Raw genomic sequence first — 72,089 nt, 5'->3', positions numbered from 1 at the left:
AGGTTCCATTAGGTGTGTTATGGGGCTGCGCTCTGCAGAGCCTCCATAAGCAACACCACACTTTACCTGTTCTATTTATTGATGCTCACGAACATTGCTGCACTTTAAAAGAGTATTGCAACTTTTTAGTTTGCAAATAATAACGCCATTGGTTTACAGGGGCTGGCTGTGTTGTAATTCCAATGTTCTGTAGAGCCATCTCGGTCACTTTCATCCACCCTCCTAGATCCTGAAGGGAGAGTGGCTGTTGGATTCTAGTCCAGTAAAACAATCAAGGTCATTCCAATCACTCGAAATGGTTAAAGTCGTCTAAAGACCGATGCAAAAGGTTGACATACATTGTTGAACCTTCTTTGCCATGCATTATAAAACGCAATTGAGCTTATATGACGCTTCATCTCAGAGATCACCCTCTAAGCCTGGGACGGGATTCAAACCCGTGACGCTCCGCGTTGTCGCGCTCCAGAAACAAACGCGTTGCTCTGAGTTATACTGCCGCCCCAGGCATAGGGTTTTGCAGCTTGTAGCAGGCGAAGCTGGGAACTATTAGAAATGGCTTAAAACAAATGATCCATTAAGAACAGCCTCTGATTTCGATGCTGGTGTTAATTCATAGAACTCCTAAGAACCCTAACTGCTAAAAGCTGGGTGATTCTATAGATATCCATTTTAAATGCCTCGAAACCGTCCATGGTTCCAGGTGTTTGCACCTGTTTGTTTAACGAAGTCAAACGTTGAAAAAATGCACGGAAAACAGTGTACATTTTTTTTGGGTGCATTTCTGGTGGATTTTCACAGCCACTGCTCACAGGCCTTTCTCTTCGAGCCAGCTAGAGCGCATGTACAACTTTTGCCAGCTGACAAACTGTGGTGTATGCAAAGTGTGCAAAACACATTGCCATCGCACAGACAATTGGCTATCAGCCAAATGGCAAACATGGCAATCACTGAACTACCCGCGAACATCCAGTCCAATCCCCGGCCACACCACACTTTCACTTCATGCCTGCCACTGTGCCATTCCCCTCATGAGGCTCATAATGAGTTGGCCGGTATATTGTAAAAGTGCTGGTTAATGTGCTGGTAATACCATTTACTGGTACTTTTAATGGACTGGCCAAGTACGAGTGTGCCAGTACAGAGTTGACTGAATTACTGGTACCAGTATTAACTCATTCGGAATTACCGGTATATAATGAGATTGGATTTTCCGGTAATACCTGCTGATATTTTTTGGTATTACTGGAAAAAGGGACGGCGAAGATACCTCCACCTGGAAAGATGCAGTAAATGCATACAGGTGTAGGAAATGAGGCCTCAGGTGCACCTAATTCACCGAGGTCACCCAATTCACCCGACAAGAGTACGAAAGGGCCACACCTACCCCAAACACACTTCCCTGCACCACCTTGCTGCCACTGATCGCAGTCAGCATTGACATGCAGCTGCTACAGGCCAACATGGAGGTGCAGGGTCTGGAGGACCACCGACGGGAACAAGAGGCAATGGAGAGGAGGAGAAGAACAATTTTGAAGCGGAGACGCCACACAAGGCGTGCCCTAATTCCCTTGTAAGTGCCACACCATAGGCCCTCACTGACACCCAAATCCACACCCTGTACAGCTTTGACAGGGAGAGCTTAGCAGATCTCTTCAAACTGATCCAGGAAGAAATAGGGAGCAGGATCAGCATCAGGACAGCCATACCACTGTCCTGATGCTGTTGGTCCTGCACTCCCTTGCCATGGGCACATTCCAGTACACAGTGAGCCAACTACATTGCATTTCACAGCCTGTGTTCTCCAAAGTGCTGGATCAGGTGCTGGATGCACTCATGCAGCATGTGGTACAGCATATTTCACTCCCCACCACCCTGGCACATATGAATGTCATTAGGGTAAGATTCCATGCCATAGCATGCAAGCCCAATGTGGTGGCAGCCCTGGATAGCACACATGTAGAGCTGGTGGCACCTCAGGCCTCGGAGGAAGTCTACAGGAAACAGAAGCAGTTCCATTCACTTAAGATCAACCCATGAGGTCATGGTCCTGCGGAACAGCACATTGCCAGCATACATTGAGGGGCATAGAGGCCAACAGACCTGGATATTGGGTGAGTACATGTACTATCACACCAAACTTGAAGTACAGGTGACAGGCAAAGGGAGGCACACATAGAGATTGTATGCCCTAACGATGCCCCATGCATGCAGGACCCATATGCACAACCAATAAATGACAGGCAGCAACCCACAGGAGTAGAGCATGAGACACACTTCAACAGTGAATGTCCAAGACATGCTTCCCAACAGGCCAGCCCCACACAATAGACTGCAGATACCAGAATGCATCATCACACATCCCACTACATGCATGGCCAGTCAATTGAGATGCTGCTGTTGCAGGCAATGCTTTCACAGATCACCATGATATACTTCTATGTCTCTACCCCTCGGAGGAGACTCTGAATACCCACAGCTTCTGTGGCTCTTGACTCCACTGAGGAGTCCCCTGATGGCAAAGGAGGTGGCATACAACCTGGCCCATATCTGCACCATGGTGTCAATTGAGAAAACTTTTGGCCTGTGGAAAGCCTGCTTTCGAAGTCTACACCCAACTGGGGGTGCGCTCATGTGCAAGCCGGACAAGGTGGGCCAGATAGGGCTGGCATGTGCTATTTTGCACAAAGTTTGAATCCATTGCAACATTCCCCTGCCCCCTATAGGGATATGCAACCCCCTGAGGAGGATGACACAGTAGCTGGGGGTGCCACATATGCAGGCACTGACTGTGTAGAGGCCAGGCACGCCATAATCTGATCGACAACTTCTTTGTATTAGGCCACCAGATTAAACTCCCCTTGCACCTTTGTAAAGTCAAACTGCACATTAAACACTTGCATTCAACAAGGAATGATCCATCATTGCTTCAAGTGAAGCTTTGTAGTCTTGCAATGTGCATCATGCAACTACCACCCCCACAGCATTATTGTCCCTTCCCAAACACCAACCCTCAGAGCTCCCTCCCCAAATGCCCACCCTCAGAAACCCTCCCCAAACATCCACCCTCAAAACACCATCCCCAAACTCCCACCCTTAGATCACCTTCCACAAACGCCCACTCTCGGAACACCCTCCCCAAACACCAACCCCCAAAAGCAAACCTGCAGTATCAAAATGTCATCTCCTGGGCCTCTTGCCCTTCAAGGCCTGCTTCTGCTCCTTGATGGTGAGGTGGCACCGTAAACAGCTGCTTGGGGTGCTTGGAAGGGAGTCTTCAGTGGGTGTAGCAGGAGTGTCGGCTGAATGGCCTGGTTCACCAACTCTGCTGAGACCGAGGAACAACATGTGTGCTTGGGTATTCTTTGTCCCAGTGCCACCATGGCTGCGGTGACATGGCCGTGTGAGCATGCAAAACTATGGGTGCACCCCTGCGGGCAGTCCTGCATGCCTGCATTTCTTGCAGCTGCTGGCCCGCAAGTGTGTTGATGTCCACCTGCTGCCTCTAATTGGCATCCAGCCTTGCACGTATTGAGTGTAATTTGGACTCAGGCAGTGGTGGTGGGCTATGAAGACTTTTTGACAGGGCCGGGCAAAAGCATGGTTTTGTATCACCCTCAAACTCCTCCTACTCCTCCTCGTTCCCCTCTTTCTTTTCAGTGGTAGGAACATGAGCCCTGCCGCAAAGTCCCAGGGGCTGGACTCAACATGATGGGGATGATGGTGTGCTGGCTTCCTGTGGTCTGTGTATCACTGCTGTGACAGTCACAGTGTGTGCCACTACAGGTGGTGGATATGGCCACTGGGAACTGTAGCGACAGTTATGCCACTTGCCTGGCTGGTGGGGGGGCACTGTCTGTTAGCATGGCATTGAGTACCCCTCAGGGATTGCTGGAGTCTTCATGGCGGTGGTAGGTGCAGGTGGAGTTGGTGCTGGCTCATCAGCCCTGCCCTGGCGCTTGCTCCTGGTGGCGAGTGGTTTGGCCTGTGCAGAGGTGGGGACAGTTGATGTGGCTGCAGTCGAGGGTCCGGCCTCTTCACTGTCCCTGAACTGTGTTCCCATTGGAAATGTAATGACATGTCATAAGTCATTTAGCAAACATGTCTGTGGGCTTGCATTACACTCACGTGTGTGTCCCAGAGTTTAACATTTCAGGTGGATTTCTTGGGTACTATTGCCCTGATGCGTGCTCCTGTCCTGCATGAAAAGGGTGGTAGTGGTGCTTGCTGAGTGTGTACACAGTGCATGCACGTGCACATTGAATGTTGTCCTGATAAGGTGGGTTTTTGTTGTGGGTGTGTCGGGGCATAACATTCTGACTTGGACAATCTTGGCACACATAGGTGCTTCTCATGTGTGCATAGGCATGCATGCACGTTTCAGATACATTGCATGTACATTGGTACGTTCACCCACATCCCCTGACATGTGTGTGTGCTTTCATGATCCATTTGCTGTGCCTGCCATGTTTGGAATAATTTGACATGCCCATTCACTGCAGCTATGCTGGTGGATGCATGCAATTGGGGACAACATGCCCATTTACATGCAGTTGTAATTACCGACATCACCATGGGTACCTGCTCCAGCCTCAGCGCTTCCTATCTCCTCAATGCCCTCCATGTGCAGGATGCTGCTGCATGTCTCCTCTCAAGGCATGAGGTGAAGTGGTTCACCGTGCCTCCTCCAGTGACAACACACTCCCTCCTGTGCTTGGCAATGAAGCTCCAAACCCTAGTCTTTCCCTTTATCTCACGTTTTTCTGCAATCCTTGGTACTGTGGGGGACAGTTCCCACGGCGGTCACACTTGCCATGACTTCGGCCCATATGGCGCTCTGTCTCTGCACACTGGTCTCCCTGTGCTTGCTCCGAAACAGTTCATCTGCATGCTGTAGCCCTGCATCCGACAATGCGGTGAGCTCCGCCTCTGAGAATTTGGGATTGCAGAGCCTAAGACCTTTTTCCCCGTGACATATTTGGGCAGCCCTATTGGGCCTGTATGGCAGCAGGAGTAGGGGTTTCAGGGTGGAATGCGTTTTCAAAATGGCTTCTGCCAGCCTTCTCATTACGGTGGTGACGCTATTTCTGATGCCGGCATTACGAGCAAAACCATCAATTTGCCAGTATTACGGGAAATTGCTGTTGTCTCCGGTAACACCGGAGTGCCAGTATTACTGTTTCTGGGGGGATGTGTGTGTGCCTACTGACTCGTAGTACGCTAGGAATTCCAGCGATCACCCCACCGGAAATGGTAATAACAGTATTTATTCCGTTTTTACTGGCATACTCATAATGATCCACTTTGTATAGTTTCCGTCTCCCTTTTCCATGGCAGTCACCTTGTTTTGTAATTTTAGTAATTGAAAAATGGCAACAGGTCGTTTCTCAACTTAAAATTATATATGTGTTTACATATTAGCACCCTGGAAAGCATGCTGGGGTGCTATAGAAATGCACCCCTCAATGGGCAGCGGCATCCCTGGGTCTGGCAATGCCCCAGGCACATGTTAAATCCCTTGCTTCACTCAGGCCTGTCAATGAAGCCTCAGTGTACTACCTGAACCTGTGACGCCCCCCATCTCCAGTTTTATTGCTTCCGTAGAGGAAGCAGAGGAGTGTTCACAACACATTGAATGTGAAATTGGTGCACACACAGCTGGAACTTAAATAACTAATAAACAAACTTGCAGCTAAAGGCTTTGATTGTTTTGCCTTACCTCCTTGCCACAGTGATGTAAGACATTCTCAACAGAATCCATAAAGCATTCTGGGTATCGGGAAGAGACAGGGTGGCTGCTTAAAGGTGTGAGAAGCGTTAACAAGTGTATTGATTAATAAAGTAATGGGAGGCCATTAATAAGATAACCTGATGATGTGATCACTGAGGTAAAGGATCTAGGGGATCCATTCGTTGTGATGCTGTTGCATTAGATAATACTAGCTGTAAATAGTTCATGAGATAAACTTGATGTTGTTAATAACTATGCATTCTTAATGGACAGGACAATCTTGAGTGAACGGGAAAAACCCTGCACTACTACCATAAATATTCAGGAACCTAAAAGGCAGACACAAGGATTGCAATGGAAGCTGAGAAAAACATTGGCAAGTGCGAAAAGGCGCATAATTCCACCGTCTGCAGCACTTAGAGTCACGTGTTCATGTAAATGTGGGAAGGGACATATATGACATTATGCGTTTGCCTATCCTCTAAATATACAGAACATAAAGAAACTTAAAACAATGTGACTAATGGTAAATATAAGTTGAAAGACCAGAGTGTAATTTGGAATTATTGTTTGCAAAATGAGACATTTTTTAGAGAAAATACTGCCTGTTATTCAGTATGAGATTCGTAGTAGACACTTATCAGGGTTAGGTCTATATATTAATCTTTGATTGATTATCTGATTGGAGAACAAGCAGGGCTTAACATCAGTATACATCTAAAAGGGAAAGGTGAAAGGTTCACTCACAACTAATTGAAGGAAGTTAAGGGCAGTGATAAGTCAATGAAGGTAACAAGTACTCTACATACAGATTTCATTCTCAGCATTCTCTAGATAACAATGGAACTACTTGTGGTTCATAGTGAAGATATAGAAACAGTGGAACAATTGGAAAATGAGGATTACTCCTCACCGATAATACACTTTGTATCAGATACAATGGTTGGATTCATACACTGGCAATTTGAAAGACTATGTAAAATGGGTTTTGATTGTGAAACAATAAATAGTGCAACGCAAATATGAGACTATCAGGCCATCTCAAGATCGTGGAACATGGAAAATGTATGCAATAACCCTCATCCTTGGGCTGGGTTACCAGGTGCAATACAGCCCCTTACATGAGTACAAGCCTATCAAAAGGAATCTAATGAGAGCCTTATCATTGCCACGCGTGATATGATATATGTTATGTTATGACGCGCAGTGGTTTCTAAGCATGAACCGGGGATCGAGCACGTGGTTCTCTTTGCCGTTTTGCTTCCAAGGAAAGCATGTTGCCCCTGAGCTATCCTCGCGAGTCCCTGGGATGGAACAGTGCTGCGGGATATATTCATGCTGTAGGAGTCATGAGCCACTCTGGACATATATTTCGAGGGCTGTAATACCATCCAGGAACAAACTAGGGAAGATGAAAAAGGCAGACCCACAGGTGGGTTCTTGATTAGTTTTTGAAATAAAAAAAAGACTTCTGTGAACGTCATAATTAAGAATAGAGTGTGAACATATTATTAAGTTAGATCACTAATATAGATACAAGATGGAGTGGAGGAAGCTGTTAATTATTAATAGGTACGATCACCCACCCCCTCAATGCAGCCAATATGAAAATCATACAGGTAGCAATGGAGCACATTTGAACGTCCACATGTCCACAGGAAGCAACAGGTGATACAGATTATGAAGTTTTGAATACATTGTGTGATGTACCTGATTCTTTCATGGGACAACAACATAGCGATACAAATGAATATATTTAGAACCAAACATGTGAGGTTATTAAATCAGAGATAACAAGGCAATGATCCTGGGACACACATCAATTCAAGGCATTATAACTCAACAACAGATTATGGGCCTCATTACGACTCAAGCGGTAAGGGGTTTACGGCGGCGTAAACAGCGCCGACCCTTACCGCCTGATTCCGAGGTCCCTTAGCGCCATGGAGGTTTTAACACCTGCTTTTTTGCAGGTGTTAAAATCCATGGCGCTAAGGGACCTTGATGTTAATTACGCCACCGTAATTTACGGTGGCGTAATTAACGCCTTCCCCACTCCCATTATGCCCTATGGGGCAAAAATGGGAATGGGGAAGGGTAAATGGGGATTGGGGACTTACCGCCCCGCCAACCTCAGAATGGGGCGGTAAGTCCGCCAACCACCATGGCGTAAACGTAGTTTACGCCATGGTGGTAAAGGTACGACCCAGGCGGTAACTTACCGCCTGGATCGTAATGGGGCCCTATGTATTCTTAAGGGGAATTAATGACTTTACTATAACAGTCTTAGAAGTTATATATTGTATAGAGAGTGGCCACTTTCCTATGATTTTTAGTAGGCACGTTTAGCATAAACATTAGTGGAACAGGCATGGTCAAATGGTCAAAAGATAACAAGGAGGAAAGCACAGGGGCAACGTGCTCACCTTAGAAGCAAGACGATACAGAGAAACACAGGTTCGACCCCCAGGTCCTTGCTTAGAAACCTCTAGTTATTAAGTGTGTTATACATAACATATCATATGGACAACAGTGTTGCAAGCAGTACTCATTGCTTACTTGACCTTCAAAAAAGTTAGTAAATGGCAGGGTATGCTTGATATAATGATTGCCACAAACTAATGTTGGCTAATTGTTAATGGCATGAAGGCATTGGAGGCCCTTGCACCCTGCACATAATATAAAGAGTGGGAAAATGGATAAAGAAGTTCATGGAATCAACACTTGCCTCCTGTCCCGACGGGAATATTCTGGTACGGTGAGATATTAAGTAAAATAAGTGCATGGATGTTGCTATTTTTTTTAGCAGATAATCAGACAGGTTTTAGAGCAGGCCATGCGATTGCTACAAACATACTAGCTTCATGAACCATTGTACAAAAGTCAAGGAACATCTATTAAGATGCAGAATATGCTGTATTTTCAGTTTTGACAGGGGCATTTGGATGTGTGGTTCATAGTAAGTTGCAGAGCAAGCTGAACACATGGGGTATGTTGACGGGTTTGCCTGAAATGCTGGTTTCCCTACATACAGATACCAGAGTGCAAGTTCCATTAGGCACACAGGGGAAGGAACCAGGAGTAAGAGAATTAACACGTACAATGTAGTACAACAACCGTGTGTTCTCACACTAAAAATATTTAATTTTTATTTAATAAAGCGAAGTCATGCATTTGTGAAATTGACATAATGTCCTCCTCAACTGAGTAGCAGAACTTTTTCGTGACTTGGATATGGTGATGATGGATGGCGGTAAAGATTTACCAGTACCGGTAAAATACCGGTACCGATAAATCCTTACCACCTTACTACGAGGTCCCTTTGCAGGCGTTAAAACCCAACCCGCAAAGGGACCCAGGGAGCTAATTACGGTATTGCAATTTGCGGTACCGTAATTAGCACCTTCCCCATTCCCATTGAGCCCTATGGGGCAAAAATGGGAATGGGAAGGGCAATGGTGGAAGGGGGAATTACTGCCCCGCCAACCTTGGAATGGGGCGGTAATTACCCTTTCCGCCAAGGCGGTGCCGGTATTTTACCGGCATGAACCATGGCGCTAATAGCACCATGGTTCTCCGCCATCCCTGTAAAGAGGTCCATTGTTTTATGGGACGACATCCCTGTAGGTCCCCAACGAATGATTCATCACTAATGGATATGAATATTGTGAGGACCAATGACTGAACATAAAATGTAATAAAACCAAAACAACGGTATTTGATTCAAAAATAGGAGGTAAGAAGGATAAAGCGCGCTTGAATGATCAATAATGTTAACAGTTGTTTTCTTTAGTATAGGATTATGTAGATTCATAACTTTTAATACTATTTAAAATATAAATAGATGGAAAACAAGATACGACAATACAGTTAAAAAAAATATATAATAGCACTGAAAAGAGTCATGCAATTGTAATGGGTTATTTATAACGCACATAATACCCAGAGGTTTCTAAGCGCAGACCTGGGGATCGAACGTGTATTGCCCTGCGTCCTCTTGCTTCCAAAGCAAGTGCATTGCCCCTGAGCTATCCGCCTGAGACAATTAAGGGATATTTATGGATCATTTAGTAAAACAGTATTCACATAATTCCAGATATTCACTTTGCACATCAAAGTGCAAAAGTGCAGGAAAAAAGGCAGACTACACATGTGTAGGGCACCTTTTGCCCTGGGCGTTTGCACTCCGCAGTGCAAATGATAACATTTGGCGGTGGGAAACCACTTACATGTATGTCAAGAAATAACGTTTCTCTGCCGGCAAATTATTCATTTTAGTAAAATGAGCTCTCATGACTGCACAGCAGTGAAGTTTTATCATTATACCACAGTATTGTGACAGTGTGATGCTTTGCATGGTAGATAAATCCAGAGTCTGCTGATAGAGCCCTGTAAACTAAACTTTTTACAAACTGTAGTATACAACAGTGAAATCTGCATTTTTGAGGATTACATATGTTTTAATAAATAGGAAGGCAAATGCTAGTGATCTATGGTGTCATTATCTAAAGCAGGGGTCTGCAGCCTTGGCTCTCCAGATGTTTTGAACTACAAACCCCACAAGTTCTAGCCAGCACAGTAAATTAAGAGTCACAGTTTGCAGACCCCTGATCTAAAGAGACACCACTGAAATATATCTGAATGGATTCAGGGCTTATTATAATTGGGACTTCTGTCAAAGGGCACACTCTTTATCTGTATGTTAACACAGTTCTAAAATGTATATTGCATAGTGTATATACTACTATTGGGGTATCAGTTAAAGGTAGTGGGTTGGTCTGCTAAATAATCTGGAAATTAATGTTACGACAGAAGATGGGCACTGTTACAGATCCTAGGGTGGATACCATCATTATTGTGGAAGCTGAATAGGTAAACGTCTGCAAACTGTACATGGTAAATGTATAGAGCACTTCAGAGAAAAAAGGTCCCTGATCCATGGACCACGCAAATTCATGTTATGTTTAAACCCAGAGAGACAACCTGAGTACTGCGTGCTCACTGCATGGGTCGAGATGATCCTTAAATGTTTATATTCATCATATCCTTTACAGGGTGCCTCTCTGGGTTTGCACATTGCATTGCTACATACACACACTGATTAAAACTAAGCTGATTGACTCAGACTATCAAGTGAATTGAAGAGGATTCAGGCAAAAAGCTAATACACTAGAATATGTTAGCTATAGTCCTGCATGGGGTGTTGTGCATAAATATGCTGACTGCTCCCCATATGCATGGAGAAGACACAATTGTATAAAATTACTATTTATACTTGGTACCTACACTGGAAGAAATTGGTGCATTGAGAGAGATTCCCAAATATAAAGAATATGCATGGTTTTTGGTAGGACAATCACTGAACATGTGGGAGAGTTGGACCTGGCTGGCTCTACACTACCGTTACCATAATTCCCTGCTGCCACTTCCTGGTACATACCAGAGAAATTCAATCCCGCACACCTGCATTCAATCAGCCTCCCTGAAGATTGCTGAGGCATGAAAGCGCACTAGGAAGAGAACATCTTTGTACTGTTTGAGCTTACTGCAGCTAGGACCCAGAGTAGCGCCCCAGCCACTCCTCAAGTTTTGTTTGCACATATATATATTTATATATATGCATATGCATATTACACAGCCACGGTAGTGGTGGTGTAGTTATGGTTAAGTTGCTAATCCTATAGGAAGAGCACTTTTTGGGTGGCTTATAACTTCGCTCTCCCTGGACGAATCCTCACCAAACTTTGCAAAAAAAGTATATGGCCCAATCTGAATTTTATGCACATTTTAGTGAGGTTTGGCTGTTGCAAAGTTTTGGGGCAGTTAGTTACCTGTTATCGTATTCTAACTGTTTACTTCTTGTTATTTTTCAGTGGTATTGATTTATCTATTTGGTTGTTGCGGAATCTTGGGGCAGTTAGATATCTGTTGGCGTAGTCTAACTGTTTATTTCTTGTTATATTTTAGTGTTATTGATTTATCTGTTTGGTTGTTGCAAAATCTTGGGACAGTTAGAAACCTGTTGGTATATTCTAACTGTTTATAGTTTTTTAATTGAAGTTTTATTAATGCTTATGCACAGATTAGTTATTAGTGGTATTGATTTATTTGTTTGGTTGTTGAAAAATCTTGGAGCAGTTAGATACCTGTTGGTGGATTCTGTTTATAGTTTTCTAATTGAAGTTTTCTTAATGTTTAAGTACAGATTAGTTATTACATTTTGGTTTTAAGAAGATTAAATAAACGTTTGTAATATTTGCTGATAATCTCTACTTTAGAGTAATGGTACTATCATTACATTCGAACCATCCACATTTCTTTTTTATATATGCAGTGTAGTGACCTGCATTGGTTGTGGCTCCTTCGTGCTAGATTATATCTATTGTTGTGAAGGTTTTCTTACCAAGTGATACTTGACCATGTGTGAATTGAGTCAGCTTACAGTTGTTTTTGGTACCATCTGCATTGTAAAGTAAAAGCATTACTATTACGTATTTACTATGTGTCTGTATTTGTAAGGTGGAGTGATTATATGAATTGCAGGTAGTACATAATCTGCCATGGTTTGCATTTTGTACACATTGCTGAAATGGAATGGATTCACAGTTAGGTATGGATACATACACAATGCGTTCATTAGCGACTTCTTCCTGTGCCACGTGGTTGCAGAGAGTGCATGTATATTTCATTTATAGGTATGTTTTTGTTTTCCAGTACTTGTAGTAAGTACAGTAGAAAAATATTGTGGATCTTCTTGTGAGTTTATAGTGAATTTGACAATTCCAGCACAGTAGTCCAATTCTTGTCTTATTCCACAAACACTGTAAGTGTTGTCAGGATTGGTGGCTGCATTTCTATGAAGGACTAACATTTGCAAACACAAATGGTCTTTACTGTGTAAGTAAATGTTCTCAATAATTGGTGGCAATTGGAATAGAATATTTATTGCTACATTTGCGTAGCAATTTATAGCAGTTACTTTTGAAAATTTGAATGGACCTGATAGTTCTGTGTGGAAGTCATATGTGTGGAGTTTGTGTTGCTTCTTTGAAGAAGTAGTTGAGTTACTTTTACCACTAGATTCTTGTTTGATTGTGGTACTTGAAGAAGTATTAATTTCTTTTTTTTTCTTTGGAAGAATTGTAGTGATATGCTGTATCGTTTCAGTTTGAAGTAGTTTTCTTTTACAACGTTTTGCTTGTTGTGGAACAGGATAGGTTTTCAGATCGGGGTGTGGAGTGAACGCAGCCTATTGTATTCTAGAATGCAAGGAATATCAGCATTTACTTTACTTGCATCAAAGTTGATTAGAAATAGCCCATCAAGTGTACGTAAGTGTGGTAGTGCTACGTAGCTCATGCCTTCTTTAAAGACTGTGCTACCAATATCTATTAATGCTTTATCTAGGGTAAGACTTTGTGATTTGTGAATGGTCACTGCGTATGCTAGGGTTAGTGAAAATTGTTCTCTGCATACATACATGTCTTTGAAAAGAAGGAAGCGGGCTGTTGAGCGTCCTATCCTTTTAACTTCTGATAGTTTGTCAAAGAGAATATTGACAAATTGAATGTTGTTGTCACATGGGTATGGTTGATAGCCAACAAATGTACAAAGTGCTCCATTAACTAGTCCTTGCTTCACATCAAGGTTACGTTTAAGCATAACTCTACAGTTTAAAGATAATTTTAATATTTTTTCCAATCCTGCTGTGTTGGAGATAGTTTTCTAGGGGTTTTAGTCTTGTTGTGGCTTGTTGACACATGGGTAGTGTCATACCATGTACATCCAATTTATCTGTGGAGCAAATTTCAATTATTAGTTGAATTTATTTTTTCAACGTTGTTTCATTGAATTTGGAACAGCTTGCAAGAGTTGGCATCAATGACATACAATTGCCATGTTTGCGTGCTAATTGTTGCATGACATCAGTAGCACATAAGTTATGGCCATAGGATGTATGGATGTGCCTGGTTTTTAATATTGATTGTGCTTCTTGAGATAGTACACCAACTCTAAAACTTTTTAAAATGTTGGCGTATGTGACGTCTGTAGATTGGCACATGTTTTCAGTTAATTCACTGTATTGGAAATGTTTCCAAAGGTTTACATTTCCTATGCTTCCAAGAGTTTTACAGCACAGTTTGTGCCCTAAGGTTTTAAAAATAGGTTCAGCTTTCACTGGTGTCAATTGAAGAAGAGCGCCGAAAACAATAATGTGTTTTCCCCCAAAGAGCTGGTCGAAGTCTGTTTTGAGGACCTCTTGTAATCTGAGGTGAATCAAAACCAACATCAGGTTGGAGACCATGCTCACCTCATCTATTAGCAGCATTTTAATTTGTTTGAAAACTCTGTGTAGTTCCATTGCAGCTTCTATGGATAGTTTGTAATAGTCTAATTTGTTTTTGTGTTCTACTGGAAGGAGTAATAATCGGTTTAAAGTACACCACCTATGTTGTAGGCAGCTAAACCTGTGGGGGCAGTTGCAACATCTGACAGTTTGTTGTTTGTCAATTGTTGAAGGAACTTGCTGATGATTTTGATTAAGAAAGTTTTGCCTGAACCAGCTTCACCACTCACATATAGCAGTATAGGTTTGTAGTCTTGGCAGGTGCAGTATTTATTTTCATGTTCCACACTATGTTCAATTTGTTTTGGTATTTCTTGGAAAATGCTATGCATTCATTGTTCATTTGTAATTTCAGTACAGCAAAGTCTTCTGTAGCTTGTTCATACTGACACATGGTGTTTTCTACTTCTGGCATGGCTAATTCTGCCTCATTTGCTATTAGTGGCTGTCCAAGTGGTTCTTGGCTTCCTGTTACAGAAGGTTGACTACTGTCGGGAGTGTCCACTTGTAGTTGGACCTGGAGCGCTTATCCGTGTTGCTGTTCATTGTGCAACATTGTTTGGTACTGTGTAAAGTTTATGTCTCCTATAGTGCTTTCATTTGCTTTGAAAGCATCTTCATAGGAGTCATATGTATCCATTAACTCGTCTTCTTTTCTCCATGGTATAAAAAGTTATAGCAGGGACATGTAATATAGTTCTTTATGTTGAGGAGTTTTTAATGACAATTTGATATGATTAATGAAGCTACGTTTGGTAAATTTCACAAAGCTGCCTTCACAATTTACGACTCTGTATCTACCTTTGTTTTCATCTGGTTTAACATAATTTTTGTATGTGAAGTTGTGGGCTACATGGTAGAGACACATGGTTTCCAAAGTGCTACTCCTGTTTGAGTAGTATGTGTCTAGTAAATTGTGTTTCAAAATGTCTTGGCTGTTGGGATATTTGTGGCCATTTTTTTTCTATGTCTTCATATGATTTCAGAACTGTTTTTCTAGATTCAGCAGGACCAAGACTTAGCCATACTATATTGTCAGATTTTCCAAACAAGGCAGAACCGGTTAAGTGGTCTGCAGCTTTAAATCAGCCACATTCTCTACGAGACAGCATTTTTATGCTTAAGATGTACAATTTCTGTGATAGTGTTTTGTCAGATGATATGTCATGCCAGAGGTCTTGAAGCTCTGTTGTGTCTGCTTTGGTTAAGTAGGCTCAGACATATTGTGCAACTGCAGTGGAATTGTTTGCAATGTACTGCACATCTATGTTTGCATTCCATAGGAGGGCAATGATTGCATTGTAATCATTGATGTATTTTGATTTTTCTGTTCTTTTTATGTAATGTGTGTTCTTAGGTGATTTACCTTTCACACTATGGCCCTCATTACAAGTCAGGCGGTGGACCATGGTGCTATTAGCACCATGGTCCATGCCGTATTCCGCCATGGTGGATGGCGGAATTACCACCCCATTCCAAGGTGAGTGGGGCGGTAATTCCCCATTCACCATTTGCCCATTCCCATTTTTGCCCCATAGGGCATAATGGGGATGGGGAAGGCGCTAATTACGGCACCGTAAATTACGGTACCGTAATTAGCACCAAGGTCGCTTAGCGCCTTGGACTTTAACACCTGCAAAAAGCAGCCGTTAAAGTGTGAATCAGGCGTTAAGGGTTAACGGCACCGACGGCGCTGTTAAACCCTTAACGCCTGACTTGTAATGAGGGCCTATGTCCGACTGAAGACATGAAGTTGGTTACTTGACCTGTTGTTGAAACTGGTTTAGGGAAACCAAAGCGGCATTTGGTGTAGAATTTTCTTTTTTTAATATTTGCGTCGACAATATTTCCCACATTTGTGTCTTTGAAATTGTAAAATTTGTGCATGAAGGTCACTATGTGTTGTTTGTGAAGGGATTTCACAAGTGACATATTTTTAGATGAACTGCAAAACAGTGGCATCACTGCCCTGACCAAATTTAGGAGCATCTTTAATCCACAATAGCATGTGGATATGTGGTGCTCCTCTGGCTTGGTATTATTTTCTCCAAAAGAAGTGTTGAACTTCTCCGAGGGGAGGAACAGTCTTATTACAAATAATGTACAGAATAGCAATGAAGCGATGATGGAAATATTTTGATACATTTACAAGATCTAGAGAGCAGAGTTCTCCTGGTGTTTTTATATCTATGTTTGTTTTATTTTTGTTTGCTATGCGTAGGAAATCATGTAAATCTTTCCATGCATATTCTGCACAACTTAATGTTACAAACCAAGTGGGTGGGCCAAGGTTTCTTATCATACAGCGTACATCTCTTTGACATCGGAACCAATATTCTTTTGTACCACGCATGTTTGCTAAAAGATTTGGAATACTTGACTGTAAAACCTCATCTTTTTCTTGCACTTTTTGTAATAATTCCATAGCTGACATATTTTGAAAATGGATACCTGATTTTAATGTGTGCGCAACTCCGTAGAATAGAGTTGCTAGTTCACTTTCAAAGAGAAGGTGGAATATGTATTCCAGGTTTTGTCTGAATCTGGGGTTGTCAGAATATATTTATAGAGAATGTTATTCTGATGCTATTATCTGTGTTAGTCTATCATCGTACCTTCCTCCTTTTCCAGTAGGAAAGAGTAGCGGAACGGCCCATGCTTCTATACTTTTTTCCCATATGCTTATTGGAGATCCTTTGGCTTGTCGCATTTGGTAAGTTTCAAGTGCATCATCTATAGTGTCTTTAGAGTGTAAAGGATGAATTGTCTAATGGTCTAAAATATTTGATTCTGTAGTAGGATAAAGAAGTTCAAATTGACCAGTTTCTGGTGACTCTTGAATTATTTCTATGGGTTCTCTCAGGTTTTCTTCAATATTCATTTCTTTGTAGTATTCATTGCTGTTTTTCTAGATATTTCAGTGCTTGTCTAACTTTATGTAAATCCACGAGTTGTTTCCAAATTTCTTTGTCTTTTGTAGGTGGGTCATTTACTAAGACAATTAAAGATTGATCTATTGGCCTTTGCACTCCTAGAGTGTGTACATTTTCTGTGAGATCTAATGGTAAATAAACTACTTTGCCACAAATGCCTTTGGCTAATTCAGAGGGAGGTAATGTTGCTGTTTTTGGTTGGAGGCGTATTATTGCTTGAAATGGGTGCACTGTTTGAATGGTGATGCTCTCATATAAATTTAGTTGTTGCATGGCTTTTGGTACTGGGAAGAACTCCAAGTTATTTGTAATAGCACGGGAGGCGTTTGGTTGTTCTCAAGTTTTGAAGTGCAATAATTGCAAAGTATTAAGGGGTCAGTAATGTCATATTTGTTTTCTGCTATAAGGTAGAGAGATAATTGGAACCATTTCAAATCTTCATTGTTTTCTATTTTGTAAATTATGTTTATAGTTTTTGTGGTACTTTTATAAGCAGTCCTGCAGCAACACACACACACATGGTTTGGTACTTCAGTGGAGGTACTTTTAAACTTTAGTACTTCTTTTTTGTATGCGTTTAATAGAAGGTTGCTATTTGTAAAGCAGTTGCTAGTTTGTTGTACATCTATTTCATTTTAAAGTGGCTTTCAATTCCAAAATATTTTCTCTGGATATAGTCTATTTCTTTGAGTAGTTGTTTGGCTGTACCATGTAGACGATTGGGATTTAAATTGGCTGGTGCTAAAGCAGGACTTTTAGCATAGTAGAGTTTTTGGACTAGATTTCATATAGTTGAATGATGTGTTGATATCATTTTGATATGCTGCAAGGTGCTTTTGCAAATAGGTCCTGAAATGCAGGCTAGTGAATGTCCTTGTAGTCCTGTGTATTTGCGCACTGGACAGGCATCCGTATTTTGTAGTAGTTTCAATTTGAATTTGTCTTTGCTTTTTACATACTGATTGAGGAACTTGCGTAAAGATTGCAATTGTACACATTGATGTGCATAACCATTTGTAGACTGGACGTTTTGGTTCAGGATATTGGGGAGGTGATAATGAGTTTTCAGGGGATATCTTGTTTAGCAGAGTTCCTTGTTCCATAATGGTGTTATTATGTTTTTCATACCCTCGTCCACTGCTATGTATGGCAATTGGGTTTGTTTGCTTTTGTTTATATGCTTCTTCAATAAAATATGGTTCTCTGGTCATGGTGTGACTCCATTCACCTCCACAGATGTTTTTGGTGATATTCAGTTTATTGAGAAGTCTTTTTTGTAGTTTAGAAGTAGGTTTTGTTAGTGGTTTCTTCCTGTTTAAAACTAAAATAAATAACTTCCTTTTGAGAAGGATTGCACTGTCTACGGGAGCTTCTAGGATTAATTTTCTACGGTAGGGTTTAAGGGTTGTGCATGATTTCTCTACTGTTTTTAAAAGGTTCTGAAGGACTATGTGGCAGAACATTTTTTGTAAAACATTTTTTTTGGTATGCTTACTTGTCACTAAATCGAGATCTATAGGTCCAGTGTTAACAGTAGTGGTAGCTGAAGTCTTGTTAATCACTTTCTGTTTGGTGTTACAGTTTGATAGAGGAGGGAAAGTTTCTGTACTGTAAACTTGTTTCGCTTCGCTTAATGACTGTATTAGCTGTTTTGTTTGAACTTTTTGTACAGAATCTGCTAGAGATGGAAGCTTATTTTGGACACTTTTATTTTGATTTGCTCTACTTCTGCGTTGCTTTCTACTGAGTTGCTTTTTGGTAGGCATTCTTTGGGGTCTGTTGGAGAAAAAAAGAAAGTGTGGGTTGGGCTCTTGTGCAGTGTATGCGTGCTTTGCGCATGAGTGTCTGAGTATGATGGTAAGTATGATTGTGGAGGTGTGTGATTGTGCAATTGGCAGGTACATCAAGTCGGGAGGCTATTCTTGTATTTTTGTGTTACGATACTGGGCTTCAGATGACAATATAGAGTATGTAGCTGGCAAGGGGAAGCACTAATACTACATCTAATGGTAAAGGATTAATATATTGTTAGTTTTGTGCTTACTTTTTTGTATGGAAAGAGTAGGTTTCTTCTAATTCCTTGTTCATACTTCAGACGCTGCTAGTTTTCAGGAGAGTGGTGTTCACCGAAAGTGTAAAAGAAAGAAGTTAGTGCATATGTGTGTTTATAGCACTTTTGTTAATGTAGACCAGGCTTGTCCAACCTTTTTGAATGTGGGGCCGAAGCATTAACTTTTTGTCACCCAGTGGGCCAGCGAGCCAAAAGTCAAAAACCTCATCCAAAGCAGTTTATTAAAAAGCAATATTGTGTGACCTTTGACACAATACCATCACAGGCAGTGATGTACCATGCAGTCCTAAAGATAGCTTTTGGTGTCAGGGGCAGTCAGTATCTAAGGGAACCCCTCCATCAAATGATCCGAGGTCAGTTGCTTGTGATTTCTTTCAGCGTGTAAGTGTTCATATTTTGCTGAAATAGTGGGGGCAACCGAGCGTAGAGAGGGAGCTATAAGGATCTATGGAGGGTTTGGGGGGTTCCCCCTCCAAGAATTTATTTTCAAATATGGGGTCGAAATGGTGCATTTTACAGCAGATAAACTGACCAAAAAGCCATAAGTTCATAATCGTTTCTAAAGGGGAACATGAAAATTCCATGTCACCAACAGCAGACAAGAACATTTTACAACACAACACATTTTAATGATCTATGTGTCCACAGTGTAAGACAGCACTGTCACTGATGTAACACATTGTCATGCTGGTTCTGCCCAAAATATGCCTCTGTAGCAACATGTCTATCCTGGCTGTTCCCAATTTAGGCCAACAATGTCCTTTACAAAGCATGATTGGTGCTGCCTGAGAATGTGCAGTGTGTCCAATACATATGCCAGCTTACCTCTTTAATACACATTCATGACTTCTGTGTTAATGATTGATGCTGCCTGTGCAGTGTTGTGCCCAATACATATGGCAGCTTATCTCTGTAATATACATTCATTACTTCTGTGGTAATAATCGATACTGCCTGTGCTTTGTGCCCAATACATATGGCAACTTATCTCTGTAATACACTTCATTACTTCTGTGTACATGACTGATGCTGCCCGTGCACTGTGCCCAATACATATGGCAGCTCATCTCTCTAATACACATTCATTACTTCTGTGTTAATGAGTGATGCTGCCTGAGCATGTGCAGTGTGCCCAATACATATGGCAGCTTATCTCTGTAATACACATTCATAACCTCTGTGTTAATGAAAGAAGCATAATCCAATTCAACAGATAAAATGGGGAAAAGCGATCACCCAAAGGTGAACCTAATGGAAGAAAAGCAATGTGAGCACAATCTTAAAGTATTTGTATTTGTATTTTATTGAATTTATAGAGAATTTATATGAGGAACAAGAAATATACAACAAGCATAAAATGTCAATTGAATCACAACTAGAAAACAGTACAAGGAACAATTTACATTATTGCTGAGGTAAGGTGAGAGTGGAGAGGGACAGAGGTGTGAGAGGGAATGTGAGGTATGAGTGGAAGTAGAAGCAGAAGTAAGAGGGGAGGCGAGAAGGTGTGAGGGAGAAGAGTGGAAAGAATATGACTAGATAAGAGCAAGAGGCAGGGTAGAAGGGAGTAGAGAGGAAGGAGGGGGTGATGAAGTACAGAAGTAAGAGAGGGAGTAGGAGGTGAGTGATGAGGTGGTGTGAGAAATAGGAGAGGATGTGAAAGGTGTTAGGGAGGGGCATGGAAAAGATAAGATTTTAGAGAAGAGCGGAAGGAAGGGTAGGAGGAAGTAGAGCCGATGTGGAGGGGGGGCGGTTCCAGTGGAACGGAGCGAGGAGTTGGAAAGAGCGGAAACAAGAGGGGGCGCAGGGTGGTGGAGGAGGAGAGAGTGGAAAAGATCAGTCGACCGGAGAGAACGAGAAGGGGTATAGAAAGTAAGAAGGGAGGAAAGGTAGGTGGGGGGCGAGACCATAGAGGGATTTGAAGACAAGCCAGAGAAACTTAATTTGAGCTAGGAGTGAAATGAGAGCCAGCCTAAGGAGGTGAGAGAAGAGGAGATGGAGTCAAGAGGTGAGAGAAGGCAGAGGGAGCTGATGGCGGAATGGTAGACAGACTTGAGTGGGGAGAGGTGAGAGGAGGGGAGTCCAAAGAAAAGGGAGGAACAGTTGAAGAAGAAGATGAGGGAGGTAATTAAGAGTTTAGTAGCGTGAAAGGTTAGGAGGGGTCAAATTTTACAAATGTTGTAAAGGTGAAAGCAACAAGACTTTGCAGTAAGAGAAATGTGGTGAGATACGGAGAGGTGAGGGTCAATAAGAAGACAAAGGTTACAGGCTTGGTGAGAGAAGGAGAGTCGGGAGGGGAAAAGATAATAAAGGGGGAGGGGAGGGAGGAGGAAGAGTATTGGCAGGGAAGAAAAGGAGTTCATATTTTTCAGCATTAAGAGTAAGGAAGTGAGAGAACATCTAGGATTTAGTAGCAGAAAGGCAAGAAGAGAGTTTATCCTGAATGTTGGGAGAGAAGGAGAAGAAGGAGAGGAAAAGCTGGGTATCATCAGCGTAGAAATGGTGCGAGATACCAAATGAGGAGATGATAGGAGCTAAGAAGGAAGTATAGAGTGAGAAAAGACAGGGGCCAAGGACAGAACCTTGGGGGATGCCATGGTTGAGAGGATATGTGGGAGAGGTGGAGCCTCCCGAGGAGACAGAAAAGGTACAGTTAGAAAGATAAGAGGAGAGCCAGTTAAGGACACAGTCTTTGAGGCCAAATGAGGAGGGGAGAGGTCAAGGAGAATAAGAAAGGAGGAGTGCTTAGAGTAGTGTGCAGAAAGGAGAGAGTTAAGAACAGAGATGAGGGCAGTTTCAGTGGAGAGTAGAGGGCGGAAGCCGGATTGGGTAGAGGGAAGGAGGGAGTGGTTAGAGATGAAGGAAGAGAGTTGAGAATAGATAATACGTTTGAGGGGTTTGGAGAGGAAGGGTAGGAGAGAGATGGGGCGATAATTGGATGCAAGGTGGGGATTAGTTGAAGGTTTTTTGAGAATAGGGATAATAGTCGTGTGTTTAAAAGGAGTAGGAAAAGTGGAATTTGAGAGGCAGATGTTAAAAAAGGAGGTGAGATAGGGTACGAAGAGGGGGTAGATTGTTTTGCACTATTCTTTGCCTATGTGCATCCTGTATATTTTATATAGAATCTATTAGTTGAGTATGTTTTTCGAATGAGTGTAATAGTAAACGTATAGAACACACTTGTTTTCTTAATGTTACGTTAATGGATGTTAAGAGATAGCAGAAATAACCATATGCATTTTGTGCTATTTTTACAGGCTAAATGGCATAGATTGTACATAAAAGCATTCAATGTATGCCTTTGTGAAGGTCTGGGTAATAAAGCAGAAGGATTTGATACAGAGGCAGTTGTGTTGTTTGATCTGGGAGCCTTTGAAATGATACTGTGTGTGTGTGTGTGCTTGAATGAAGATGTATGTACTCATCTTGGCTGTTTGTCATTTTCTAACACAATGGACAGTCTTTTTCATTATTATACTGTTATTTCTCACATCTTATAATATGAAACAATATTTTTATAGATAGGTGTGTGTAAACAAAAATGTGGAGAGCTGAAAGCTTTGCACATGACACTTCATCATAGCAGATGTGAGAAATGACAGTAACTTCATTTTGCAGTTTATACAGGGTCAGTGACATTTACTCTGTTCATATTTTTATTTATTTTGTTTTACATTTTTAAAGCGCTTATACAGCCTGCAGGCGTTGAGGCGCTGATACAGGAATGGTTTGTTTTTTAATTGCATAATTATTTTGTCTTAGTTGCGTATTTATAAAGCGCTTAAACACCCAGAGGTGTCTAAGCCCAGAACCGGGGATCAATTCTGTGTTGGTTTGTGTTGTCTTACTTTCAAGGCGTGCACGTTGCCACTGAGCTATGCTCCTGGGATGTATTGTATTTCTAGAAGAGGTGTACATGTACTGGGTAAAAAATATTCATACCTGTAGTCTGTGTTCAGGCATGTGGATGTGCATCAATCTGTAAGTGGAAATCTTGGGAAGTTTTATACTAGTTGTTGCTATAGGTTCTTTGCAGTCACAGCCAAATTGTACTGAGAGTGATCAATAGTACATCTAAAGTGCTGATCTGTGATGACAGAGTTAGATGTAGAGTTCTTGGATGTGATTGGTGGATGATTGTGTGACTGCTTAACAGTAGCCAATGAGGAAATGGTGCAGAGAGTGCAGTGGAAAGGGTAGAAGGGCTGCCCTCAGTGTTGCTTACGTGCTCCGTGAACAACACGGCTGTTCAGAGACAGGATTGGCTACATCTGGGGTTTCCGAGCATGAAGTGGGAGTGTATGTTGAGGATTAGCCAATCAGATGTTGAGGTTCTGCTTCGAATTGAGAGAGGCAATGTGCAGTGAAGATGGTGGAAATGCAGAAAGTCAGGGTGTTGGTGGTTGGAGATATGTTTGTGAATAGGTTGGAGCAGTATGCAAAATCTAGAAATGTGGCTAACCATTTTGACACAAAAGGAGTGGATGTGGTGTGGAGCACTGTGCCTGATTTGAATTTGCAGGCAATTCTAGTAGTTTGTCAGGATGTGGCTAGGTTTCATAGTCTACATGTAGTTGTCCTACACTGTGGTGCTGTGCATTTGGGCTATGTTAGTGGCCCTACTTGTTTTGCAAGATTTGAAAAATGTGGTTCAGGAAATCATGAAAGTCTTTCCAAATGCCAAGGTTATTTTTTTCTGGGTTGACACCTAGGGCAACAATGGACAATAGTTCTGTTTTTTGTCCTCAGCAAAATGTTGCTAGGTGCTTAGTCAACCGAGGCATGTTTGGTTGTATGACTAGATCTGGCATGTTGATTTGCGACAATGACAACATTGACTCAGGTAATGTCAATTACTTTAAGGAAGATGGCATTTCTTTATCTATTATGGGAAATGCCATGATGTTTTGGAACGTAAGGGTTGCTTTGGAGAAGCTAATGTGAAGATTTTTGGAGGAAAATAAGCAAAAAAAAAACAAAAAATAGAAAATAAAAGGTGTTTCTGAAGCATTTGTAAAATAACACCAAAAAAGGCTCTTTTCAGAGCCAACCTCAAAGGAGAAATGGGGCACACTAATTAATTTTTCATCCCCTACACTCAGATTTTTCGATTTGTCCACCAGCAGCGTGGTTTTTTGAGGACAGCACATATTACATATGGGGATTTTGCGGTTGAGTGGCATGCAAATGAAACTGAGCAGAGCAAGGGATTGGTCAATAAGGTTTACTGGGTGTGTTGTGTAAGGAGAGAGTTAGTCAGTAGGTCTTTTTCCTGATAGAAGAGCAAATAGCTATAGCTGTGTGTTTCAGAAAGCAGATGGTTTGGATTTTGGGAGATTCGTGGATAAATTGGTTGAAGGTGCATGCAGGTCGCTGTGGAGTGGCTGCACATCTTGGATTCTCTCTTGTGGAAGTGCACTGGTATGGAGTGCGTGGAATGAAGTGGGTGGATTGGTGGATGATTGTGTGACTGCTTAACAGTAGCCAATGAGGAACTGCTGCAGAGAGTGCAGTGGAAATGGTAGAAGGGCTGCCCTCAGTGTTACTTACGTGCTCCGCAGACAACACGGGTGTTCAGAGACAGGACATGCTACATCTGGGGTTTCCGAGCATGAAGTGGGAGTGTATTTTGAGGATTAGCCAATCAGATGTTGAGGTTCTGCTTCGTATTGAGAGAGGCTGTGTGTACTGAAGATGGTGGAGGTGCAGAAATTCAGGGTGTTGGTGGTTGGAGATATATTTGTGAATGGGTTGGAGCAGTATGCAAAATCTAGAAATGTGGCTCACCATTTTGATACAAAAGGAGTGGATCTGGTGTGGAGAACTGTGCCTGATTTGAATTTGCAGGCAATTCTAGTAGTTTGTCAGGATGTGGCTAGGTTTCATAGTCCACATGTAGTTGTCCTACACTGTGGTGCTGTGTATTTGGGCTATGTTAGTGGCCCTACTTTTTTTGCAAGATTTGAAATATTTGGTTCAGGAAATCATGAAAGTCCTTCCAAATGCCAAGGTTATTTTTTCTACGTTGACACCAAAGGCAATATGGGACAATAGTTCTGTTTTTTGTCCTCAGCAAAATGTTGCTAGGTGCTTAGTCAACCGAGGAATGTTTGGTTTTATGACTAGATCTGGCATGTTGTTTTACGACAATGACAACATTGACTCTGCTAATGTTGATTACTTTAAGGAAGATGGCATTTCTTTATCTATTAAGGGAAATGCCATGCTGTTTTGGAACATAAGGTTTGCTTTGGAGAAGCTAATGTGAAGATTTTTGGAGGAAAATAAGCAAAAAAAAAACAAAAATAGAAAATAAAAGGTGTTTCTGAAACATCTGCAAAATCAAACCAAAAAAAAGCTTTTTTCAGAGCCAACCTCAAAGGGGAAATGGGGCACACTAATTAATTTTTCATCCCCTACGCTCAGATTTTTCCATTTGTCCACGGACAGCGCAGTTGTTCAAGGACAGCGCATATTACATTTGGGGATTTTGGGGTTGAGTGGCATGCAAATGAAACTGAGCAGAACAAGGGATTGGTCAATAAGGTTTATTGGGTGTGTTGTGTAAGGAGAAAGTTTGTCAGTAGGTCTTTTTCCTGATAGATGAGCAAATAGCTATGGCTGTGTGCTTCAGAAAGCATATTGTTTGGATTTTGGGAGATTCGTGGATAAATTGGTTGAAGGTGCATGCAGGTCGCTGTGGAGTGGCTGCACATCTTGGATTCTCTCTTGTGGAAATTCACTGGTATAGAGTGTGTGGAATGAAGTGGGTGGATTTGGTACCTCGCTGTGGTTCTTAGGTTACACAGCGTCATCCAGACATTATTATTATTATTCATTGTGGAGGGAACAGTTTAGGACATGTGTCTGGAATCTTTTTGCAATTTGCAATGAAAGAAGGACTTGGGAAAGTTATGGACATGTATCCAAACTCCAGAGTGATTTTTTCCCGTATTGCGCAGAGACAAATGTGGCTGCATTCTTTTTCATTTGGTCCACAAATGGAGAAAGCAAGGCACAATGTTAACAAGGCTGTTTGTGCCTTTTGAGAGATGTTCGTATGTCCTCTTTTCAGAATGAAAAGATTATGTTTTGTAGCACATGGAGTACATCTTACTTATGCAGGCAATCAGATTTTTCTGTGAAACATACAAAGTGAATTGCAACCTTTTTTGGAAGTAGAGCAATCCATTTTGCAGTAGGTGTTGACCATTTGAAGTTTTTGAAACACAAAAAACACCACAAAAATAATTTATGATGTCATCTTTGATGTCCTGGGTGTTAGTCTTAGCAGTGCACGGTGGTGGTGCGATTTCTGGGGTTTTCCGGTTTCACTTGTAACCATGTCCCTTGAACAAAAAACAACAATCCATATCCATAGATCCATATTGGATTAAAAAAAAACAATTATGTGAGTGTTAGTGTGATAGTATGTTTGTTTGATGTATGTTGTGTTTAAGGGGATGCTTAAATAGTTAGATACCTGTTGGAGAATTTTAAACTACATTGGAGTTTAGAAGATGTTTTGTCGTATAAGAATCATGATGGAATATTTGAAGTGTTTTGTAATAGAGGGTAGTTAGATACCAGTTGGTGTATCCTAACTATATTGACTTTTAAAAGTAGTATTGTAGTATTGGGGATGTAGTTAGATAACTCTAAGCATATTCAAACTGTTAATTGTGGTAGAGTTGAATATTAAGTAGGCATTTTTTAGATTTACTGGTAATCTATGTTTTGGAGTAACAGAGGTGTTGTTACATTCAACTTGGTGTGGTGCCACATGGAGGTGGTCCCGTAGGAGTACAAACCCGGTTTTCCGTGACTGAGTACATCTGGCCACACCTTTTGCTTATTGCTTATTATTTACAGTCAATCCCATGTACTGTACTGCCCCCCCACCCCTGCACTTTTCCCCCTCCTACTTCCCCTCCACTTGAACAATCTCAATATCACCTGGCCTAGTAAGATCATTGTCTGCTTTCCCTCTGTTCCCCCTCCCTTGCCTCATTGCGCCTTGAAACACTTTTGTATAGGCGCATTATGAATGTCATATCATATCATATCATATCTTTGGACTCAGTGCATTGAACCTTACCTGCCTGAGCCTTTGGTACACCCCCTACAGTGGTGAAAAATCATCACACCCAGGACTCTCTCCGAGTGCTGGAAATAGGGACTATACCTGTAACTCATGTTCATCTTCTTCCTGATCCTCCTCTCCTGTATCACCATGCCTATTCCCCTCTCCAGGCCCTCCAGATGGTGTTCATGGTGGTGGTGGTGGTGGGGGTGGATGGTCTCCACAAAACAGATCTGCAAAGCTGCAAAGCAAGAACTCAGAAACTGCAAGCATGTGCTCTCTCCTGGATGCCAGATTGAGAATGAGGAAAAGTAATGGGTGGGTCCCTTCTGAGGAACCGTCCACGGACAGTCGTGCTGTTTGTGGACAACTGAGTCGCAAATAGCTATGGAAAAGTTGTAAAACGTTGCCAGCTCAACCAAGAATGGGTCTGGGAGCTGCAGGAGGGTAAAGTTTCAGCTTCACAAACCCTCAATTGGTGGGAAATGCAGTTTTAAACTGTCTGCATGCATGGACATTGTTCACGGACACCCCCATCATGCTACATGGGTGCGGTCACATGATGATGTCCGGGGACACCCACGGCCCTGTCGTCCTTCCACAGAAACCCATCAGGCAGAAATCACAGGGTGCATGCGCCGATTTCCCGTAGAACAAGTGTAGTGTCTGCGGATTTATTAAAAGTGAATCATGCGAAACCGTACAAGTCCGGACATTGCGCCTCCATTTTGAGTGCGAACATCCCAGACAGTCGTACTGACCACGGACTCATAATGGTGCTTTAAAAAAGAAAAAAAATCACACAATTATATAGAACACATTTAGAGTATACAGAAATACATGTATTCATGAAAGGGATGGGGTATCGGAATGGGAAACATAAATAAATAGGAAAATAAGGAATTTCTGTACAATAATGATCACGGCAGGAAGGGAGTGAGGTTTTATCAGTGTCTTTGATTAAAATGTTCAGAATCTGATGGGGATGATTTCACGGTACAAGGGGGACAGGTGCAAGGAGGACAGTGATAGGGAACCATTTTAATCACATGATTTTGCACATATTGTAAAAGTACTTTTAAAATCATTGCTTAGTTCACCCAATTTTGTAGACAAGTTCATGATTTGGTTATGTACAGTTGGGAACAGAGTTTGTCTTTGTGATTCTTGGGATTGTGTATAATTAAACTGGGGTGTGGTTTCTTCATGAAAACTATGTACTGTACTTTACTGTAAGAAAAACAGAAATTATCATTTTAGTAAGGTGTGTACAGATTACATTATTTGTTTACATTAACATGCGTATTGTGTACCGTTTGAGATGTTATCGTCTCTCATTTCTTCTTTTGGGAAGTCCTCCTCTAACCACTCAAGTGTGTTTGCCATTGCAATAAGAAAAATAAGTGCTTCCCTCTTATAACATATGTTTATATAATGAAAGCTAATAATAGATAAATAAATAAATTCCACTTCCTATTTAGTGATAATTTGTTCTCCAATAAGCACCTGGTGTGCGTCTATCTGTATTAAGAGTTCTACTGAGGAGATTATATGTGTACAGCTATGGATTCCGATTGGCGCATTCCTTTGTAATGTGTGCTAAATGAAAAAATTATTCGTTTTTTTGAAGTGTTTGAACAAAAAGGTATATTTGCGTGTCGTAAATATTATGATTGATTTCACGTACATGTGTATGTTGGTTGATGGGTACAACATTTTTGGGTCTCCTCTATCATTCTGGGTATACTGTCCGCAGGCTCCATTCCTGCCACATTAGGGGTGAGTGAGTATACTATGAGGAACTTGTAGCAGATTAAGGGTGCACTAGTAAAAACCTATCAAATCCACAGAATACATTTTGTGAAAGGGAATGGTTAAATTGCACTAACAAAAACCTATGAAATTCAGTGAAAATACTTTGTTAAAGGGATATTATGGTTACAAGTAAAACGGAAACACCCTTGAAATGTGCCAGTTATGATTTGCTAAGCAACCATAACTCGTGTCACCTCAGTGCACTGCTAAGACTAACACCCAGGACATCAAATATGACATCACAAATGTCATTGTTGACATCACCAATAACATCACATATGAAATTCATTTTGATAAAAAGTCTCTAAAAGGGATTGTGCTTATAATGTTAGTAACAAGATGTCAAGGGTGATCGGGAGACTTATAATGAACTACTTTATGTATTAAAGAATGTACTCATCTCAACAAAACTTGATATGGAGTGTTGTTGTTAATACAGGAACCTAATCATGCATACACTACCGCAATGGCTGCAGCATGCACTATAGATGTACAATATTTTTAATCTTTTAATTTTAGATGGCAAAATAATGAATGGTCCCTTGTGAGAGCTTTGAGTAAGGATGAACATGGAATAAATAGCTAACAGCTAATAGCTAATAATTCAAGAGTTGTTACATACTTGTGTTACTATAAATGATACACATGGAGACCCACAATGCAGGCATATATGAGGCACATAGAGGGAAACTACAATAAGGAGGAAAGAAACACCACCAAAAAATTACAGTAATAAAAGTACAGAAATTAATTGTGTGTTTGAGGCTTGGTTATTTTCCCAGTTATGTGTTCCATGAACTGAGGCCAAATGCTAAGCAAAGTGCCTGAACAACATCCTATGAGGTTCATGTCTACGTATGTGCCACCTTTTGATTTTGAAAATTATCTCTACCATTGAACTAAACCACACGGCCTAGATATGTCCGTGAACAAAATGAAGTGGGCCAAACATGTGATGTCATCGGTAGCGGCCATGTAGTTATGGTTAAGTTGCTCACCTCATAGGAAGAACACTTTTTGGGCGGTTTATAACTTTGCTCCCCCTGGACGAATCCTCACCAAACTTTGCAAAAAGGTATATGGCCCGCTCTGAATTCTTCCAGTCAGTTTGGTGAGGTTTCTTCAAGGGGGGGGGCAAAGTTATAGGGGGATCCCACATGTTCTTTCCCATAGACTGTAATAGTATGTGTACAGAAGTGGACACGGCCTCGGGCGGCTGGCTTATGTGTGTGGGTTGTGGCCACTAGCCAGATTCTTGGGTGCATGGCTGTATTATGCTGAGGTGGTTGTGGCCAGCCCCCAGACACTTGGGTGCATGGCCAAAGGCTGCAGTGGTTGTGGCCAGCACCTAGACTCCTGGGTGCATTGCCAGGGCCATTCACCCAACAGTCTTGCCAATGACTGCAAGCACTGTAATAGTATGTGTCGATAAGTGGATAGGGCCTCGGGTGGCTGGTTTATGTGTGTGGGTTGTGACCACTGGCCATATTCTTGGGTGCATGGCTGTATCATGCTGTGGTGGTTGTGACCAGACTCTAGACTCTTGGGTGCATTGCCTTATTATGCTGTGGTGGTTGTGGCCAGCCCCTGGTCTCTTGGGTGCATGGTCTACAGCCATAGGCCATGCCCCCAAGAGTCTAGGGGCTGGCCACAACCACCACAGCATAATACAGACATGCACCCAAGAATGTGCCCACTGGCATAAGCATTGCACAAATATGTATATAGAAATGCAATTTTCCCATAAGAAAGAAGCATGACACTAATATGCGTATACTCATTGTACATTCTGCTCAGGCACTGCATACATTTTGGAACACAGTGAAAGAATACCATTGAAGTGGAAATAGCACTTTTGGATATTGTGCCATTGCTGGAACACATTCTGTTTCTTGCATGTGGAAATGTAGGAGAAATCTTTGTTTCTTTGTCTGTGAAAATACAGCATAATATGTTAAGTAAGGTATTTCATAATGTTGTGTTCTACACAATTTCACATATTCATGTACTTTGTAACCACTCATAATTAATACTTTACAAGTACTATGCTTCAAACAAGTTTACTGTGCAATGTGCTCAGTTCCTGTGTTCTGTTGCATAATCATGGGTCTGTGGGAAAAAAAATCCATGCAGGATAAAAAAAATCTACTACATTTATTTAATGTAACGTGACACACTATGTTTCATTGAGGGGTGCAGTACTTACAGTAATGTTTAAGGTCCACAACTATGTGGTTTTGCTGTCACAAGCACTGTTGCAGTAGGAGGACTTGAAATGGTGAATGAGTTTTGCTTTTTTGAAGTGGTGGTGGTATGGTTGCAGTTAGATACCTGTTGGCGTATTGTAACTGTTTATCCATTTTCACTTTTTAACATTATCTGTTCATGCACTTTGATTGCTGTTGGTGTATTGTAAGTACTTTAATGTTGTAAACAAATATTGCAGTATTGTGGGGAAGATAGATACCTGTTGGCGTATTCTAACTGATGCTAGTTTCAGAGTTCTCTAGGGTATCTTTTTAAGCAGTTTCATTCTTGAAGGGGAATTTTAGCAGTTTGAGAACTGGAAGTAACATTGTAGTGCTGTGGGTGTACTGAGATACCAGTTGGCATATTCTGACTGTTGATGCCTTATGAGTCTTGAAGGTGATATTTAGAAGAACTTTCATTTTTGCTGTTGGATTTTAACTTTTGTAGTAATGTAAAGTAATATTGCATCATTATGGGTGCAGTTAGATACTCATACCTTCTTTAAAGACTGTGCTGCCAATGTCAATCAATGCCTTAACTAGAGTTAGACCTTGCGATATATGAATAGTGACTACATATTCAAGAGACAGAGAAAACTGTTCTCTGCATACATACATGTCTTTGAAAAGAAGGAATCGGGCTGTTCAGCATCATATCCTTTTAACTTTCGAAAATGTGTCAAAGTGGATGTTGACAAACTGAATGTTGTTGTCACGTGGATATGTCTGAAAGCCAACAACTGTACTGTCGGCCCAGAAACACCAAACACTCCTCGAGGGTCCGGAAATGAATGATAATTGGTTGGCCGAAGACCAACCGCCTCATTTACAGTGTTAAGAATATATATTCATTAGTTATTACGTAGCTATTAGTTCAACTAGTTCAACTAGAGTGAGGCCATTTTAAGATGACCAGAATCGCCATTTTGTTTTCTCTCTCTGCTCGCTCTAACGTTGCCACTTTGCCTCATGTAAAACTGCTTTGCTGTAGATATTATTTCGCTTCAATGGTCCAAGGCTAAGAAACATGTTGAAACATTACACTGGAGAGCCAGACAGAAATGCCCGATTCCCTCCCTCACATATCCTTGAAGACAGGGAGCAAGGCATTTAATCAGTACACGAATGCCAGCGAGTCTCCTGAAAGAATAGCAATGTACGAAATTAGCATTTAAAGAGTTGAATTATGCTCTTCTTTACGGCCCCCCTTTCTGAGCCCAATGAGGTCCCGGAGAGCGGGCTGACCTCTAGAGCGAGAATCGAAACTAAGAGATAGTGAGGTCTGGTATGTGCCAGTCTCCTACACGCAGCTTGCCCATGAAAAACAGAAACGCTGTGTTCTCGCAAATAAAGAATGGTGTCTGTAAAATTGAAGATTGCAAACCGTTACTAAATATGGTGGTCTAAGGTGTCATATTTGTCACACTGGTCAATCATCGTCTCTAATTCAAAGGGAAAAGAATTGGGGGCGGCATCAAATGTGTCATAGTGTGTCATTGCTGATTGTAAGGTGCATGTTTTGTTTATATGTAACTGATGTACGTTTCACTCTCTCTTGCGTCCCCCGAGGTCTGTTAGACACACGTCGCGGGGCGTGGGACCATTTGGCCAACTGGGACATCTTTGTATTGCAATAAACCCTAGATTTTGGGAACGGAACCTCGTGTCTGGCATATGTATTCGAGTGTGGTGACTGTGCCTTGTTTCCACATCCGAGGGTCTCTCAGAGGCCCCTTCAAGATGGTGCCCGAATAGGGACCCTCCCCCACTTGTTCCATCGTGTACGTTGTAAAGTAAGGAAGGCGGTAAGAACGGCGAGGACAGGAACGATCAAGCCGGGATCAAGAGGTGTACAGGGCGCCCCTGCGAAAGCGATGAGAGACTCCTTTGCAGATCTGCACACCGCTGATCCCTGATCGACGTCCCTGGCCAGCAAACAAGGAGGCCAGGGTCCCGAAACGAGGCAGAGCCGAGACACACAGACACAACGTCATTGGTTGCGTCAGTATACAGACGAATTGTGTTTTAAAAAGACAAATTGACTAATCAGGTGAGTCGTGCCCCAATTCGTAAGTGATCCTGATATTGGTTGAGAGTTGATTTTGCAAAATCAAACACCCAGAGTAAGTTAGATTAGCCAAGGGGAAGGTTAAAACATGCCTGGGGTATTGGCCACCTTAGCGGGATTTTTCCGCTGCGGCGAACAATCTTTGGAAACTGGCCAGGAAGCACCACCGGGAGGAACGCCGGCTTATGATATGTACATAAAGTATGGTATGGGAACGATAATGTTTTGTGAAACTTGGCATAAGCAAACCAGAAAACAGGAAAATCTTCAGTGGCCGAGGGATGGGAGTTTTGAGATGGAACGCATAGATAACCTGGAAACGGTGTTTATAAGTAAGAGAGCACCCCCTGCGGCACTTGATATCCTTAGGGACTGGAGGAGGCAAGCAATGCTCCGATTTAGAAGTAGAGAGAAACATGCGCGCAGGCATAAGTCAAAGGCGGAGAAAGCTAAGGAGAAGGAGGAGGAGGAGTGGAGTAATAGCTTGAGAAAGACAAGACCGGGCGATGAATTAAATATAGAAAAAATATATCCACAAAGAGAGCTACACTCATTGGACGTATTAATAAACAGAATCTTAACTGAAACAAAACAGGGCCCGAGGAGTGAAACTAAAAAGACTACGTCAGTAGCTGCCGCTCAACCCCTTCCCGTTGCTCAGCCCCTCCCAATCCCAGCACAGGCTACATCAGACACTGCACTGCCCACTAGCCAGCCAGCCCCGAGTGTTTCGCAATTACCACAGCCCCAGCAGACGGATCCCACTCTCACTGCCCCCTCCGCAGCTCCCGATCAAGAGGGTGCCACTGTTCCGACCGTCCCTCCCATGAGTGGAATTGAGCAGAATGAATGTACGAGAGTAACTCGCAGCGCAATCAGTAAGGAGAGAAAGCGTGAGCTGCAAGAACAGGCGGAAATGTATATAGACGATAATGATGAGGCATCCACGCTAGCGCCCTATATGACTTCAGAAGGAACAACGAAAGACAGGTATTGTTGGAATGCATGGGGGAATATTTGTCGGGACAATGGAAAAGGTTAATTGGGAAGTTACCACCGCAACGATTGTTGGATTTCAATGCATTAGCCCGTTGTAGAGGGAGAGATGAACAAATAGAAGAGCATGTGAAGCGATTGTTTGAAATAAAGAATGAATTGGATGAAGAGTATTCTGAAGTATTCGCCACACTGGGAAATAAGAGAAAGAATATTGAGAGGAGTAGACAGAAGCGATTTTTATCACCAGCAGTGCAAATTAGTGCGGAGATAAAAGTATGTATGCGGGAGGCACAGAAATGGATTTCAGATCCCAGTATTCCCACAATGGAAATACATGGAATATTTGATGAATACACGTTAGCAATGAAAAGGAGAGCGTTACAAACGATGGTTGAATATTTGATAAACAAAGATATACGCGAGGAAAAGGTGAGCCCTCCTGAATTGTTGGCAGTATATAAGAGAGCGATGGAACGAGGAACAGGAGAGACAGCCTTATCCCTCGACTTGGGAATATTGTTGCATATGAGGGAGGGGGGAGGAATAGTGAGTGTGGCTTTCCCCATGAGAGAAGTACCTCCTACTTTTGTACCGAAGGTAGAGACTCCCGCAGTAGGCAGTGCGCCACCTGTGGTAATCCCAGCACATTTTACAGCCCAATACATGAATGTTCCCTTCACTAGACAGGAAGTGAATAATATAAAACAGACAATCCCTGACATACGAAAAAAATCCATTGGGTTTTTATAAAGAAGTGGAGTCTTTATTGCAGTCCTCAGTGTTCACTATGGGTGATATAGACTTAATATTCCCCGTAATTTTGCCAGCGGACATATGGAAACAAATAAGACATGTAGATGATGAGACGGCCTATGGTGCCAAGTGGGCAAACTTAATACTGGAAGATAAGAATAAAGCAGTGGGTGCACAGCCAGGGGCGAATATGTAAGCATTACTGGCACGAATAGTACAAAAGTTAAAAGAATTGGTCCCAGAGAAAAGAATTCAATGGGACAAGATGACGGCGTGTGTTCAAGGTAAAGATGAGCTGTCCTCAGATTATTTCAACAGATTCGAAGAAGTATTTACAGATTTCAGTGGACAAGATGTGAGTACGGAAGCAGGGAAAAGGTTATGTGTGGATAAATATGTGAGGGAATTAATACTTCCGATTCAAAATTTGATAATGACTTCAGAAAGTGCATGGCAAGCAAAAACGCTAGGAGAAGTATTACACATGGCCCAATATTATGAGAACCGGGTAAATACCGAGAAGGAAAGAGAAGCAAGGGATAGAAAAAACTTGAAAACACAAGTGTTACTCCAGCAGGTAACAGGACACAACAGGGGAAGGGGGAAATGCACAGAGTAGGGGAAATTCGAATATGCATACAGGGCTTTTGGGATTAAACCAATGTGCATACTGCAGAGAGGAGGGACACTGGCGGGCACAATGTCCGCATTTGCAAAATAGAGGCGGATATAGTCAGAGAAGGCCTCACAGAGGGCACATGGGAACAAATGATCACAACAGAAATCATATGCAGCAGCACCAAAATAATTATGGGAATGGTGCACAAAATCAAGGCCAGGCTCCGAATCAAACTACTCAAAGTCAAAATCAGCAGGGTGTACAAATGGGAGGTAGAGGGAGAGGGGAGAACATTTTTGATAATCAGACAGGTGCATACTATAATAACAATGGAGACTAGACATCGGATGATGTGTTGTAACCCCAATAGGACAGCCCAGGACAGGGGTCGGAACCAGTGTCAATTTCCGTGAATCAGAAAGGACCCTACGTAGAGATGAAAATCGAGAATGAAGAGCATAGATTCCTCGGAGACACAGGGGCACAAAAGTTCTCGATAGATCATCACTTGGTTCCAGACATACCTCTGTCAGGGCGACAGAATATTTCAATAGGGTTCGCAGGTACCCCAGTAATAAACCCCAAGTCCAAATCAGTAGCAATGACAATAGGGCCTTTTACTGAACATTGTCCATTTCTTTTAACACAGCATTGTGGGGAAAATCTTTTAGGATTGAATCTATTGAACAAACTAAGCACAGTTATTCATTGTACACCAGATGGGGTATTTTTGACTATTTCTCCCCAGACTATGCCGACTTCTGAATTTGTGACAGAACCTTTATCAGGGGAATTGAGTAAGGTACCAGCTTGCATTTGGGCCATGAATGACAATGATGTGGGATGTTTGAAAATAGGGCCAGTAAAAATTACATTAAAAGAAGGAATAACGCTGCCACGTATTCCGCAGTATAACATTTCAGCGGAAGGAGAGAAAGGATTGAAAAGCATTGTTTCTGATTTGGTGAAATTGGGAGTGATTGAAGAATTTACAGATAGTTTATGTAACAGTCCCATTCTTCCAGTGTACAAGAAAGGGGGTAATGAGGTACCGTAACGTTTCATAATTGATCTCTGTGCACTGAACAAAGTGGTAGACCCCCAATACCCGTTAGTGCCAGATGTCACTACGATTTTGACAATGATCCCTGCATCAGCAGAATACTTTAGTGTTATCGATTTAAAAAACGCTTTCTTCAGCATTCCAGTACACAAAGAAAGCAGGTATTTATTTGCTTTCACTCTAGGAGGACGATCATTCACATTTACACAAGGCCACAAGGCTATACTGAAAGTCTGAGTATATACAGTAGAGCATTGAAAGAACAGCTAGACATGTTAGAATTACCAGCAGACTGTGTGTTGCTACAATACATTGACGATTTACTAATCACTGCTGAAACGGAGGAGATATGTAAAGAAGGTACTGTTCTATTATTGACTCATCTAGCTACGCATGGCCATAAAGTGAGCTGAAAGAAATTCCAGTACTGTCAGAAAGAAGTAGCTTATTTGGGTTACCTACTTTCAAAGGAAGGGAGAAGATTAACGCCAGAGAGGATAAAGAGTATTTCTGGTATGCCTGTTCCAACAACAAAGAAAGGTGTGAGAGCGATAATAGGGATGGCTTCTTATTGCCGTCAATGGATTATAAACTTTGCTTTAATTGTGAAACCAATGGTGGAATTGACAAAAAAGGATGCTGTGATGCCTTTGCAGTGGAATGAAGAATGTCAGAAAGCATTTGATTCGCTAAAAACCATTTTGAATTCTGCTCCAGTTTTGGTCACACCGAATTATGAAAAGGTTTTTGGGATATTTGTGCATGAGAACGAAGGATGTGCATTGTCTGTCTTAACACAGGAACAAGGTGGAAGAAATAGGGCGTGCGGCTATTTTTCTTCTGCGATGGACCCTGTAGCGCACACACTACCACAATATTTGCTAGCTGTTGCAGCGGCTGCTGCGTCAGTGAAACAAACAGAAGGGATGGTCTTGGGCCACACCTTAATTTTGATGGTGCCACATGCCATAGACGTTCTACTCAATAGAACGCAGACGCAACACCTCACCTCTGTTAGATTGACTAGATATGAAATTGTATTGTTCGCGCCCCACATCCAAATTATGAGGTGTAGCGCTTTGAATCCAGCAGAATTAATGCCAATGCCCGGGGAAAACAGTGGTGGGACTGAATTGCCTCTCCATGATTGCCTAATGGTTACTGAGGAAGAAACAAAAGGGAGAATTGATCTGAGTGACACACCACTAAAAGAACCAGAAGGGTAACTGTTTTGTGATGGCTCCTGTTTTAAACTACCTGACGGCACATCAACGGCCGCATATGCTATTATGACATTAAAAAGCATTGTGGAGAATAAAATAATTCCTTATAACTCTGCCCAGGCAGCAGAGATCATTGCCTTAACAAGAGCCTGTGAAATTTCAGAGAACTTGAGCGTAAATATCTATACTGATAGCCAGTACGCCTTCGGCGTAGTCCATAACTTTGGCCGATTATGGGCCAAGAGAGGTTTCTTAACATTCCATGGGGCTAGAATTCAACATGGCTCTCTGATTGTGCGATTACTGTCTGCACTTACATGTCGAAAGCACCTGGCAATAGTGAAATGCGAGGCGCATAAAAATGTGACATGTAAAGTGGGAGAAGGAAACGCATTTGCAGACAAGATTGTGAAACAGACTGCCACTGATTTGAATACAGAAATGTTGACAGTACAATCGGAGGAAGTGCACCCCATGATACAAAATGGAATTGTGACTGTTAAAGAAATGCAGGTGGAAGCTACCGCCGACGAAATGCAGGGATGGGCCAAGGGCTCTGCAGAATTGGATTTGGAGGGTTGTTGGGTGGACAAGAAAAGCGGGAATTGGATGTTGCCAAATGCTTATGTAAATGCAATGGTTACAATGGCTCACAGTTCCACACACATCTGTGCGAAGAAAATAGTCCAACATTTAGCCACAGTCTGGGAAAATCCACTTATAAAAAAGAATGCTGAAAGGCTGGTACAAAACTGCATTACATGCCTAAAGCACAATGTGGGAAAGGGAACAGTGACTCCAACAGGAAGTTTTGGGCCTCCCTCTATGCCATTCGAAGTGATTCACTTTGACTTCATAGAAATGGAGAGATGCCAAAATCTGAAGTATGTTTTGGTGATCATATGTGCATTCAGCAATGGGTGGAAGCATATCCCTTGAAAGATTGCACAGCCATGAGCACGTTGAAAGTAATGCTGAAAGAGTATTTCTCTTGCTTTGGTCTGCCCTGTGTCATATGGTCGGACAATGGGCCGCACTTTGTAGGTGCAGTGATACTGCAGATTTGTGCAGGATTACAGATTGATAAACGATTCCATTGTTCGAGACATCCGAGTTTGGCCGGTCTTATTGAACGGCATAACGGAATCTTGAAGTCCAAAATCAGTAAGATCTGCGCAGGCATCAAACTAAGTTGAACAGATGCATTACCAATAGCGTTACTGTGTATGCAAACGTCAGTGCAGGCCAGAACTGGTTCTCCCCCTATGAAATCATAATGGGGAGACTGGCGAATGTGTGGTGCACACGCAAGCCTATGAGAATGAGAGAGGTAGAATACCCTGCACTCAGCATTTATTGTAATCTGTTAGTAAAAAAACTGTGTTTGATTCATCAGCAGGTGCAGGAGGCATTACCAGTGCGGTATACTGGCCCAGGTCATGCATTGGAGCCAGGAACCTGGGTATTAGTCAGAAACTACGAACGTAAAACATCACTGGCTCAAATACTCTTGACCACGCATACAGCGATACGCGTGGATGGACGCAAGGTGTGGATTCATGCCACGCATGCCAAGAAAGTCCCATCGCCATTGGACACGTCAACTGATCGGGACAAAGACCATAAGGAAACAGTAGCGGTTCCAGAAACGAAAAAGGTTGTTGCAAGTCCTTTGCCACAGAAGTTGCCTGATCGTGAAACATAGCCTGATGAGATTGCCATAAAAACGGAAGAGCAAAGAGTGCCTCACCGTTGTCCAGCAGATTCTGCATCTCTGCTGGCCGACATCAAGCGCATACCTCTGTGGCGCCCACCATCTTCTGTTGCGCCACAGCCTGCATTGTCGCCTGGGCACCCATCATCATCTGCCATTGTGCCCCAGGCCGACTCCAAGCTCCAGACCGGAAGTGCACCTGCACTATTTGTTGATCACACTGTACCAGGAGCAAATCGGTACAACCTGCAGAGTAGAAAGAAGGAGTGATCACATTTTCATCTCTTGGTGAATTTCTTGCCTCTGTTTCCTATTTTCAGATGAAGTGGGAACCAGAGGCCTAGAGGAGGGTAGTGTAAGAGTTGTGCAAGTTAGACAGCTCACGAAACACAACTCCTCGGTGCTAAATCCATGTGTCAGGAACCCGAGTGAACAAGCGAGGCGCACGTGGTACAAAGGCAGCTGCTCTGAAACTATAGGGCAATGTGAAAATGCACGAAGGCCTTGCCAAATGAAAAAGCAATCCAGGCAAATAGCAAACTGGCATAACAAGATTGTAGACATTGATTGAACTCTGTCGACATCCTGGGAAGCACATGAACAAGAGATATTCACGACGAACACAGCATAAGAAGGAAGAGAAGAAATGTCGGAACCAGCAAATGCCCCCTCTTGCACCAATGCTGATAGAGAATTAAACATATTATATAGAAAGGCGGAAAAAGGACATGGTAAAAGGAATTGTATGCTGGGTCTAACCATAGTAATGTGCATAATGAGTATATTAGCCTCAATGTTGACCATATCAGTATTATGGTACCTAGAGGAAATGCACCCTTTTGAACTACTTTTGCCCATTATGAACATTTCCACAACAGAAATCCCAGTCCATGTGATTTCCTATACCTTGTCCCCAAAGGAAGAAAGACATAGGGAAGGGTATGGGAACAACACATTGCCATTAATAATAAATATGACACACTCAATCCTAAAAAAAAACATTTGCTGGGTTTGTGCCCATTTGCCTCAAAATGGTGCCAAAGGAATAGGATGGTATGTACAGCCCCTGCCATTGACTTCCGCATGTTATGCCTCTCTGAGTGCCCTATATTATGGGAAATTAAACGAAAGTGAAACTGGTCAACTAGATAAAACAAATATGAATGAATTTGAGGAAGTGATTATGAAACCGGTGGGTTGCTCCATGTTCCATAAAAGACGATTAATTACACCAGCAATAATGCCACAGGATAGTTTGTCTGTACCGTATAAAACTTCTGTGATCACATTCCACATGAACCCACAGGGGAATAAGGATGCGGAACCCCCTTCATATACAGTGAATTATAACCCTCATTCTGTCCAATTCTGTTTAAAGAAAAAGGGTTCTTTCCAGGTAGGAACATTTACCAGATTCAGGAATATAGCATTCCTTGATAAAGAAGTGGAATCAATATATGTGGGAGATCCTGCGTATTTCATATGTGGAGAAAAAGCATATCCTTGGTTACCTAGGAAATGGGGAGGTACGTGTTATTTGGGATTTCTGTTTCCTGGGGTTTTTCTTTTAAAAACATCAGACATAACCAAATTGACCAGGTCACGACCTCGTCGTAATATTGAAGAAGGGTTGAATGTAGGGGACATAGCAAAATCATTCATACCATTTTGGGGGCCAGGCGATAAACTCTTATAACATAAGACGACTGTCTAGTATATTGGAAGAAACAATAAATGGAACCACTGATATATTATATAATATGACTCTCGAGGGAAAAGGAATTAGATTAATGTCACTGCAAAATAGAATGGCCCTTGATATAATCTTAGTTGATCCCGGTGGTGTTTGCAAAATCATGGGATCAGCGTGTTGCGTATTTGTAAGTGACTCCTCCCCCACGATTTTTGAGGCGATAAGAAAATTGCATGTGTTAAGCTCTGATCTCCACCCCCCTGAAGGTGGCTGGGAATTGAACATAAGCTCCTGGTTCTGGGAAGTGTTGCGGTCCGGGGGATGGAAGCTATTTGCAAACCTATTAGCAATCCTAGGAATATTCGTGACATGTTGTTGTTGCATACATTGTCTCCCCATAGTATGTACTGAAATTAGCGAAGAGTGTGTACAAATGATGAAACAAAAAAAACATTACTAAATCAAGCACTCGCCATAGTAACGAATCTGAAACCATTAAAGAATTCATGGCAATTGATATTGATAATAAGAATGAGAAGACAACAAGTGTACATGAGTCAGAATTTGAATCAGATTCCTAATCTAATCCAAATACTTGGTCGGAGGAAGATGCAATGTATGGATGAGACGTTGGGCTTACGGCCAAGAGGAGGGTTTGTCAGTCCAGAAAAACCAAACACCCCTTGAGGGTCCAGAAATGAATGATAATTGGTTGGTCGAAGACCAACCGCCTCATTTACAGTGTTAAGAATATATATTCATTAGTTATCACGTAGCTATTAGTTCAACTAGTTGAACTAGTTCAACTAGTTCAACTAGAGTGAGGCCATTTTAAGATGACCAGAATCGCCATTTTGTTTTCTCTCTCTACTCTCTCTAACGTTGCCACTTTGCCTCATGTAAAACTGCTTTGCTGTAGATATTATTTTGCTTCAATGGTCCAAGGCTAAGAAACATGTTGAAACATTACACTGGAGAACCAGACAGAAATGCCAGATTCCCTCCCTCACATATCCTTGAAGACAGGGAGCAAGGCATTTAATCAGTACACGAATGCCAGCGAGTCTCCTGAAAGAATAGCAATGTACGAAACTAGCATTTAAAGAGTTGAATTATGCTCTTCTTTACGGCCCCCTTTCTGAGCCTAGTGATGCCCCGGAGAGCGGGCTGACCTCCATAGCGAGAATCAAAACTAAGAGATAGTGAGGTCTTGTATGTGCCAGTCTCCTGCACGCAGCTTGCCCATGAAAAACAGAAATGCTGTGTTCTCGCAAATAAAGAATGGTGTCTGTAAAATTGAAGATTGCAAACCGTTACTAAATATGGTGGTCTAAGGTGTCATATTTGTCACACTGGTCAATCATCGCCTCTAATTCAAAGGGAAATGAATTGGGGGCGGCATCAAATGTGTCATACTGTGTCATTGCTGAATGTAAGGTGCACGTTTTGTATATATGTAACTGATGTACGTTTCACTCTCTCTTGCGTCCCCCGACACACGTCGCGGGGCGTGAGAACATTTGGCCAACTGGGACTTCTTTGTATTGCAATAAACCCTAGATTTTGGGAACAGAACTTTGTGTCTGGCGTATCTATTTGAGTGTGGTTACTGTGCCTTGTTTCCACATCCGAGGTTCCCTCAGGGGCCCCTTCAGTACCAAATGCTCCATTAACTAAACCTTGTTCCACATCAAGGTTACGTTTTAGCATTACTCTACAGTTAAACACAATGTTAACATTTTCTCCAAACAAGCTGTGTTGGTGATACAGTTTTCTAAGCTATTTAGACATGCTGTGACTTGTTGACACATAGGCAGTGTCATACTGTGCACTTTCAGTTTGTCTGTGGAGTTAATTTGCACTATTGGTTGCATTTCTTTTTTTTTAACATTGTTTCATTGAATTGTGCACAGCTTGCTAGGGTTGGCATTAAGGACATACATTTCACATGTTTGTGTGCTAATTGTTCCATTACATCAACAGCAGATATGGTATGCCCGTATAGCTCATCGATAAGTCTACTATTTAAGATAGACTCTGCATCCTTAGAAAGCACACCCATCCAAATGCTTTTCAAAATGTTAGCATAGGTGAGGTCTACAGACTGATGCTTGTTTAGAGTTAGTTCTCTGTATTGGAAATGTTGCCAGAGATTTTCCTATGCTGCCAAGTGTGTTACGGCACAGTTTGTATCCTAAGGTTTTAAAAATCGGTTCAGCTTTCACTGGTGTTAATTAAAAAAGATCTCTGAAAACAATAACGTGTTTTCCTCTAAAACATTCTTCGTAGTTCGTTTTAAGGACCACTTGCAATTTGAGGTGAAGCAAAGCCAACATTAGGTTGGAGACCATGCTCATCTCATCTATTAGCAGCATTATAATTTGTTTCAGAATTCTGCATAGCTCCATATCAGCTTCTGTTGAAAGTTTGTAGAACTCTAATTTGTTTTAGGTGTTCTACTGGAAGGAGCAGCAGTCAGTGTACAGTAACACCACCTATGTTGTAGCCAGCTAAACCTGTAGGGGTTGTTAAAACAGCTGAAAGCTCGTTGTTTGTCATTTTTTGGAGGAACTTGCTGAAGATTTTTATTAAGAATGTTTTGCCTGAACCAGCTTCACCACATACATACAGGAGTACAGGTTTATAATTTTTACAGCTACAAATTTAAGTTTCATGCTGCACACCATGTTCAATTTCTTTAGTTACTTCTAGGAAAATGCTATGTTAATCATCATTGAGTTGTGATTTCAGCAGAGCAAAGTTTTCTTCAGATTCCTCATACTGACACATGGTGTTTTCTACTTCCGTCATGGCTAATTCTGCTTACTTTACCATGAGTGGCTCTCCAAGTGGTTCTTAGCTTCCTGTAACAGAATGTTCACTGCTCTCAGGGGTGTATTCATTTATTTGGGCTTGTACTTGTTCCACTTGTTGTCGTTCACTGTCCAACATGTTTTTGTACTTCTTGAAATTGAAATCTGTTATACTACTTTCATTTGCATTGAAAGCATCTTCATGGGAGTCATGGGTGTCCAATACATCTTCTTTTCTCCATGGTTTAAAATGTTGGAGTAGGGACATGTGGTAAAGTTCTCTATGTTGAGGAGTTTTAAATGATAGCTTCATATGATTAACCAGGCTTCCTTCACAACCTTTGACTATGAATTTACCTTTTTTTCATCTGGTTTAAAATTCTTCTTGTACAAGAAATGTTGGGCTATGTGGTATAGACATATGGTTTCCAAAGCAGCATTCCTGTTTGGGTAGTATGTGCCCAATACATTGTTTTTCAAAATGTCCTGGCTGTTGGGATCATTGTTTGCTATTGTTTCTATGTCTTGGTATGATTTGAGCACTCTTTTGCTGGATGTAGCAGGACAAAGGCTTAGCCAGACTATGTTTTCAGATTTCCCATATAAGGCTGTGCCTGTTAAACCGTCTGAAGCTTCGTAGCAACCACATTCTCTATGAGAGAGAATTTTTATGCCAAAGCTGTATAATTTAAATTTTTGTGACAGTGTTTTGTCAGATGATATGTCATCCCAGAGGTCTTTCAGCTATGTTTTCTCTGATTTGGTTAGGTAGGTTGTGACATATCGTGCAACAGCAGTGGAATTGTCTGCAATGTACTGTACATATATGCATTCCCCAAGAGGTTGATGATTGCATTGTAATCATTGACGTACTTGGACACTTTGCTTCTTTTAATGCAGTATTTGTTCTTAGGCGGTTTGCCTTTCACACTGTGTCAACAGCAGACATGAAGCTGTTTATTTTTCCTTTTGCTGAAACTGGTCTAGGTAAACCAAATCAGCATTTGGTGTAGTATTTGCCATTGTTTTTATATCTGCATCGACAATACTTACCACATTTATGACTTTGAAACCACAAAATGTGTGCATGTAGCTCATTATGTGTGATTTCTGAAGGGATGTCACAAGTTGCATATTTGTGAATGAACTGCAAAACAGTGGCATTACTGTCCTGACCAAATTTAGGAGCATCTTTTATCCACAAAAGCATGTGGATATGCAGTGCTTCTCTGGATTGATATTCTTTTCTCCAAAATAGGTGTTGCACTTCTCTGAGTGGAGGAATTGTTCTATGACAGATGAAGTGCAGCATGACAATAAAGCAGTGATCGAAGCACCTTGACACATTTACAGGGTCAAGAGAGCAGAATTCTCCTGGTGTTTTCTATGTCTATTACTGCTTTGTTTTCGTTTGCTATGCATAGGAAGTCGTGCAGGTCTTCCCATGCATACTCTGAACAACTTAAAGTGATAAACCATGTGGATGGGTTTCATGCATCACTCACCTGTTTCATATGGTAGCAGGAATCCGTATGCTTTCAGAGCGGGAGCAACACCGTTCTATAACAGGTGGAGTCTATTTTTCCAAACTCCCCACAAAATGGCATTGTATTCCAGCACCTAAGATCACATGATCACGTTGGTGTCAAGCAGAGAGGTGTGTGAGAACTGTGTACCTGTTTTCTTGACAGTGAATCTAGTTGGGACCGCCAGGCTGCATCCAGTGAAATGACGAGCATGTGACTCGGGGAACCAGCCTCTCCACCACCCTAATGACACAGGGTGGTGAATGGACCAACTCCCAGCGTCACGGAAAGCACTCTCCTGATTAACGTGACGAAGGGACTGTGCAAGCACAGGCAGGAGAGGCCACAGTCTGATGGAAAGTTACTGGATACGGGTGAAGTCCAAAAGAGTCTATTCCAAAGGTACGTGATCCGGTGATGAAGCAAGATAGTCCAGGAACCTCTCAGATGAATACAAGATAAGGCCCCCAGTCCACAGGGAGACAAGTTCAAGCAGCTTCACGTAACTGGTCTGGGATGACTGATCTGCTCGAGGAACAGTTGGTCCAAAGGATGAGGCACCAGGCAGGTCCAAACAGGAAGAGGGAACCAGATTGGGAGGGGAGACCACCAAGAGTTGGGATCCCTAAGGTAAATCCAAGGACAGTGAACGAGGGCCCCAGGAAAGCTGGAGGAGAGGCTAAGCCCAGAAAGACCCAGGGAGAACCCAGGACAAGGAGCAGGGGTCCCCAGGGAAAAGAAGGGGACAGGGAACTGGACCCCAGGAAGGCTCCTGGAGCAGACAGGAGCCAAGGAGAACCCAAGCAGGTAACAGGAGACTGGGAACCAGGCAGGCTGGGGACCAGCAAGGCAGGGAGACCAAAGAGAAGGCTGGAGCTGAAGCAAGACCAGGCACAGGGAACAGGAACCACAAGAAGCAGGAGCGAGCAACACGACCGTAGCAACCGCGAATTGCTACTGCTCGCGGTTCCTCTTATGGGCCGCCGGCACTCGCGAGGACTGAAACGCAAGCCGTTTCGTCTCCGAGCGCCGGCGGACCCAGAACGAGGCTTGGAAGGCAAGCCCTTCCCAGCGCGGAGGCCCAATCTACGGCACATGCGCAGGACCGAGACAGTGGTTTCCCGCGCATGCGCCGCAGCCCTCTAGCACGGGCCCCAGCACCTCTCCCCCCGGCGAACGCCCAAGCGCGAAAGCGCGGGTAGATCCGCCAGGAGGTGGGAGAGGGAGCGGGTGCAACGGACCCCGGTCTCCCCAAAAGTGGCGTGACACTATGCCCCCTCCCAGAAAGGCCCGGGGCCCCAGGCTTCCAAGGAAATCGATCATAGAACTCGCGAACCAAGCGGGGAGCATGCACATGCCGACGTGGTTCCCAAGTACGATCACAAGCCGGGTACCCCTTCCAATCAACCAAAAAATGAAGCACCCCCCTGCGATAGCGGGCATCGCAAATCTCCTGAACCTCGAATTCTGGCACCCCTTGCACAAGGACAGAGGCTGGGCGAGAACAGGATCAGCCATAGGGATCGACCACATAGGGCTTCAATAGGGAGACATGGAAAACAGGGTGTACATGCCAAGAAGGAGGTAGCTGAAGGCGAAAGGCCACAGAAGACAACCGTTTGGTGATTTTGAACGGGCAAAAATACCGGGGAGCTAATTTGACTGCTAAATTGCGAAGTGGCAGGTTCTTGGACGACAACCAAACCCTATCCCCAACCCGAAAGTCTAGTTCCACACTCCTTTTCCTGTCAGCCTGGGCCTTCATCCGCTCCTTGGCTTCCTTCAGGATCCTGCAAGCCAATTCCTGTTGTCGTTGAATGGTAGAGACCATGGCATCAGCAGATGGAACTGTACTGGTGGGCACAGGATGAAAAGGCACCAACTTGGGATGTTGACCCGCTGAGCAGAAGAACGGACTAACTCCAATAGAAGCGTGGACAGTATTGTTGTAGGATACTTCTGCAAGATCTAGGTACGCCTTCCAGTTGGACTGAGTTGCGTTAGCAAAACAACGGAGATACTCCTCCAGAGTCTGATTTGTCTTTTCGGTGAGCCCATTGGTCTGCGGGTGATAGCCAGAGCTCAAAGCTTTACGAATTCCCAGATGACCACACACCTTGTTCCAGAAAGCAGAGAGAAATTGAGAACCACGATCCGAGATAATCTTTATAGGAAGACCATGTAGTCGATAGATCTTATGGAAAAAAGCTGAAGCCATCTGCGTAGCTGTAGGGATCCTGTTAAACGGGATGAAATGAGCATATTTAGTGAAGCTATCCACCACGACCATTATACAAGTAAACCCGTTGGAAGGAGGTAGATCAACCACAAAATCCGTAGCGATGGTATGCCATGGGTATGGTGCTAATTCGGTGGGTACTAGCAGTCCCAAAGGTCCTTTGTCGTGCCGTGTGATCACAAAGCAGTCATGTTGCCTTCAAACTCAGGAAGGAATAGTGAGTTCAGGATGCCAGTAGTAGGCATTGCTAATTCTCACGACCAGTTGCCGGGAAAGCAACAAGCTCCACCTAATATCGTAACATCGGAGTCCCGTGACAGGGTATGTGTGATAGTTTTACCCGTAGGAGAGGCTGTAGAGGGGGAGCAAGGGCCTAAGAGCCCGGAGTTTGTCACCTTACAAGAAAAACGAGAGCGGCTGGCGAGAAGCGCGGCAACAATGAGTCAAAACGTTGGTGGCACAGGTGTGCCTCCTTTGATAAGGATAAACGCCGTAAAAGGAAAAAGTGAGCTGGCCACGGCACTGGTGGTTGACGATTTACCCAGATCACGGAAAACCGAGTACCATCAGCCTGAGGTGAAGGAGATCAAACTTAAAGACAGGAACGGACACGAATCAGCCCAACCGGTAGGGTTAAGCCCTGCAATTAAATTGATGTTGGAGAGGTTGGAATGTGGCGAAAAATTAATTTTGAATCGATCAAATGTGCTAAGGCTGCTTCATCATGTGCCTAGGCTACGATCCCTGTGCTCTAAAGATCTGCGTATTATCGAATTTCCGGAGGAGCTACGCACGGATAAGGTGATCCTACATATAAATTCCAATATAATCGCAAATGTAATTTGGAATCAGATGAGGAGCTATTGTCTCTAGGTTTTGACACTTATAAATTAATGGATCCTGTAAGGTGCAAAAAAGTAGTGATGAAAGACGGAACCGCCCAAGCTCAGTTAACACAAAAAGGTAATTTAGGGGACAAAGAAAGCTTAAATAGAGCTGAATCCAGAGAACAAATCCAGCAGGAGCAACTTGTCGTGAATGAGCTGGCGCCTAAAGAGGGGTCATCAGTTTCTGCGCGAAGAAGTGTAAGCGCAGGCAAAAAAGAAGAGATTGCGAGAACAAGTCCAATGGCGAAAATTAAAATCACCATAAACAACGGTGGCTCTGCAGACATGACTACTCCGATAATGGTAAATAGCCCATCGGACCTAGATACGACGCAGGACTGGAAGTGGTTGGCCTCGGCGTTGAACGTTAATACTCGCAGCTAATGCCTAAAGGCCAGCGCGGTGCACTTATGTTCTTTTGCCTCATGGAACACGCGAGGGTTCATACATCTGCTAAAAAATGATTGGCTGCATGATTTACAATTGATTTGCCTGCAAGAAACGTGGTTGTGTGAAATGCCAGTGTCTTCTGAATTTGAGTGTGCACTGAACCCTGCTATCAAGGCAGAAAAGGGACGCCCTATATCTGGTCTCTTAACGATGATCAAACGATCTTCAGGTTACCGGTTATTAAATTCCTCTAATGTTACACCTTACATTCAAGTATGTGAGATTGGCAAAAGCAACGCAATACGACAAGTGGGGGAGGCGATCCATATAATTAATCTATATTGGAACCATTACCGGACTGGAACATACTCGTTCATCGACCAGGTGACATTAATAATCGACAATTTACTGGAGTCAAACAAAGGGGGTTGCTTGTTAGCTTGTGGCAATTTAAATGTTGATATTTGCAAGCCACAGAATGCAATTAATAGACAACTCGCGAATACCTGGTCAGAAGAACTGAATGTAAGAGGTCTATCAATGCTAAACGGATGCACACAAGGAGACATTCCAGCTCAGCCTACGTGGCGGCGTGAATGTCAATTTTCGACCATTGACTATATTTTTGCTTCATATATCATGCAGGCGCGGGCAAAATCCTTGAAAATCCGTACCATGAGCAACAGTGACCACAATTTGTTGGAATTAACATTCCGAGACTCAAAAGAGGAACAAAACCAAAAATGGAGATCAAAAGTTCTGGTGGAATCAAATCGACTCCGGGTGAGACTGGATGAAAGTGACGTGGCCAATATATGCGCTCAATTTAGATCAACTCCCGAGGAGATTGAATACGTGTCCATTCTGTCTCAATTCAAAGCTAAAAACATTGGGATGAAAAATTGGTCTTTCCAGAAGAAACATCGTTTCGACCTGTTGGTGATGCAGCGCAAAAGACTGATGAGGGCTGAAATCCGGAAAAACAAGCAAGGGCCAGTCCATGAAATAATAGCAAAAAATCGGACAACCAAACAATCCTACAAAAACTGGATAAAAAGTCACAAATGTATATTACTTCAGCAATACGCAGAGGCAATGTTGAAGAGCCTAATCACTAAGAACAGTAGAGAGTTCTGGCGAACTATTAATCAAATGGAAACACTGCAAGAGGCTTTGCAAGTATGTCTGATATCTGAATCATAGTGGGTGCAGCACTTTTCTGCTTTATACCACAAACATTAAGTTCCAACTACTTCAAGACATAATTCAGTACCATGGGATCTATATTTTGCGAAGGATGAGATCCGAGAGGTAATCATGAGAGCTAAAAATTCCAGATCACCAGGCCCTGATGGCCTGTCGAATTTCATGATTAAACAGTGCCCTGATCTCTGGACTGATTTTTGTTTCGACCTATTTGGAAGAATTAACACACAAAAACAAGTGCCAAATTCATGGAAAACTGGGATTATAGTCCCCATATTCAAAAAAGGAGATAGATTATCACCAAAAAACTACCGACCTGTGGCGCTGCTGGATGTCTTGGGCAAGATTTATGCATCGTTGCTGAAAACCAAATTGCTCAACTGGGCTATAACAGTAAAGAGAGTTGACGAAAGACAAGCGGGATTCGTAAAATTGGTCGGATGCTCATTGAACCTGCTGGTCCTAAACCTACTGAAGATGGAAGCCCTCCGATCAAACACGAAGGTGTACCTAGCTTTCGTTGATTTCTCTAGCGCCTTCGACATGATTGATTGTGAGAAGCTGTGGCAGAAAATGGAGGAGTGGGGTTGTCCAGTGGGTCTCTTAGCGGCGATTAAAGAGCTTCATACAGACACCTCCATTACAATTCGCCTAGATCAATCAGGCTCCTTGTCGGCACAAATCAAGACACATAAGGGTGTCAAACAGGGATGTCCGTTGGCAGCAGCAATTTTTAGTCTCTTCATCTCTGATATCGGCGAGGCTATCTATTCCGTGAGAGCGTTCCCACCTAAGCTCAATTCTTCACGGATAAGTTGGCTGCTGTATGCCGACGATTTAGTAATCTTAGACTTAACCCCGATTGGCCTTCAACGGAAACTAGACGCAGTACAAAGTTACGTAAGCTCGAACAACCTCAAGATCAACGCAGCAAAGACGGAAATACTGGTGTTTGGGAACCTAAGAACGACTCAAACTGTAAATGCGACAAAGTACGTGTGGAAACTAGATCAAGTACAGCTAAAGGTTTCAAAAAGAGTGAAGTACCTAGGTATGATACTGAATTCTAGTATCTGTGATGAGTCCTGGGTAGTAGAATCCAAGAGGAAAGGTGGCCAGCTAGCTTGTCAGGGTCTAGTGATACACAGAAAGTTTGGGCGTTTTTCGATGCACCCCTTGCGTAACTTTTATGAACAGAAAGCGGTACCTATCCTGATTTACAGTGCGGAAAATGCGTTTGGATGTTCGTCGAAGCATTGGGCATCCTTGGAGCACATGTTCTGGATGAAAGCGTTAAGTTTACCGATTGGGATCTCGACTGCTTGTATAAGATACGAACTTGCGTTAATATCACTGCATGCTCGAGTCAGCTGGAATCAGCTAACCTTATTTCGGAAGTCCAGAATAGAGGAAGGAATCTTGCAATTCAAGATATTACACCAGGCTTCAGCAAAAGGGTGTGACATTCTATCTCAGTGGGTGAAACGTTGTGAAGATCTGTTGCCACTATATAACATCAGCATCGAAATTCTTCTAGCAAATCCAACGGCAGCAAAGGAGAAGCTCTGGCGTGCCGACTGGATTTCCACATGTAGCGAGCGAAAGTCGGCTAGCGCCATGAAAGACTCTCCGGTCGAAGCAAGAGCCTTCAACGTGCCTCAAAAGTATCTGAATCGCTTTGCAAACTCTAAAGCAAGAAGACTGTTTATGTTATTCCGGTTAAATGCCTTCAAAACAAAGGAGAGGACCAGTCATTGGCCATGTAATGTAGGTACAAATTCCACCTGTCGCCTTTGCGAAAAAGATCTGGAGTCACTTAAGCATCTTGTGCTTTTCTGTCCAGCACTAAAAGACATAAGATCAATTCATATGAGCCAGTGGTATAATGTCCATCAGTCCATATGTGCGGAGGAATCATGGCAGATTATGGGTAATGGTTTGGATATGAAATTAATATTGCCCCTGACTTCCTTCTTGGCAGCAATTGAAGAGAGACTAAATGCTCTTGATAGGCTGTGAGCTAAAGAGGTTGTGTAAAGCCATGTTTGACTCAGTGACCTTAGGTGTTATCTGAGTATGCTGGCATAAGAGGTCACTGGAAGGAAGTAGGATAATGTTGGAATCATGATTTTGTTTAAAATGTTGTGTTAATGTTTGCCTTATGTGTTTGTTGTAATATTTTAAAGGTTTGATCTAAAAACCAATAAAATTAAAAAAAAAAAAAAAAGAAACCTTACATTGGGCACAGACAGGACAACTCTCGATGTATTTCTGGACGTCGGTAGCCCACCTATGCCACCAAAACTGTCGGGATATCAGCTCACGTGTAGCTCTCACCCCTCGATGACCCCCAATAGGTGAATCATGAAACCCATGCAATATGCCATCTCGAATCGTACCCTTGGGGATGTAAAGCCTCTTCCGGCAAAACAGGAGCCCGTCATGCTCAAATACCGACATTCGCCGAAGAAGGGCCGATCTTTCAGGATCCGTCCGGGTGGCATCAGCAATTGACTGTAGATGAGGAGACAACGTCAACAGGAAATGGTGAGGGGAAATCAGCGGCTGATCCGAACTGGACGTTTCTTCCACTTTTTCCAATGATCGGGAGAGGACATCCGCCTTCAAGTTGGAGGCTCCTGGAACGTATGTAACATGAAACACGAATGGGGAGAAAAAGAAGGCCCACCTAGCCTGACGGGCCGTTCGACATTGCAGGGGGCGCAGGTACTGCAGGTTACGATGATCGGTACGAACCTCTACCGAAAAACGGGCTCCAAGTAGGTGATGCCTCCATTCCTCAAATGCGGTTTTGATGGCCAACAGCTCCTTCTCGATGACCGCATAATTTCTTTCGCTGGGATTCAACTTGCGTGAGAAGTAGGCCACTGGATGTTCAACAGACGTAACCGGATCTCTTTGCAGGAGAACCGCCCCAACTGCGAAATTCAAAGCGTCTGCTTCCACAATATAAGGTAAGTCATCCTGTGGGTGACGCAAAATCGGGGCGGCCATGAAGGCCGACTTCAAGGTGTCGAATGCCTGAGACGCAAGGGAATCCCACTTGAAAATGATCTTACTGCTGGTCAGCCTGGTAAAGGGCGCTAAGATTTGAGAAAACCGTGGAATAAAGCGCCTATAGAAATTAGCGAATCCCAAGAAGCGTTGTAAAGATTTTATGTCATGGGGTTGTTTCCACTCCTGAATAGCTCGAACTTTCTTGGGATCCATCTCTACCCCGTCCTGATTGATCACAAACCCCAAGAATTCTATACTGGGCTGGTGAAAGCAGCATTTCTCCTCCTTTGCGAATAAATGATTGAGAGACAGACGGTGAAGGACCTCACGTACATGTCCCACATGTTCTTGGATGGTTCTGGAAAAAACCAGGATATCGTCCAGATATACCCAGACTGACAAGCCAATAAGATCACCAAAGATGTTGTCCATGAACAGCTGAAAGATAGCTGGGGCGTTACACAGACCGAATGGCATGACTCTATACTCGAAATGCCCAAAAGGTGTCTTAAATGCTGTTTTCCATTCATCTCCACTCTTGATGCGCACAAGGTGATAGGCTCCACGTAAGTCTAGTTTGGTAAAGATCCGGGCTGTGTGTAGAGTTTCCAGGATACTGCGAATCAATGGAAGTGGGTACCGGTCTTTGATAGTTATGTCGTTTAGTTGTCGATAGTCCACACAAGGTCTCAAAGTGCCCTCTTTCTTCTTCACAAAAAACAGGGGAAACCCTGCGGGCGACTTGGACGGAACTATGTATCCTTTCTGTAAACAATCCGGCAAGTATTCTTGAAGCACTTGTCTCTCGTCCCGTGTCAAAGCGTACAGTTTCCCATGAGGAATCATGCAGTCCGGTAACAACTCGATTGAACAATCAAACGAGCGATGTGGTGGTAGAGGTATATCGCCTGGTTCAGAAAACACTTGTCCAAAATCAGCATATACCAGTGGAACTTGAGAGGTGGAACACACACTGACCCCTTTGCCAATAGATTCCAAGGGGGTCGAAGAAGCTCGGATTGGAGCGGACAAACAGCACTTCTGGGCACAAACTGCGGAGGAGAAGGTCAAAGTGTGCGTTCTCCAATCAATTGCCCGATTATGATGTTGCAGCCAGGGTAACCCCAAAACCACCTTGTAGGTAGGGGACTTGATAACATCCAAAGCAAGGTTTTCAAAATGGTCGGCAATCTGAAGAAGTAGGCCCACTGTACATTAACGGACGGGTCCGGAAGACAAAGGGGTTCCGTCGATGACTTCCACGGGCAGAGCAGTGGGTCTGGGCAGGAGTGGAATCCGGTTTACAGAAGCAAAGGTCTCATCAATGTAATTGCCGGAAGCCCTGCTATCCAACAGGCCAAACACTTCCAGGGTTCTGTCAGGCAACTTGATCTGAATCTTCAAAGTCTGTAACACTGCGGGTTTCATGGGATAAAGTTCTGAGCAAAACGGGGAAAGGTCTGAGGAGGAAATGGGACCTGTCGCTGCCTTCCCAATACGCGACAGGTCCTCTAGTTTCCCGCTTTCTTCTTCTGGGGTCGTAAGGGGCACGTACCCAGATAATGCCCGGCAGCTCCACAATAGAGACATAACCGAAACGTTCTATTCCGTCTTCTCTCTTCCTCAGATAACGGACCCCTCATGGCACCCAATTGCATTGGCTCTGGCCCAGACTCGGTAGAACCAAATGATCCGGCAGGTAAACTGGTCGTTCTGGGAGAACTTCTCTCAAGCCGACGTCTCGCGGCCTTTCGTTCTGCCAGTCTCTGATCAATTCGGAGCACCTGATCGATTAGATGTTGAAGAGACTCTGGTTCAGGAATGTGGAGTAGCTCATCCTTGTATTCCTCTCTCAGCCTACGACGAAACAGACTTTTTTGTGTGATTTCAGGCCATTGGGAATCGGTTGCCAATAGACGGAAGCGACTGATGTATGTTATCATGTCGGCACTCCCCTGTTTTAAATCCATCAGTTGATTCTGCGCAGCGGAGGCCAGGTTTGGCGTCTGGAAAACCTCGAGGAATGCTTTTTCAAAGGCTGCAAAGTCATTCAGAATCGGACTGTTTGTTACTACAAATGGAGTCGCCCAGGCCAGAGCATTCCCGGTTAAATTCCCCAAGATGTAACCAATCTTGGCTTTATCGTTGTTGAAATGTGTCGACCTGAAAAGAAAATGGATTCGACAGTGGTTACAAAATTCAGCCACTCGACGTGGATCTCCATCGAACTTGATTGGTGTTGTATGTGCCAAGGACCCTTCAACCTGCGAGGTACTCATAGCCCCTTGGGTTATCATGTGGCGTAGAGTCTGATTTTCCTGGCGTAAGGCGGTCATCTCCGCCCTGAGTGCTTGTAATTCGTTGCGCATCTCTTGCGAATCCTCCATCTCTGGGTCTGAAGGCAGGCGTCTCAATCTGTCAAGCAGAGAGGTGCGTGATAGCTGTGTACCTGTTTTCTTGACAGTGGATCTAGTTGGGACCGCCAGGCTGCATCCAGTGAAATGACGAGCATGTGACTCGGGGAACCAGCCTCTCCACCACCCTAATGACACAGGGTGGTGAATGGACCAACTAACTCCCAGCGTCACGGAAAGCACTCTCCTGATTAACATGACGAAGAGACTGTGCAAGCACAGGCAGGAGAGGCCACAGTCTGATGGAAAGATACTGGATACGGGTGAAGTCCAAAAGAGTCTATTCCAAAGGTACGTGATCCGGTGATGAAGCAAGATAGTCCAGGAATCTCTCAGATGAATACAAGATAAGGCCCCCAGTCCACAGGGAAACAAGTTCAAGCAGCTTCACGTAACTGGTCTCGGATGACTGATCTGCTCGAGGTACAGTTGGTCCAAAGGATGAGGCACCAGGCAGGTCCAGACAGGAAGAGGGAACCAGATTGGGAGGGGAGACCACCAAGAGTTGGGATCCCTAAGGTAAATCCAAGGACAGTGAACGAGGGCCCCAGGAAAGCTGGAGGAGAGGCTAAGCCCAGAAAGACCCAGGGAGAACCCAGGACAAGAAGCAGGGGTCCCCAGGGAAAAGAAGGGGACAGGGAACTGGACCCCAGGAAGGCTCGTGGAGCAGACAGGAGCCAAGGAGAACCTAAGCAGGTAACAGGAGACTGGGAACCAGGCAGGCTGGGGACCAGCAAAGCAGGGAGACCAAAGAGAAGGCTGGAGCTGAAGCAAGACCAGGCACAGGGAACAGGAACCACAAGAAGCAGGAGCGAGCAACACGACCGTAGCAACCGCGTTGAGACGCGAATTGCTACTGCTCGCGGTTCCTCTTATAGGCCGCCGGCACTCGCGAGGACTGAAACGCAAACCGTTTCGTCTTCGAGCGCCGGCGGACCCAGAACGAGGCTTGGAAGGCAAGCCCTTCCCAGCGCGGAGGCCCAATCTACGGTGCATGCGCGGAACCGAGACAGTGGTTTCCCGCGCATGCGCCGCAGCCCTCTAGCACCGGCCCCAGCACCTCTCCCCCGGCGAACGCCCAAGCGCGAAAGCGCGGGTAGATCTGCCAGGAGGTGGGAGAGGGAGCGGGTGCAACGGACCCCGGTCTCCCCAAAAGTGGCGTGACAGTTGTTGGCAACATCAGTTACGTGCTTTCTGTGCGTATTTAGGTCCATTCCTCTAAGCATTCCACGCTTCTAATTGTTGCTAGTGTGTTTCGTTCCTGATCGCGTTTAGTCAATTCATGGACCGCGTATCTCAGCCCTGCTTTCTAAGGCTACTCTTGTTTTCTTCAGACTCTTTGTCCAAGTCTTACTTGGTTTGTAGGTCCGGGGTGTGGACCTTTTTCCACGCAATTATTCTTGGCGTGGAGGCACATTTGCATGCTGGGAAGCTGTCTTCAAATACTCACGGAGGCTTCCTGAAACCACTGCCATCTATTCACGGAGGCTTCATCAACCGACTTCTGCAATTCCTGTCACGGAGGTTTCCTGTCCTTGCCAGAAGTCAGGTGAAAACTTCCTTAGCCCTTGCTCGCTGCCGCGTTTCTCCAGACGCATAAAACATTCAATTATTGTTTTAAAACTTCCAAGTTACGGGAGGTAGACTTTATGAACATTTGTCATTGCTTTTCTTGCCAAACTGATCCACTTTCTGCGCACTCATCAGTACTGTATTCCAGATGGGATTAATTTACTTTCCAGTATTATTTCAAGGGCGAATAAAGCACTACAGACGAGAGTGAAGAAGCTGTTTGTTTTGAACATTTACAGAGATGCCAGGATTATGTTTTGTTATACTTGCACAGAACTAAAGGACGCTATCCAGAGTGCACCTACCGGACACTAGTTCAGCCCTCGTTCCGTTCGGGATTAGTTTCCTACTAACTTCCCTTTTCCTTGTCATTGTTTCTTTTGTTGGATTATTATTCTGAGCTCCACAATTCACCTCGCCATTCAGCAAACTACTCTTACAAGGTTAGTGTGTAGTGGAATTATAAGAGGTCAGCTGAATTAGATGATTTACTTACCTTATTGTTTTCTAATACACAGATTGGAGAGTGTGCTTAGTTACTCGCCCTTTCAATTGATTCCTCGCTGTGGCCATGTTTATTTCATCGGGCAGTGGGTGTAATCAATGGAAATGGTTTTTCCTTGAGGATTCTTCAGTGAAGTATAAGAAGAAAGAATCTGGATCAATATTGTATCTTTTTTATGACTATACTCCACCTGTATCCTTTGTTGGTATAATATAATAGTGTTTATGATCTAGAGATTAAAGGGTGGCATGTCAATGGGCCAAGGTTGTGTAGCACACACCATACATCTGCATGAAACCAGAACCAGTATTCTTTCGTACCACACATGTTTGCCAGGAGATTTGTGATACTTAAAGGCAAAACCTCATCTTTGTCTTGCACCTTTTGAAGTAGTTGCATAGCAGACATGTTTAAAAAATGTGAAACTGTTTTCAATGTGGGTGTAACTCCATAACATAGGGTTGCTATTTTACTTTCAAACAGGAGGAGGAATATGTTTTCAATGTTTTGTCTGAATATGGGGTCTTCAGAAAACATTTCTAACGATCAGTATTCTGATGCTGTTATTTGTGTGCATCTTTTATCATACCTTCCCCCTTTTCAAGTAGGAAAGAGTAGAGGAAAGGCGCGTGCTTATATACTTTTTTCCCATATGCTGATTGGCTTGCCAGATTTGATATTTTTCTAGTGCATTGTCTATGCTGTCTTTGGAGTACAGTGGATGAATTGTATACCATTCTAAAATATTAGATGTTGTAATAGGATCTTTTTTTTTTTTTTTTATTTGAACTTTTACTTATTTACAATAAGTTTTATCAAAATTTTGCCTCATCTTCAGCCGAAAGAAAAAAGCTAAAACTTCACCAACTACATAAACCTCCCACATTAATTGGTACATAGCCGTGGCTGTTATACGAGAGCAAGGAACTAAGACATAGGGCCTCATTACGACCCAGGCGGTAAGTTACCGCCTGGGTCGTACCTTTACCACCATGGCGTAAACTACGTTTACGCCATGGTGGTTGGCGGACTTACCGCCCCATTCCGAGGTTGGCGGGGCGGTAAGTCCCCAGTCCCCATTTACCCTTCCCCATTCCCATTTTTGCCCCATAGGGCATAATGGGAGTGGGGAAGGCGTTAATTACGCCACCGTAAATTACGGTGGCGTAATTAACATCAAGGTCCCTTAGCGCCATGGATTTTAACACCTGCTAAAAGCAGGTGTTAAAACCTCCATGGCGCTAAGGGACCTCGGAATCAGGCGGTAAGGGTCGGCGCTGTTTACGCCGCCGTAAACCCCTTACCGCCTGAGTCGTAATGAGGCCCATAGTCTTTTGAGATTGGCGCCCTATTCCACTCCAAACTCGGGCCCTTGGCGATTTATCTGTTCGAGTGCGAGTTCGAGTAGTTTGACCAGTGGAATGGTCCATCTCGTTTTTTCGCCAGAGGTCAGTCTGTTCCACAAATCGTCAGAATTGAATATCCATAGGTTTTCCACCAGCGATGGGACGTAGATCTTTCTGTTTGCGTTGGTTTTAGAACAGTCAATCACCAGGTGTTTAAGTGTTTCAACAGATGAATCCTCCTTACATAGGCAACATCTCTTGTCGGTTGTGGTTCCTCGAGTTGCTATGATCTCTCGGGTCAACAAAAGGTTCAATCTCACTTTCATGGCATATATTCTCATTTTCTTGTCCAGAAATTTTTGGCAGTAGTTCATCGGTGTTCTCAGTTTATGAAAAGCCGGTGGCAGGTGGCTTAAGAGTTTGTTCCCCACCGCTTTCTCTATTGTCAGATTCCAGTCCATCTCTTCCATTTTTCTTTTGATTCGATCTGGATTTTCCTTCAGCTCTACTTCTGTGCATGCTATTAGTGCTAGATCAGTCTTTCTGGCCTTGACCCATTTTTTCAAAGCCTCACAATTGCCTGTTTCGATTTCCATCTTCATGAAGTTAAAAATGGGTAAAGTATCCGACATGATTATTCTCCTGTACAGTCTCATGGCGCTTTGATCTACCATTGACGCTAGTGAGACTAGCCCCAGCTCTCTCCTAATGGCCGGCATGGCAGTTGATTTTGGAAGGCCCAAAAGTGTTTTCCAAACATAGCCCTCTAGTTTGCTCCAGAGATGGCGTGGTATATACAACAAAGCTTCCATTCCATATTTCATTGCGGGAATGACTTTAGCCTTGTAGAAGGTTATCGCTTGTATTAAGGAGAACTTTCCAAACTTGGAGTCAACCATTCTTGTCTGGGAGGTTAGACATCTCACTTTTTCCCACAGTTGGTTTTGCGCACTCATGTCTCTTCTTGAACTGTCCATCTGAACCCCTAGATATTTGATATTTTTGACAAATTCAATTTTGGTCTTGTCGAGAAACCAATTTAGTTTTTTCGTTGCTTTGTTGGTTACTTTTTCAATTACCAAGATTTTCGTCTCTGTTTTATTTATCTCCAATTGGTTTTCAGCGATGTATTTCTCCAGGTTAGCTAGTTTTCTTTGAAGCCCCACTTTGGTCTGATCTATTAAGATGACGTCATCGGCATACAGAAGACGTGAAATTTCCATTTTCCCGATTTTAGGAGAAAAATCTCCTATTTTACTTTCAGAGAGCTGGTAATCGCCTAGAAATGCTATGAACAAGGCTGGGGCCAAAGAGCACCCCTGCTTGACCCCTCTGTTCACCACTATCTCCTCGGAAAGTGCGCCTTGGAGGTTTAGTTTAACTCTGATTTTCGTGTGCGAGTGAAGAGCTTTTATGGGGTCGAGTATTTTTTTCGGACAATTCCAACCTTGAAGTTTCAACCACAGTCTGTTCCTGTTGATCCTATCAAAAGCTTTCGAGAGGTCAACAAAAGCAAAGTAGATCTTTGGTGCACCTTCTTTGACTTTGGCTTTCAAGATGTTTATTATCATTAGGTTGATTGTTGTACAGCCATTTTTTTGAAAAGCCCGTTTGTAGATGGTCTTTTGAGGGGCTGTCTTTTTCCCAAATTCTGAAGTGAGCTAGCAGGAGGGTTGCATATATTTTCCCTATTATGTCCAATAGGGCTATTGGCCTGTAGCTCTCAGGTTCGTTTCTAACTCCTTTTTTGTAAATCGGGACTATCACCGCTTTCTGCCATGACTCAGGGATCATCTTTGTTCTACCACATTCGGCGAAAATCATGCTGATCATTTCCGACCATTGCGTTGGGAACATTTTTAAGTCCACATTCGCAACCCATCAGGACCTGGGGCTCTCGATGTTTTAAGTTTCCTTATGGCTGCTTCGATGTTTTCTGCATTCAAGAGGTCTTCCCAGCGTGTGTTGGAAACCTGGTTGTTCATTGCTGGGTCTTGATTTACGCCTTCAAATTCCGTTGTAAAATAGTTGATTCACCTTACTTCCGCCACGGCATTACACTGGACTGCACTTTGAGGGCTATTCTTTGCTTTTATCAGAGTCCAAAATTTGTTGGATTTTTTTGTTTGAAGTTTGCTCATCATGTTCTCGGCATCGTTTTGATATTGAGCTGCTCTGCGTTGTTTGCGCCAGGTGGTATAGCTTTTAATTTCCATTTTCCATTTGTCCCAATCCTCAGGGGCATTTGATTTCTTCGCTATTCTTTTCAATCTGCGGCCCATCTTTCTTTTCGCAACCAAGTCTTTGTTATAGGTATGGTTCATATGCTCAGGTTTTGTTAATTTATTCTTGCCCCTTACTTGGAATGACAATAGTAGAGGTAGGTAGTTCGGTCTATCCCTCGTTGTGTTCAAGACGTCGCCATTGACCCTCTGCTCCCAGGCCTGTTTAATTTGCACGATATCTTGTTCAGTCAGTCGTAGCCGGGTCTGTTGGATATTTGTTTCAATGGCCAGATCGTAAGAGCTTGGCTTCAAAATTCTTGTTTGCCACGTACACATAAATAAGTTATAATCACTGTGCACCATTTTTTGCACCTTGAAGCCCATCAGGTCTTGAATCAACCCGTTAGAGACAAAAATATAATCAAGAGTTGCTTTTGAAGAGTCACGTTCCCATGTCGGGATGTTCACTTGGCTTAGGAACAAGGAGGCGACATTTTGGATGTTTCTTGAGGCAAAAACGTTGTTCCACGCCTTGCCTCTCTCGATGGTGCGATCAGAGCCTCCCAGTGGTTGGACGGGTCTTTGTTGGTCGACCGCCGTCACCGAGCATTTGGCGTTGAAATCACCACAGATGATAAACTCAATTTTGTCAAATTCAACGTAAAGCTGGTCTATCATTGCACTCATGTTGGAACAGAATGTTTTATCGACATCCGCTGTGGATTCCAATAGCAATTAGCTATGGCCAAGGGATTTCGTAGACCATTTTGGTTCTTGTCCTTCAATTCTGGCTGCGAGGTCAGAATGACCAGCATTTCATAGGACTCTCCACTTTATGGGTTCACTCAGACCCGTTTCTGTTTTGATAGCAGTTAAAAGACCCGATGATGGTCTACCTAACAGGCCTTTCACTGCTGGTGATATTGTCACTTTGAAGCCATCGAGACCCGGTTGGTTCAACAACCAGGTCTCTTGCAGACAAAGTATGTCGAAAAGACCCAGGTTGACGTCTCCAGCTGTTGTGAGATGAACATGTCCTTTCGTATTCCATGAGCTCAGACTATACTTTTCCATTACGGGTCGCTCGATTTCTCTCTTGCAGATGTTGTTGTTGAGTCGGGCTAACCCTGGTCATTGCTATTTGCCAGTATTTTTGTTCCAATTTGACATTAGCCACTTCTGGGGCCCTTTAGGTTGTCTCGATCCTGATATCTCTTGAGTATGTCCATATAAATTTATCTTCTTTTCCGAGTATTTGGGACCTACTTCTGTACAGGGAGAGGATTGCTGGTTTTCCTCTCTTTGGGATCTAGGTCCCTTGCGACCCGATTCAGAATGCTCCCGGTTGCTTGGACTTTGCCTTCGTTTTTTTTTTTGGAGAGTCCCTCTTAGGTGACTCAAACCAACGCTTCTCTGCCCCAGCCTTCCAATGAGGTCTTCTGCTGGATTCATCAGACTCCTGAGACCTGTACCATCGATTATTGCGGTACAGATCCTCTGTTTTTGATCGGTAGTGCTTTTGGATTTTGTTCCTTTCTTTTTTTTCAACTTCATAGTCTTGACTATCAATCTTCCTTTTTATTATGCGGACTCATAAATATATTGAATGCCTGCCGATTTCATGTGTAGAAAGGCTTTTGCCTTCATTTCCCTGTGGTATGGTTCCACAAGCTCAAAGTCCTCCATTCTGATTTTTTTCAATGTTTTTGTTTTCCGTGTTATTTGCAATATTGTCGGTCTATTCAGTATTAGGAAGTTTGTATCTGCTTCCATTTGTTCCAATTTGAAAACTTGTGTCTCTTCTTGTCCATTTATTTTTTGATGGTTCTCCACTTCAAAACTTTCGGCTCGGTGTTTCCATGAGCTTCCTCGTTTATCTGCCTCCTTTCGTTCATATCGGGGTTTCGACTGACTCCTTCTTGCTCTACCCTCATAGCTTTTATCCTGCTTTTCTTCACCACTTCGGTGTGGTTTGGTTTTGAGCCAGGCCTCATTTGAATCCGGCTGGGAGGGACTGCTCTTGTTATTCCAGACGGCTCCCTCTTTGGCTGCTTTATCTGTGTCTATAACGGAAACATCCTGATCATTGTGCCTTCTTTTTTCATTACTTTCTGTTCGGTCCTCCTTGATCTCCTTCCTCTCCTTTTCTGAGTGTATAGATATATTCATTAAGTCCGAGCAGACTAAAAATTCTTCCGCTGTTCTTGGCGATCTTGGTGCGCTAGTTTCTTCAGGCTGTATCAGTGGCTCAAGTTGGTTAACCTTTATTAGGGGCGCTCCAGTTCTACCGTCTGCTTTAACCAACATTTCAATGGTGTTCTTGAACTTAGCGTTTCTCTCAATCTGGGGGGGTTATAGGCAGCGGGGTCTTTTTAGGTTTCGCAAAATGGGTCCCTTCGTTTGACACTTGAGGGAGCGTTGGGACGCTTTTATCCTTTCCCTTTGGCCGCACCTGAACCTCTTGAACCATTTCCTCGTGCACCAGTGTTATTGGTTTTTGAATTCTGTTTTGTGTGTCCATAAATTCGATCTTTTTTTCCAGGGCTAAAAGTTTCCTTTCCCAACCGGTTTTCTAATTGAGCGCTTTATCTTCAATTGCTGTTATATAACTTTCTACGATGGCTAATTCCCCTATTATATTCAAAAGGATTGCAGTGTTGTCATGCACATTTTCTTTTATAGCTTCATATAATTTGCAGAAGGGTGCTAACATGATGGTCATGGCCGACATGATAGCTATCATGTCCGGTTTTATATTTGGAGATTCATTTTGCATAGCCACTGCAATGTCACTAAGTCGTCTCTTTTTTGGCGATACTTGAGTTTTTTTAGATCGCTTTGCGGGTATTAATGAGTCCAACACCAAGCCTTCCACTGGGGATCTTGTGTTCCAATCCAAATTCACCCGGTTTCTTAATGGTCCATTTTTTAATTGAGGGTTGTCCCAGTTTGCTTTTAACTCTTGTCCTTTCGTAGTCGGAGAAGAGATCAAATAGCCTGTTGACAGATGGGGCTTTGTCCATGCAAGACAGAGCTCTTTTTCCGGCTGAGTGATGGACTCACGATTCGAGTCCCGGGATCTTTGATCAAATTTCTCCCTTTCTTCCTCCTGTTCATCCTCCAGTATCTCAATCTCCTCTATAATTGCCGAAACCCCCTTCGATGACTTTTGAGTCTGGGAGTCAGGGGCCATCTCTCTTGATAGGGCTTTTAGGCTCTGTACCGATGTACCCAGTGCCGATGTATCCAGACACCCTGCCGCCGTTGACTTTTCTGGATCATTGCTCGGTTCTTTAGTAGTTGTATTCTTTCTCTCCTTGGGGCTACCGGTTTCTCGCCCTTGATTGTTAGTTGGCAATGTTGCTGCTTCAGTTTTCCTCTGCTTTAGAGCTGGTTGTGTTTCATTTACTATTTCAAGCATTTCCGCATCTGATACTTCCGTCTCTATACTCTGTTTCCTTTTATGTTGTTGGGTAAAAAACGCCTTTTACGGGCAAGACAGAAGTGGATTAGGCAGTCCTTTAGATGTTTGCCCCGTCTTCTAATACTTTTTTTTCTTCTTTCGATTCTCCCATGGGCAGTTTATTCAGGGCTCTCATGTTTGCTGAGTTTTTTGTCCCTTGTTGCCTTGCTTTGGCCACGGTATTGCTTTTAATAGGATCTATAAGTTCAAATTGGCCAGTTGATGAGGAATCCTGAATTATTCTGTTTTTTTCTCTCAGATTTTCTTCAATGTTTATTTCTTTGCAGTATTCATTGTTTTATTTAATATATTGTAGGGCTTCTCTAATTTTGTTTACGTCTACTGATTGCTGACACTTTTTTGTCTTTAGTAGGTACACCATTCACTAGGATAATAAAAGATTGATCTATTGGCCGTTGCACTCCCAGACTGTCTAATCGCGCACTGGACAGGAGTCCATGTTTTGCAACATTTTCATTCTCATTTTCTCTTTTGCTTTTACATAGTGATTGAGGAATAGCCATAAAGATTTGAAGGATTGGTTCTTTGCATTACACATTGAGGTGCAGGGCCATTTGTAGACGAGATGAATTGGTTCTGTGGAATGGAGAGTTGATTGTAAGTTTGTTGGGGATATACTTTCAATGAGCGTTTCTTGTGCCATAATGGTCTTGTCTACCATTTCATACACTCGGGCCATTGCTATGCATGGCAATTGGGCTTCTCTGCTCTTGTTTCTATTCCTCTTCATTGAAATATGGCTCTGTGGTGGTTGTGTGAATCCACTAACCTGCACAGAAGTTTGCAAATGTATCTATGTTGATATTGCGCATTTTGCAAAGTACTTTTTGTAGTTTACTAATTAGTGTGTTAGTGGGTTCAGTCTGTTTACATTTAATATAAACAATTTCCTTTTGAGGAGCATGTCACTGTCTATGATGAGGTTACAGGATGCGGTTTCAGCTGTAAGTTTTAAGGGTTGAGTGTGATTTGTCTGCTGTTTTGAGAAGGTTCTGAAGGACTCTACGATGGAAACATTTTGTAACATTAATTTTTTGGAATGCTTACCTGTGGCTATGTTAACATTGGTAGATGCAGTGCTAGCGCTACTGGTAGTTGTATTGTTCTTAATACATTTATTTTTAGTTTTTTCATTTTGGAAGATGGGCTACATGTTTTTCCCTGCTAGCTGGTTCAGTTTTGCTCCGTGACTGTATTAGCTGTTTTGTTTGAACATTTCGTAAAAACTTTGCTAGAGGCGAATGACTATTTTGCATGCTTTTAGTTTGATCTGCTCTAATTTTGCGTTGTTTTCTACAGAGTTGTTTTTTGGTAGGCATTCTCTGTTGTCTGTTGGAGAAACAAGGAAAGTGTGGCTTTGAAATTTGGGAAATGTATTTGTGTGCACTGTGCATGAGTGTCTGAATATCAGGGTAGGCATAAATAGAGGGGGTGCTATTGTGCAAAAGGCTCTTAATTCTGGTTGGGAAGGTTCTACTGGTGTCTGTGTGTGTTGATGTGTGAAAGGTTTGCTTCATTGTGTATTACAGTGTACTGTGCAGGAATAAGTAAGGACATTACGATGTTTTCACAAAACTAATGGTTGTTACGATACTGGTGTTCAGATGACAATACAAAGAGTGGACCTGTTGAGGTGCAATGCGTAGGGGTGAAGCAAATGCTGTTGGGTTAAATAGACAGGGTAATTCATAGAATTCAGCGCACAAGTGGCGCACGCGGCTGGCGCACAGTGTGCGCGTGCGACTTTCTGCACCAGCCGCGTGCGCTAAAATCCATTTCCGCGCACAGCGTATTCATGGATTTTAGCTACCAAAACCAGCCGTGGCGCACAGTGGCGCAGCGACCCTGCAGCAGCGCCGGTTACGCCCCCCAAGAACGCCCCTCGTGCAAGGAAAAGCCATCAAAATCCCCAATCCAGCGCAAAGGGCTGCGCTAACCCTGTACCAGTATACAGGGCCGCACACAGCACACGACAAGCGGGGAATGTGTATTTCGGGGGTGCGCGTGAATTTTCACACACGATTGGCCCTGTGTGAGGGGGCTACGTGTATAACTGGGGTGTGCGGGAGGTTTCACACGTGATCGGAGCGGGGTACGTGTAAATTGGGGGTGCACGGGAAGTTTCACACGCTATTGGCCCTGTGCGAGTGGGCTACTTGTATAACTGGGGTGCACGGGAAGTAACAGACGCAATAGGCCCTGTGCGAGTGGGGTACGTGTATGTCTGGGGTGCGCTGGAAGTTATACACGCGATTGGCCCTGTGCGAGGGGGTACATGTATTCCTGGGGTGCGCGGCAAGTTTTACACTCGATTGGCCCTGTGCGAGTGGGATACGTGTATTCCTGGGGTACACGGGAAGTTTCACACGCGATTCGCCTTGTGTGAGTGGGGTACGTGTATTCCTGCGGTGCGCGGGAAGTTTCACACACGATAGGCCCTGTGCGAGTGGGGTATGTGTATTCCTGCGGTGCGCGGGAGGTTTCACATGCAATCGGAGCGGGGTACGTGTAAATCGGGGGTGTACGGGAAGTTTCACACGCGATTGGCCCTGTGCGAGTGGGCTATGTGTATAACTGGGGCGCGCGGGAAGTAACACATGCGATAGGCCCTGTGCGATTGGGTTACGTGTATAACTGGGGTGCGCGGGAAGTTTCACCCTCGATTGGCCCTGTGCGAGTGGGGTACGTGTATTCCTGGGGTGTGCAGGAAGTTTCACATGCGATAGGCCCTGTGCGAGTGGGGTATGTGTTTTCCTGGGGTGCGCGGGAGGTTTCACACGCGATCAGAGCGGGGTACGTGTAAATTGGGGGTGTGCGGGAAGTTTCACACGCGATTGGCCCTGTGCGAGTGGGGTACATGGATTACTGGGGTTCATCGGGAAGTTACACACGCGATTGGCCCTGTGCGAGTGGGGTACGTGTATAACTGGGATGTGCAGGAAGTTTCACACACGATTTTGCTGTCAGAGTGGGGTATGCGAATTTCGGGGGTGTGCGGGGAGTCCTACCCGTGAATTGCCAGTGGGTCCTCCCAGGTGTTCCCTCTACACCCTCCACGGCCCCTGCAGGCAGCCCACACCACAGGGGACTACCCGCACCCCCGGTCATGTCCCGCAGGCAGCCCATCCACCATGGGCATGCCCCCAAGACAAGGCACATGTCACCTTGCACTACTGATCACCAACTCATGTCCCCAGCACCCCCACCCCCCAGCAGTCAGGGGCACCTGCCAGCAGGCCCCCACTCATGTCCCACTCATGTCCCCCTGCACCCCCACCCCCCAGCAGTCAGGGGCACCTGCCAGCAGGCCCCCACTCATGTCCCACAGCACCCCCACCCCCTAGCAGTCAGGAGCACCTGCCAGCAGGCCCCCACTCATGTCCCCCAGCACCCCCACCGCCCAGCAGTCAAGGGCACCTGCCAGAAGGCCCCCACACATGTCCCACTCATGTCCCCCAGCACCCCCACCCCCTAGCAGTCAGGTGCACCTGCCAGCAGGCCCCCACTCATGTCCCTCAGCACCCCCACCCCCCAGCAGTCAGGGGCACCTGCCAGCAGGCCCCCACTCATGTCCCCCAGCACCCCCACCCCCCAGCAGTCAGGGGCACCTGCCAGAAGGCCCCCAGTCATGTCCCACTCATGCCCCCCTGCACCCTCACTCCCAGCACTCAGGGGCACCTGCCAGCAGGCCTCCACTCATGTCCCCCAGCACCCCCACCCCCAGCAGTCAGGGGCACCTGCCAGCAGGCCCCCACTCATGTCCCACTCATGTCCCTCTGCACCCCCACCCCCCAGCACTCAGGGGCACCTGCCAGCAGGCCCCCACTCATGTCCCCACGTCATGACGATCCTCAATTATGGGCCTAATGGCCAGCCACATCACACCCCATGCCACCCCAACCCAGAGACCCAACCAAGTATTGCATCCACCCACATAGAAATGCCCATTACATGATACAATCCGAATGGCAAATATGTAAATGAACACATGTCCGTCACAGACACACAATGGGTGCAAGTGAATGTGAAAACCCACATCATGACATGCATGAAATCAATGAGAGAAAACCACACACCGAAGTATGAAACAAAAATGTATTGAATCCAAAATGAATGTAATGAAAAGAAACACACAATAATGTGAAGAAGAAATAAAATGCAGCATGTCCAGAAAATAATCAAAAATATGAAATCAGAATCCAAAGAAATCCAAATGAAAATGTGTCCAAAGTCTCAGTCCAACAAAGCAAATCCAAGGGAAAAAAATAAGTGAAATCCATTGCTCCATGGTGAAATGAAAAGAAAAAAAAGAAAATCCACTGTTCAACTATATACAAATCACCAATCCAGGGTCCATGAGCCCAACAAATGAAATGAAACCTACAAAAAAGACTACCTAATAAAGAACTGTATACAAAAACATGGTGCATTTTCCAATCGCCCCAAAATAAACAAAAACAGAAAGGAAACCTAACACTATCTAACTATTTAAAATGGCAGCGGGCTAGTCCGACGGGCTCACTTATTGATGTCCCGGGACAGGGCATCATCAAACTCCCGCTCAATGTCCTGGAGGCGGTCCTCGTCCATGGCCCTGAGGGTTCGCAGGGACGATGACATGTTCACCTCCTACTCCGTGCGAATTGCCTCGAGGCACTCGAGTTCTCCGCCCTGACCATTGTGAGCCGTGCCTTTTCCGCCCGCTGCCGCTCCGCATTTATGGCGTGGCCCAACCGCTGCCACGCGGAAGACACTTGAAATCCGGGGTCCTCCTGCCCTATGGCCGATGCCTGCCCCTCCGATGTTGAAGGCCCCGAGCGATCATTGCTCCCGCCATGTTGCTGCTGCTGTGCCTATGCCCTGGCTCTTGCTGCCTGCACGTCCTCCTCAGTCTGGGGTGCAGTTGTAGTGGTGGCCACCCCTGCTGGACGTCCGACTCCGATTGTGGCAGGGATGTGTCCTCCACCAGCCTGGCCGCTGGGTCGGGGGCAGCAACACAGGGTACCAAGGTGACACATGGGTGGGAAGATAGCATGGAGGACGACTGGCACGTAGGGGGTTCAGGTGAGGTGGGGGTCGCAAGAAGGTCCAGCACATGGAGGAATCCAGAACCGGTGACCCGTCCCAATAGGTCAACTTGGTCAAAGAGGCATGCGAGACGATGTGCAGTCTCTCCACGAAAAGACTGCAGGTCACCTTGCATGCCCCGTTGACGCAACGCTATCCCACTCAGGATAGGCTCAACACGGTCCCAGATAGCCAAGTCTGCAGGGAGAGGAAGGCCAGTTGTTGTGCGCTCATCCACCCGCTGAAAACGGGTCTGGATGTAGGCATCCCTGCTGGTGCCAGATGATGCAGTGACAGGATCAGGGACAGGATTACACACAGGCACCTCCGCGGCAGCCTGTGCTGCCTCCTGTCCCTACCCCTGCAATGCACCACTAGCACCAGTGGAATCCCAACCTCCAGACCTCGTTTGTGTCCCTTCCGTGGCCTCCTCCTCCACCAAACCCCCCACCAACCTGGATAATTCGGTGCCATCTTCCTCCGTTGGACCCTGTGGGGTCTCAGCTGCCCCTTCTGCTGCCGAGGAGTCCACCTCCGACCTCTGCCTCTTGGACCTACCCTCGGCAGTTGCGGCCTGGGAAGCGGCACCAGACTCCTCACTCCCCGAGGAGATGACAATCTGGGAGGGGAGCCGGGCCTTGCGTCTCCGGCTGGTTGTGCGATCCCTGCCGCTGTGCCCCACAGCAACCTCTCCGCCCTCTTCATCAGTTGACGCTGCAGACAGGGAGAGATAAAACACAGACATCAGGGCACTGTACAATGGAATGATACACACATGACAGTTGCACATGAGAGGTAGTGTCAAACTTCAGACATGGCATCACACTCCACGACACACATGTCATTTCAACTCACACACATGAGCATTTCCACAGCAATATTGCACCAGGCAGCAACATCCATACACATACAACAGCATGAACAGCCGAAGGTGAGCCTGACATCACATGAAACACAGGGAGTGCACTAGACACGCACACACGCCACCACACTTACATGCATGTCTACATCTCCTCCAACTGTCGCAGTGATGCGATCGTCATACATGTCACATTTGGCATTCAGCCTTCTACATATCAGTGTCACGTTCATCCATGTTGCATCACAGTTGCACACTTGTCAAATACACACACATGCACTGTACACAGTGCCGATACATGCAGTAGGAACCACCATCCATGTGTGACACCACAACCATGCCAACGTACATACACAGAAATTCAAACATGTGTGCTACCACACCTGCATTTGCACAGCATGCTTATAAACACATACACCATCGATGTGTCTCACACCTAAGAGGACTCACATGTGGCAGCCTCATGCTTGTTCATGCAATCCTTACATGGCCCTATGAAAACACATGGGCAACCTGCACACTACTGGCACACCACCACACGCACAGCGTCCAATCAGTATGCATGTACACTTACCGCTCGACTCCAAACGGGTCTGCCTCTCAAGGACGTGGACGTGGAGAGCTGGGCATATGTGTTCCAGGACCCTCATCTGGTGGTCGGACCGGTTGTCCCGGTGCCCCTTGGCATCCGCTGCCTTCAAGAGGTGCCGGGCCTTGTTGATGGTCCTGGACTTGAAGTCCTCCCAGCGCGTCTTGACATGGTGTAAGTCGCGGACTGCCACCCCCTCCGCGTTGAGGACAGTCACGATGTCCATCCAGATCCTGGTCCGTCCTTCATTGTCGGCACGCAAACTTCCAAAGAGGGCATCATACTGCCCCAGGACTTGCTCCACCAGGACACCAACTTCCCTGGCACTGAAGCTGGTGGCCCTCTGCCTCTCTGGCTGTGGGTTGCCAGTGGTGCCAGATGGTGTTGTGCCCGACCGGCAAACCCAGAGGCAGGAGTGGGTGGGCAACTGGGTCCTGGGGCTTGGCTGTGGAGCGATGGTATCCCAGTCGGGAGTCTTCGGTTCCAGCAGGGGTGGTCACAGCAACTGCACCCCTGGCTGACGTGCAGGCAGCAAATAGCATGGCACGTGGACAGCAGGGAGACAGGCAGCAGCAGATGGCATGTGGGAGC

The sequence above is a fragment of the Ambystoma mexicanum genome, chromosome 14 (genome assembly GCF_040938575.1).
Source record: "Ambystoma mexicanum isolate Mex_15411 chromosome 14, UKY_AmexF1_1, whole genome shotgun sequence".
NCBI lineage: Eukaryota > Metazoa > Chordata > Amphibia > Caudata > Ambystomatidae > Ambystoma > Ambystoma mexicanum.
The sequence above is the reverse complement of the archived record's forward strand: the minus strand, read 5'-3'. Positions refer to the sequence as shown.